Raw genomic sequence first — 66,580 nt, forward strand, 5'->3', positions numbered from 1 at the left:
ACTTGGGCACCACAGTGAGTTCGATGTTTTTACCAGCAGTGACTCGGCAGCTAACGGAGCTGTTCCACGGCTATTTCTCCACTTTCTCTACTGTTTTTAGCTAATGTTAGTCAATGGAAATGTATGCTAACAGCTGCAAAGATGGCGGCTCTCCATGGTAACTGTGGAATTTCCCGAACTCTATTACGAGGATCTCAGTCAGGCTCAACGACACAACATCAGCACAGAATCACAACACAACAGGACTAACCTGGAAACACTTTTCCCTGGAAGTAAACACCGATATGCGGCACTCGTGGGCAGGAGTTATTTACCTTTTACGCTGTTTAACCTGAAGCTAAAGCTAGCTAGCTCAACCAGCTCAACTGTTTATGGAAACAGCTGCGGTGGAGTCGCTCACACCTGGGCCCCCCCAACTGAAACTGTTATGTTTGACTTTACTAATCCAGACAAATATGCTTCAATGCAGGATCATTTTATGTACGCCTGAAAATGATGAATAGCCTTAACCGTTTCCAATAGAAATGTAAAGCTCATATGTTATTAACAGTAGCTAACCTAGCTGCTCACTCTCCTCTACAAACATTTAGCAAACACTAAATCCATCTCATACGTTCCTGTCAGTCACTAATTATGCCTTTATCTGGTTCAGCTGTGTCAGGCGTTGCTATGGCGACGCCACAGCGGAGTGATATCCCAGTGATTTAACTACCGGACTACGTGTGCGGTTATGTCCGGTCTCCCCTACCACTAAAAACATGTACAATAGATTCCCCTCTGGGGCCAGGACTCCCCTGAAAAAGAGATTGTTAATCTCAGTGGGACTATCCTGGTTAAATAAAGGTCAATAAAATAAAATACCAAAATAATGCACGCTTGTTAGCCCCCACCAGCCAATCAGAATCCAGTATTCACCCAGACCATGGACCTAAATGTGGTCGATGACACAGGGCCTCATTTCCCAGTTATCCAGAGTGTTGTTGATTTCTGATTGATTGATTCATGCAGTTATATTTGAAGAGTTTAGTGGTGCTAGGCTAGTGCTAGGCTAATGCTAGGCTAATGCTAGGCTAGTGCATGTCTATGGTAACTAGTAGCCTGCATTAAAAACCTCTTCAAAATCATGGGGTCGTCCTCCAAACGTTGCCATATCTGATTTGTAGCTCCTTGTGAATTCCACGTGTAGTAATGCGGTCCCCTAGCTTTAGCCTAGCACTGCTAAAGGACTGCATGAAAAATATATTTTTTTAAATATCCAGAAATCAACAACACTCTGAAATATCCCTTAAAGAGCTGGGTATGGACATGTGGACACATATTTGGTAAGTCATTCATAAATTGTGAGAACAGTATGGGGCCGAGTATGGAGCCCTGTGGAACTCCAACCTGACAGTTTAGGAAAGTTTAGAAAAGTCTGAAGCAGCTGTGGCAACGTTGCGAACACTGTTTGTTGTCCTGAACCCGTGAGACGTCTCTGTGTACGACAAGACGACTCTGTGAGATCTCCTTGCCATCTCAGACGTGCTTTTTTCACCTGCGTCTGACTCTGCGGTCGCTTTAGAACCACAGAGCTGGATTCAGCCCAAGAGTTAAAAACTTTATTCCAAATCAATACGGTCTCAAAGCAAAGGGGGGTTTTACTTCCGGACCGGAGAGGAGGCGGGACTGTGGAGAGGAGGCGGAACTGTGGAGAGGAGGCGGGACTGCGGAGAGGAGGCGGGACTGCGGAGAGGAGGCGGGACTGTGGAGAGGAGGCGGGACTGTGGAGAGGAGGCGGGACTGTGGAGAGGAGGCGGGACTGAGGAGAGGAGGCGGGACTGCGGAGAGGAGGCGGGACTGCGAAGAGGAGGCGGGACTGCGGAGAGGAGGCGGGACTGTGGAGAGGAGGCGGGACTGCGGAGAGGAGGCGGGACTGCGGAGAGGAGGCGGGACTGCGGAGAGGAGGCGGGACTGTGGAGAGGAGGCGGGACTGTGGAGAGGAGACGGGACTGTGGAGAGGAGGCGGGACTGTGGAGAGGAGGCGGGACTGTGGAGAGGAGGCGGGACTGTGGAGAGGAGGCGGGACTGTGGAGAGGAGGCGGGACTGCGGAGAGGAGGCGGGACTGCGGAGAGGAGGCGGGACTGTGGAGAGGGGGCGGGACTGTGAAGAGGAGGCGGGACTGTGGAGAGGAGGCGGGACTGTGGAGAGGAGGCGGGACTGCGGAGAGGAGGCGGGACTGCGGAGAGGAGGCGGGACTGCGGAGAGGAGGCGGGACTGTGGAGAGGGGGCGGGACTGTGGAGAGGGGGCGGGACTGTGGAGAGGGGGCGGGACTGTGGAGAGGAGGCGGGACTGAGGAGAGGAGGCGGGACTGTGGAGAGGAGAACGATGGAAGGACGTTCAACCACGTGGCAGAAAACAAACATCTCTTTGAAGAGTTTTCTCGGCCGTGCTCTGACTCACATCATCACCTGACGTTCTCGAGTCCCGTGAAAGCGTCCGGCCCGCGGCGAACACCTGAGCGCCTTTGACCCGTCCTTCGCTCCCTCTCGCTTGATCTATTGTGCATGTTTTAGTTTGAAGGGCAGCAACGTGACCCTTCCCCGTCACCCGAAAGCATTCAGTAAAAAAAAAAAAACACTCGACGTCCTCCACATGTGTCTGCATCGTGTAAGCGCCGCCATCCGAAGGCATTTACGGCGCTCCAAGGTCTGCTCCTCCTCCTCCGCCTTTTGTCCACGCCGCCGCCGCCGCCGCCGCCGCCGCACACACCGGCTTTATGCGGCGAGAAAGGCCCTTAACCCGCCTCCTTCTGCGCAAACGCCCTTTTAAAAAAAATACAAAATAATCGAATCCGGCGCTGAGGAGGGCAGACTTGAACCCGCGACCTCGCCAAGATGGCCGCTTTGCAGAAATGAAAAAGTACAACGGCACTTCAGGGGCGAGCGGAGACGACCACAAAGAAACGGCCTCCGAGGAGAGTCCCATTGTCGGGCGAGGGACGGGGGTCGAGCGGAGCCTCGGAGAGAGCGGACCCGGACTCTGAGGAGGCACAGAAACGGCGTCCACTCAGGAGGCGGAGCAACGCCGTGAGGAAAGAGCTGCAGGTCAGGAACAAATAAACAATAAACAATAAACAAATAAACAACCGCAGCTTCACCGGAGTCGCTGGAGGAGTTTGTGCTGAGCTGTTTGTTTCTATTATGTTGAAAACTGTTGGTCTCGTTCCTCCTCGTCTTTAATGTGTCTCGTACTTTCATTTAAGTTTGGAGAAGTTTTCAGTTTCAGTTTTCTCAGTGTCTCCTCAGAGGGACCCGTCTCCATGATGTGGAGCCAGGCTGATGGTCAGAATCACCTGCTGGAGGATTCACCTATTGTACATGTTTTTAGTGGTAGACATGGGGAGAACATGCTCCACACAGAAAGGCCCCGTCCTAATCGAACCCAGGACCTTCGAGCTGTGAAGCTGAGGCTCTAACCGCTGTGCCACCGAGCCGCCCACTTTAAAGAATGGAATGTATTATCTCTCTGTGAGAATCAGTTCTTACATTAAGAGTTGTTGATCTTAGTTTTTGTTAAAATAAGAAAAAATATTCTTTGTCTAAAACTGAAGAAGATTTGAAAAGTCTTTCATTCTTGTTACAAGAAAAATTAGCATGTTTTTAGCAAATTTATCTGATTTTATTTCCTAAAATAAGAATTTTTTTCTCAAGAAAACTTTGCTCGGCAAAACATTATTACATTTTAGGGAAAAAATAAGAACTTATTTCTTAAAGTAAGACATTTTTTACTTGCCTCGAATCCACTTTTTGCAGTGTAACGGTTCCCAGCCCCGGCCCCGGCCCCGGCCCCAGGGCCTCCGGGGCCGTCCCTCCTCACACAGCTCCATTTGAACTGCTCTTTTCAGGCTGAATCTGCACAGGCTTCACTCGGGGCTGACGAGGCCGGCGGGTCAGAGCTGAAATCACTGATAAATGAAGCGTTTTGCAGCAGAACGAGGCGCACTCAGACGCCGGGGGCCGGGTTTTCAGGGGGAAGATGAACGCAATCATGTCATTTAAACGCCACTCTCACAGCACGACACCAAACGGCAAAAACAGCACGAGGCCAAACGGCAAAAACAGCACGAGGCCAAACGGCAAAAACAGCACGAGGCCGACGCAGAAACGTGGGGCAAAATCATTCCCAAATCACTCCGACGAGCGGTGGAACAGCCTGTGCTCCTCTGTCAGAGGCTCCAGGAGCACGAATATGAACCAACAAGAGATTTAAAGAGTTCTGTTTTGGGTAAAGCTTCTAGAAATGAATGACCTCAATATTTCAGATGAAGGACGTTGGCAAGAAGAGCTCCCAGTCGGCCTCCGTCACAGCTGATCACGTGTCTGCACATGATCAAATAAATATCTATAAAATCCTCTAACATTTTGGTCCTCTTTGGTCCTCTCTCTTTGGTCCTCTCTCTTTGGTCCTCTTTGGTCCTCTCTCTTTGGTCCTCTTTGGTCCTCTCTCTTTGGTCCTCTCTCTTTGGTCCTCTTTGGTCCTCTTTGGTCCTCTTTGGTCCTCTTTGGTCCTCTTTGGTCCTCTCTCTTTGGTCCTCTTTGGTCCTCTCTCTTTGGTCCTCTTTGGTCCTCTTTGGTCCTCATGGCGGAGAGCTGACCTTCCTGCAATACCACCCCCTGGCCAGAGGCGGCTCCCAAAGACACTTTTTAAACAGCATTCCTACTGTCTGTCATCTCTGCACTTAAAAGTCTGGCTCCAAAGAGTAAATGTTTTTCTAAAAACTCCCACGACCCAAGGCTGAGCTGGGCCATATTTTTAAACCATGCTGGTTTTTCTTCTGTGAAAACGTTTAAGGATGAAGCTGTGGAGCTCAGTGAGGGCCCGGTCCACCCATAGATATCAGATGATAAAGGCTAGATGTCTCGTACGTGCTGCTGGCCAGTGGAGGTTGACGTCTGCCCACGGCGGCCATCTTGCCACAGGGAACTCGCTCACAACATTGCGCTTTATGGTGCCTGTACTTTTTAAAGAGGGGGTATTATGCAAAATGGACTTTTTCAAGCTTTCCATCATGTTATTCTGTCACTCCCTCATTAAAAACATGGCTGAAGTGTTGCCTTGGCACATTCACGTATTTCTGAGTAATCTGTAGAAACTCTGATGGCGGCCATTTTAGGGATAGGTTTGCCTGAGTCCTCCTAGGAACGCCCCCACCTCCTGGAGACGCCTCCGAGCTTTGGTCACCAGCCGAGTAACCAACCACTGCTCCTCAGCAGAACCCCCTCCCCACTGATGCCACAGACAGCGTGTGGAGGGGGCGTGTCTAAAGGCTCAGAGGTTCTTAAAGAGACAGAGGCCTATTTCAAGACATTCACTACAGCCATTTTGAGAGAGACATTTTATACAAGGCAGTTATTCTAATTTACTGCATTTACAGACCAACAGAAGGTTTGTCATCAAAATCTTTATTTCAACATGTTTATTATTTATTTATTTTATTTTTATTATTTATTTATTCATTTATTTGAATGGGACAGTGCATATTAATGAACAGACAACTAGTGCTGTAAATATGCCGGATTTAGCTCAAGGCTCATTTCCATCCGCAGTCCCATAAAAAACAAGACAAGAACATACAAAATATAAAACACATAAGCCACAACACACAGCAGTACATTACAGACAAAACAGGCAAGGACAACAACACACAAAACATAAAGTGCATCTCTTTCATAGGCCACTCCCCTCGTCCCGCCCACTCACACACCTGTTCCAGCATTCACAATTATAGCCACGTTTGTAAGAAATCAAACCGTTTGCAAGAGAAGAGGATTTGTGTTCGTTACTTCAGATTCCACAGAGTTCACCAGAAAGCTTCCCTGTGGCAAGATGGCCGCCGGTGATGCCGGAAGTGACTCCGCCTTCAGACATCCAGCCTTTATTCCATGATATCTCTGATCCCGCCTGCTCTGCCTGATCCCGTCAGACCTCGCAGCTAAGCCGGATGGGCCTGGTAGTACTCGGGGAGACTGTTTGGGAAACACCAGGAAGCCGGGGTGAAAGAAGTGAGCGGTGGTGGGAGGGGCCGACGGCGCAGACTGGTTGCCCCGTTTCTGTCAGTCCAGGGCTGCTGTGGCTACATCAGTACCACCTCCAAGTCTGGAGTGAATTAATAATGACCACAGTCACACGTGGTCTATAGATTTATCTTATTTTCTGTATATTTATCTTGTAATATTTTATACATTACTGCTGTATTTTGCAGTGATTCATGTGCCCTGCATAAAATAACTATAATACTACAGTGCACGGCTCCTCATTGTTTAAGCCTTATTTGAAAGCTAAGACCTACAAAACTGTTTTTTTTGTTGCTTTTTCATTGTTTTTGTCTCTCTTTTTATGCGTTTTCGTCACTTTAAAAAAAAATGTGTTACTGTTGTTTTTCCGGCATGTTGTTGACGCTTCTTTGTGGCTTTTTTTGGTCACTTTTGTCACGTCTTTATCCCCGTTTTTGTCGCTATTTTGACGCCTTTTTCAGGTCGGGTACAGCCGACAATGAGCACATTTTCAGTTTGGCTTTACCCAAATCTAAAGCATTTTGAAAAACCTAGCCACAACAAAAATGAGATGAAAACCAGGATAAAAACTCAACAAGAAAGTGACAAAAAAGCAACCAAAGTGTGACCAAAATGTGATGAACATTTGACTTGAGAAATGTAACAAAAAAGTGCCAAAAATTGGACACAAACGCCACAAAAGAGCAACAGACGAGTGACACAAACGCAGCAACAGAGCGACACACAAAGGTGACAAAAAAGCAACAGAAAAATGGCAACAAAGCAATAAAAAGAAATGTAAAAAAAAAAGTGACTATAACGCGCTGGAAAAAGATCAGTTTAAATTTGTTTTGTCGGTCTTAGCTTTCAAATGAGGCTTTTAGAATTGGGTAAAGCTGAACTGGAGAAAATGCACTTGGTGAAGGTGGGGGTTTAACCCCTTAACTCCCGCCTGAACCGAGCACATTTTCCCCAGTCCAAAAGCTTCTGGAAAAAAGCTGTGAAAAATAGCAACAAAACTGAGACGAAAACAATGATGGAAATGTGACAAAAAAGTGATGAAAAATTGATGAAAAAGAGGCAAAAATGTCACAAAAATGTCACAAGAAATTGACAAAAAATGGACGAAAAAATGTGACAAAAAAGTGACAAAAATGTGAAAAAAATGTGACAAAATGTGACAAAAAATGACAAAAAAAGTGAAAAAAAAACTGATGAAAAAATGACAAAAAAAATGACAAAAATGTGACAAAAATGTGAAAAAAAACGGATGAAAAAATGACAGAAAAAGGGCAAAATGTGTCAAAAATGTGAAAAAAAATGACAAAAAATGTGAAAAAAAACGGATGAAAAAATGACAAAAAATGTGACAAAAAATGACAAAAATGTGATGAAAATGTGACAAAAAATTACGAAAATTTGACCAAAAATGAACAAAAAAAATGACCAAAATGTGACGAAAAAGCTACATAAATGAGTTGAATACCCAACAAAAAAACTATGGAAAAAAAATCTGATGACGTGAGGAAAAAGATCCTCTCAAGAGGTTAAAAGCTGATGTGGTCATCAATAGTTTTTTTGTTTTTGTTTTTAACACACGGTGAAACATTACATTGGAAAAACACTGAGGACTCGTTGTGATTTGTAATATTTAAAAGGTAAATTAAAAACGTTTCCCTCCCCCTCGTGCCCTTCCACTTCCTGTTCCGTGGTGTCACATGACCGTCAGCTGCAGCTTCGGCCCTTCACGTCTCTCCTGCTTCTCCTCCAGAATCCTCCTCGCGCTTCTCTTCTCTCCTCTTCGTGACCTGATCTCCTGCGGGTTCCTCCTCGGATCATGGCCACTTTAGTCGCGAACCGAGCCATGGACGGTCCTGCGGCGGCCCGGACCCACACCCAGGCCGTGACCCGAAATTACATCTCCCAGCCCAGACTGAGTGAGTACCCCTGCCTCCTGCGCCACCCCCGTCCTCCTACATTCATGCGTTTGCCTTTTCAACCGTCCTGGGCCTCGTTCTGCGTCCTGCACCGGTGATCTGCGCGTTCACAGCCGCACACAAACATATTTACTCTCATGTCGTGGCTTTGGAGAAGTCGTGCTCGGCGACATTTGCAGCTGCGGTTCGTCTTTTCTCCAGATAAACGGCGTTAATCTGGGTTCATAAACACACGCCATGTTATAATACACACCTTACTAAGCAGTCTGCCTCACATCATGTCATTATCTGCCCCTTTCACGGCCTGTTTACAGAGATTACTCCCGCTGTCGGGCGTGTAACGGTGAGCTGTCAAACCGAGCTAGCATGCTAACGCTAACGTCAGCCACAGGGTCATCCACAAAAGGGACGTTTTTTACGTTTTAAAATCCGCGTAGAGCTTTTGGATCATATTGTTCAAAGTGTTATGACTGTGCTGGGCATATTAAGAGTGAAACATCCGCAGGGTTTGATCATATTCACGGAAAATAACGACCTTTTCCGAAGCTAGCATCTTTAGCCTAGCCGTAAGTCAGCTGATCCGCTGCGGAATGAATGAGGAACTTGCACTGCGCCGTTTCTTTCCTTTATTTTCACATTTGTCCATTTATTTTTGTGTGACACGAGCTGTGAGTGTTTGCCCCGCTGCTTATTTGAAGGCAGAGTTCGCATGTCCCCGTTTACAGATGAATTGTAGCAGTTTATCGTCACCTTTAGCTCGTTAGCCCGTTAGCATTAGCCGTAAACAGCAGATGTCTGATCATGTGACGGATCACATGAGCATCACTCACAGGGACTCTCTGGATTCTGCACCGCAGTGACGAGTCACTGCCTCATTTTAGACACAAGCCTTTAACCTCTTACCCTCCGCCTGAACCGAGCGCAGTTTCTCCAGTTCGGCTTTACCCAATTCTAACAAGTTCTCATCTGGCGCTGTTGGCCAGAGTAACGCCTCATAGACATATAAAACAGATCCTTTTCCTCACGTTGCTGCCACTTTTTCACATTCTTTTTCATCTCATATTTGCCAGAGTTTGTCACATTTTTATTATTTTTGTCACTTTTCTGGTTTGGTTTTTGTCACATTTTTATTTATTTTTTGTCACATTTTTATTTATTTTTTGCCACATTTTTTTTATTTTTTGTCACATTTTTATTTATTTTTTGTCACATTTTTATTTATTTTTTGCCACATTTTTAATTATTTTTTGTCACATTTTTATTTATTTTTTGTCATATTTTTATTTATTTTTTGTCACATTTTTATTATTTTTTGTCACATTTTTATTTATTTTTTTGTCACATTTTTATTATTTTTTGTCACATTTTTGATTTGATTTCTTTTACACTTTTTCCACACGTGTGTTTGAACTGTGGCATAAAGTGTTTATATCTTTGTTTTATTTTTTTGGGAGAAACGTTCTGGGTGATAAAGGGCGAGTGTTGCCGTCCCTCCCACACTCGTCCTGGTGCTTCTGTTTGCTGCTGTTTCTATAGAGGGAAAAAACTGTGGCTGTGGTGAAGCTATGGCCAGTGTTTCTACTTTCTTTAAAATTAGGGAGGCACCGATACCACTTTTTCTAAAACCGATACGAGTACTTTGATTGAAGTACTTGCCGATACCGAATACCGACACGAGTACAAGGCATTTATAGCAGTTATATTAGAATTGTGCTGATGCCATTTATTTATTTATTTTATTTTCATTCAATATAATTTTTTATTTTTATGTCTCTGTCCATCATAGACAGAAAAGCCCATGTCCTAAAGCTCCCAATGCCTGAGCTTTATTCATTTATGTGTTTTTATTTAACAATAGTATTGAGATGTTACTTAAATGGTCTCTTTTCGTCTTTACTTCAGCTCCTGTAGATTTTCTCGTGTGTTTGTAGTAACTTAGCGAGAAGCTACAGCGTTTTCATTGTTCTGCTGCAGCTCATTTTCCCTCAATATAAACATGCTGTATGTCTTTAATTTGGATTTTCTGAGGACTTTTTAGTCGCTGGGTTAGTTTTTCAGATGAATAAACCCCTGGGCATAAAAAGGCGTCAGAATGGCCTAAACCAGGGGTCACCAACGTGGTGCCCGCGGGCACCCAGGGGCCCTTTGGGGCATGTCCAGTAGCCCTTGGGACTTTTTCTAAAGTGTAAAACACTTCATTTTCTTGAATCTAATTCTTAAAATTACAGTTATTTTGGTTCTTGTGACTCAGTATGAGTTTAAAATAAAGCTATTTTAATATAATATGGGGTCAATATCCTATAAGTGAACAGTGTACGTTTAAGTCTTTAGGATTTGTTTTTAACTTGTAGCCCTCGAACAACTTAATGCTCTTAAAGTAGCCCTCAGCTGAAATAAGGTTGGTGACCCCTGGCCTAAACTGTTAGCCGCGAGTTAGCATCGTTAGCCTGTATGTTGTAAACACTGCAGACGCTGCAGCTCTAACAACATTAAGCTCTGGTTAAATCCAGCTCAGACTCTGGTTTAGAGAGCGCAGTCTGTAATAAAGTCAGCTCTATGTGGATTATTGTGTTTACACTAAACTCTCTCTTCTTCTCACACACTTCGAAGACACTTTTTCTCTTGCCCCTCTTCCATTTTCAAACGACTCGGTGCGTTCTGGAGCAGCAATGAACGGCTAACGGCGTAACTCACAGAGGCCTGAAAGTAACAAGGGGCGAGCGCGCACGACGGCCTTACGTCGGCAAATCACCAGAATGATTGACAATTAGGACCAATCGTCTTGATGATCCACCCGGAAATAGAACATCCTCCGCTATAGCTTTAATCACTAACAGACTAAAAAGGCTGATATCTCTATTTTTTCCCCGATACCGGCAGTACCTGAAATGTTTCTTCTGATGCCATGTTGTTTCACGGGACCGGCTCTATTGTCCTGAAAACCTTTTACCTGCTCGTTTTGGAAACAAGTCAAATGAAAGTATAGAAAGCAGGTGCTGAAAAGAACTCTCCTCTTTCCATCCAAGTTTTGATGCTGTTGGTTCAGGGACAGGACTAAAGGAAGCGACTTGTTGTTCCAGCTCAAATACATAAAACAAACTTAAAAGAAACATGGGATGTTTTCTAGGGCTGAAACGACTAATCGATGACATGAAAATGTAGTATTTTTGATGAAAGCCTACTTTGTTTTTCATAGTTTGGGTCTGTAGTGTTTTGTACATTGTAAATTTCATAAATATCCGTCCGTCTCGTCCAATCAGAAGCAGAATTAGCTCCAAAAGCCTCCAACAAACATTTACTTTAAGCTTCCTCCATCAACACGTCCTCAAGCGGCGCCACTTTAGCTTCATGTGACACCATTCACAGCCAAGCGATTCATCGATTAATCGTAAAGATATTCGATAGATTAATCGATGACAAAATAATCGTTAGTTGCAGTGCAATTAGTGCAATTAATCGAAATTCGATTACGATTTCGATTACAACAGTAAACGATTACAAAATTAGCATAATCGCAAAAAATCGATTATTTTTTTTCCACTTTTTTGTTTTTTTCTTCAAATTTATTTTTTTTTCACTTTTTTTTTTCTAATTTTTAATTTTTGTCTTTTTCTGCTGGATTTTTGTCTTTTTTTGATGGATTTTTGTCTTTTTTCTGCTGGATTTTTGTCTTTTTTTGATGGATTTTTGTCTTTTTTTTGATGGATTTTTGTCTTTTTTTGATGGATTTTTGTCTTTTTTCTGCTGGATTTTTGTCTTTTTTTTGATGGATTTTTGTCTTTTTTCTGCTGGATTTTTGTCTTTTTTTTTGATGGATTTTTGTCTTTTTTTGATGGATTTTTGTCATTTTTTTGATGGATTTTTGTCTTTTTTCTGCTGGATTTTTGTCTTTTTTCTGCTGGATTTTTGTCTTTTTTTTGCTGGATTTTTGTCTTTTTTTCTGCTGGATTTTTGTCTTTTTTTCTGCTGGATTTTTGTCATTTTTTTGATGGATTTTTGTCTTTTTTTGATGGATTTTTGTCTTGTTTTGCCGGATTTTTGTCTTTTTTTTGATGGATTTTTTTATAGGCAACAAATAATCGTTTGAATAATCGTGATTTCAATTGTGACATTATTTTTCTGTTTTCTGGTTGGTTGTTTCACCTCCAATCATTTGTATAAATATTTTTTTTGTCCAATGTTTGCTCCATTTTCCCCCCCAATTTCTTTTCTTATTTTCCCCCCAATTATTCCAAGTTTTCCACATCCTCTCCAGTTCGACTTTACCCAAATCTAAAAGTTTCTTGGAAGAAAAAAAGGCAACAAAATGAGACGTAACTGACGATAACGTGAGGAAAACTCTTCGCTCTTGTAGGTCTTCGGGAGCGCTCCGGTCCATGTGCTCGGGGGGGGTTACAGGGGTTAAGGTTGTTTTCAGTGCACTTCCTCCTGCCGCCACTAGCCGTCCCGAGCGCCGGGGGGGGGGCGGCTCGTACGTTCTCCTCAGTAGAAAATCCTGTGCACGGCTTTACCGCTCTGTAAACAATCCATACAACAACAATCCCGGCTCTCGGCGTCTCCGCGTGAACGAGGCCTATTATAAAAGGCATTAAACGTATTAGCCTAACGCCGCCGCCGGCCCGTTCACCGCCATTAACGCGCCGTCTCGTTTCCGCGGGATACGGTTCGCGGCTTCACGGCGAGATTGGTCCAACACGTCTCGCTCCGCTTTGTGCTCTAATGTCAGAAAGGCAAACTGCGCCTAAAAGGCTCTTAGCAAAACACCGGCAAATTACTTAATGGACGCCGCGTTTTAGCGCCGCCGCCGCCAAGAAAAGACCGGAGGAAGGGAAATCTTAATGTTGCATTGTGGAGCGGCGGCCGGTCATTACCGCTGAGGACGCGGCGGGCGAGAGCGGGCGGGAAAGCGGAGAGTCCGGGCTTTCAGAGAGCGCCGTGATTAGGTCCGACACATTACGGCGCCGAGCAGAGTGAAGTCTGTTTGACTTAATGCGAGTTCATTAGCTTCAGGTGGAAACACGGCCGTCTTGTTTCTCCTGAGGCTCTGGCGGCAGAGGCGAGGGCTGGACGCCATGTTTCACCCGTTTCTTTGGGTGGATTTGAGTTTGGAGCCTGACATCACACAAAGTCTTCTAGAAATGAGAACAATGAAAAGTTGTTTTTATTTTTACGTTACGAGCCGAACATTTTCAGGAAGTGACTCCAACATGTCCGTGTCCTCCCTGGTCTTTCACACGCTTATTTACATATTTATATACACGTGTGGCAGGAAAGGCTGTGACTGAGATGACGCTGTAATCCAAATATGGTCATTCCCGGCTAAAGACGGGAGAAATAATCACGGGCGCGTGTGCAGACAGAGTGACTGAACTTTAGGGCCGTTTTCTCCATGACGACAGCGCTTTAGTCGCTACATTTGGAAGGGTTTTCACTTGGTATATTTTTTAAATTATTAGTTACTTGACTTGCTGCAGGAGTGCTCATCACAGTGGCCTCTATGACGCTCCAGGGTCAGTTATTTTAGTTTTCTGGATGAATGTGGCTCGGGCATCTGTTCCGGATACCTCCCGGTCGCCTCCCTCAGGTGTTCCAGGCATGTCCTATTGGGAGGAGGCCTCAGGGAAGGCCCAGGACACGCTGGTGGGACTATGTCTCCGAGCTGGCCTGGTGTCGCCTCGGGGTCAGAACATCTGGAGGAGGTGTGGCCTCGGGGTCAGAACATCTGGAGGAGGTGTGGCCTCGGGGTCAGAACATCTGGAGGAGGTGTGTGTGGATCAGGAAGTCTGGGCATCTCTGCTCAGGCGCTGCACCCACGACCCGGCCCCGGATAAAGCGGAAGTGGATGGATGGAAGCGTAACCATGGAGATGGTTTCATCAGCAGAGAATGCCTACTAGAAACCCTAACCCCTGGCTCACACTAAATCCGGTTAAGGTCCGGTACGGCCTCCGCGAACATTCAAACCAATGTTGCAGACTCAGACTCACACTGCTCCGCGAAGTCCGGGTCCGGCGGCAACGGAAAGAATCCGCAAGAAGAGCCCGGAGCCCCAGTGGATCAAGCTGACAGAAAAACACGAGCCAAGCAGGAAGTCAGGTCTCGTGAGGAAAGAAGATCCGGTGTATTTCAAAATAAAATCGTTCTGCTCGCTCCTTATCTGGTCTGGTTTACCACCTGTACACGCGCGTAACGTCGTAAATGTAAACATGTCTCCATGACCAGTGACACGGGGGCAGGAGTGAGTTAAAGCTTCACTGGGAGAGTCGTTGTTCTGGCAAAGGCGGCTTTTGTTACAAAAACTACGTATATACGGGGCTAATCATCACGTAAACTCGCTCCATGCGGGAAACCCTCACACTTCTCTTCTGGCGAGCGCCGTTTCTGTGCCTGGAGCAGCGTCTGACGCCGGAGCCGGCGGAGCCACAGGGTCGGCCGGACTCACTGTGAGTGGCAGTTTGGGGCAAATCAGGACTGAACCCGGACCGTAGTTAATGTGAGCCGGGGGTAACCCTAGATTTTGTTTTGCTCCTGGAGGTAAAATACTGATATCATCATGTCCTCTTGTCTTTCGGAGGCCGTGTTGCTACGGACGTGGGAATGTCTGGTTTAGTCAAATATCGCGATAATATTGTCATGATCCACTGCAAAAAGTAAATATCAAGCATTGGCTTAAATGACTTGAATTGAGGAAATGTTTCTTGTTTTGAGCGGTTTTCACTCATTTAGACACGTTTCCTGATCGGACCAAGTTTACTTTGCTTGTTTGAGGACATTTCACACCAGTTCTAGGGTAAATCTCACTTGAAATAAGAAAGTAACATCGCCAATGAGATAAGACCAATTTTCTTTCCCCATTGGCAAAGAAAATGACCTGAAATAAGGACGAAATGTATCGAAACGAGTCAGAAACATCAAACATTCGGATTATTGTGCTCAAATTGAGATGTTTATCCTGGTCTAGTTATTACTTTTTGCAAGATATCGTGAGCTTTATCGTGATCCCGACTTCCCCCTCAGTCCCGTCCTTCATAACATCGTCTCTTCCTCGAAACCAGGCCGGGCCAAACCCCGTGGACCTGCTCTCCCCTCGCACCCTCGCTCCCCTGCGCCCGTTAAACCGCGCCTGAGCTGCCGCCGCCGCCGCAGATGTTTACTCGGGGTCTTTGTCGTTCGTGTCACTCGGCACAAAAGCTATTAGCCTGAACGCGCGGCTTTGTTTTAGCGCTCCTCCGCCGGCGCCGCGTGTGAAAAGCCACTGTACTTCCCTTTTGTGCCGCGCTAATTAGCCCAGATAATGTGGTCCCGATAAACAAACGGCGTCTGTCAGCCCCCAATCCGAGCGCTCTCCGTTTTAATTAGGCCCCGGAGCTCGAGAGCTGTCAGCGCCGGGAGAAGCGCGGAGAAAAGGGAAAAGGAGAGGTGGGCGGCTGCCAGTCTTTGTGACGCCCGCGCGGCGTTTTTTTCCGGAGGAGAGCGCCGCTGACACCGTTTGTTCCCGGGAGACACTTGAGGCGGCGATGACCGGGTCCATTCACTTCCGCGCCGCGCCACGTGCTAATTAGCCTCCGCCTAAAACAAAGACGGAGAAGATTACGGCGACGGGAGTTGGGGGGGGTTCAGCCGCGGATTTAGATATTACCGCGTCAACATCACTCACGCGCTTTTTTAAACGGAGGAAGTCACTGGTTTGGCGTCATGAACTTGTTCGTCTGTCGGGGGTCGGGCGGAGCTCAGAAAGTTTAGTCTGTGGGATCAGCCGGGGGAAGATCGGCGATCGGCCAACGCTTTCCCCCAACGCCGATGTGAGAGTAAAACGGACTAAACTCTCCTTTTTGTCGCTTTGAGATTTGTAACGACATCATGGCATCGACCGGCCCCTGACAGGTTTGGTATCCACATGCAGGGGCGGACTGGCCACATGTCCGTTCTGGAAGAGCACAGAAGGGCCACTGGCTCTAGGGCCACCGGTCTGGCCCCTCACTTTACCTTAGGTTAGTGCTAGATCGTCTGATCCGGAGGGACAGTCTGCTGCGAAAACGTGAGATAACACAAATTAAGGTTAGGGCCAGGGAAATGGTTAACCTCTTAACTCCCGCCTGAACCGAGAGGATCTTTTTCCTCACGTCATCACATTTTTTTTCCAAAATTTTTTTGTTGGGTATTCAACTCATTTTCAACTCATTTTTGTAACTTTTTGGTCATTTTTTTGTCACATTTTTGTCACATTTTTGTCACATTTTTGTCACATTTTTATCACATTTTTGTCATTTTTTCGTCAATTTTTAATGAATTTTTTGTCACATTTTTGTCATTTTTTTGTCACATTTTGTCACATTTTTGTCATTTTTTCGTCAATTTTTAATGAATTTTTTGTCACATTTTTGTCATTTTTTCGTCAATTTTTAATGAATTTTTTGTCACATTTTTGTCATTTTTTTGTCACATTTTGTCACATTTTTGTCATTTTTTCGTCAATTTTTAATGAATTTTTTCACATTTTTGTCATTTTTTGTCACATTTTGTCATTTTTTCGTCAATTTTTAATCAATTTTTTGTCACATTTTTGTCATTTTTTTAATCAATTTTTTGTAATATTTTTGTCAAATTTTTGTCATTTTTTTCGTCAAATTTTTGTCATTTTTTATCACATTTTTGTCATTTTTTCGTCAATTTTTAATCAATTTTTTGTCACATTTTTGTCAATTTAATGTCAATTTCTTGTGACATTTTTGTGACAATTTTGCCACTTTTTCGTCACTTTTTTTGTCACATTTCCATCATTGTTTTCGTCTCAGTTCTGTCGCTATTTTCTCACCTTTTTTCCAGAAGCTTTTGGATTGGGGTAAAGCCAAACTGGAGAAAATGTGCTCGGTTCAGGTGGGAGTTAAGGGGTTAACTTTAAGGATTAGGATTATTTGTAGTTTTAGACAAACCAACTCATAGATCTATACAAAATCACAGCAGACCGTCCCTCCGGAGCAGACGATCTAGCACTAACCTTTACCTTACCCTCACCCCCGAGCGTAACTGAGCTTTACCCAAATCTAAAAGCTTAAAAGAAAAGCATCCAAAAACAAAAATGTGCTGGAAAAGCAACAAAAAAGTGACGACAACGCAACAAAATGTGAGGAAAACGTGACGACAAAGCGATGAAAAAAAAAACGATGAAAAAACAACAATAACATGAAAAAATAGGGGAAAAACAAGAGGCGAAAACACAATGAAAAAGTGACGAAAACACGGCAAAAAGTAATGGAAAAGCAGCAAAAACATGACAAAAATGCCGCGACAACGGGACAAAAAGTTACCATCACTTTTGTAGATTTTAGCTTTCAAACAAGGCGTTACAAGTCGAGAAGCTTTTGATTTGGGCAAAGCCGAACTGGAGAAAATGCTGTGTCGCATTTACGCTAATTTGGGCCAGGCTGGTCAGAGTCCAGGGCTGGTTTTCAGTCCCAGTCCGCCCCTGTATCCACGTGTAGCACGAAAGGCTGTAATCCAAATATGGGCATTTCCTTCTACCTGAATTGAGTCGGAGCCAACAATAACTCAAGCTCATATCGGGATTTAAGTTTAATATATGGGGAGTGAATCGCTGTCCATAAACAAAAGCTCCAAAATATGAAATGTTTTGATGGAAAATACATTGAGGAGTTTTTTTTTCTTCCAATAAATGAATAATAACGAGCCCGACAGGACTGTAGCCTCATAAAAACACTGACACTTATTGCACTTTACCAGCCTGTGTCACAAGTCTCTACACACTGGGGTCCCGGGTCGGCAGGTGTTCTTGGCAGAGGCCGATTTTCTTCATTGTAATAAGACCCAGGGCCGGACCTGCCAATTTTAGCCCAAAGTAAAGCCCCACTTTCGACAAATGCCAGCGTTGTCTGTACATGATTATGATTAAACAGTGAAAACAAGTGTAGGTTCTACTGATATCTAAGCAGGGACAACATTAAAGGAAATTACTTTGTTTCAGCTCTTTGATTTTCCAATATTTTTTTCTTTCCATTTTTTTCAATTTCTTGCCCAATATTTGCCCCATTTCACCAAATCTTTTTTCTTCGTCTTTTTCCCGTTGTGTTTGTTTTCACAATGGTTTTTCCCTTCTTACTAACTTTCCCTGATTGATTCCCCGTTTCCCACATTTCCTGTCATTGGAGATGAACCCGATATTGTAAATGTGCAGATCTTCCACACATTGCTCTGTTTTCTGGTTCTACACGACACATATTTTAGTTTAGATGTCGGATAAAGCATCGTTCAGACACTGAACACTAATCGGGTGTTTTGTTTAGACATGTTTAAAGATCTGACTGTATTCTGCACATATTTAGAGTATAGAATACTCTAAAAGGTATTCAAACAGGTATTTGACGTCTGATTTGTGTAATAACATCATCATCAGAATCATTCAAAACCTCCTGAGGGCCAGAGCTTCTATGCTGGAGGGCCGGATTTGGCCCCCGGGCCTGACGCTGCCTACCCCTGCTGTAGTCAATATTCATTCACTCCACACTCCATGGTAGTAAGCTACTATTGTAGTCACAGCTGCCCAGGGGCAGACTGTCCATTTCCCACTTGAGTACAATGTGTTGTTTATATCCTGATTTCTTATTTGTCCATGCCCCCTGCTGGACACCTGTGGAATTCTTTTTTTTTAAGCTGCCCCCTACTGGCTGGAGTGAGCATTCTGGTCATTTAAAAACAATCATAGCAATCATAGACTGGGCCATATTTTGCCCAGGTCTGTTCTAGAGGAGAAGAGGCCGAGCGCTCGCTGGATCACCGTGGTCAGATAGTAAATGATAGAAGATCTCAAATACACCAGGGGCAGGCAACGTCAGGCCCGGGGGCCAAATCCGGCCCTCCAGCACAGAACCTCTGGCCCTCAAGATGAGTTTGAGAAACGTGATTACCCAAATCAGAGACTTGTAACATTATTAGAGTTAAATGGGAGAAAGAAAGGTAGAAATACTGTCCATGCAGTTCAGGCAGGTCATATATTATGTACAACTCTGGCATTTGAAAGAAGTGCACTGGAAAAAGAATAATCGTTTTAAGGAAGAAATGACATAAATCTACTTGAATGAACAGATTAAATCTAAGGTTTGAGTAGATTTGTTCTGGTCTTAGACGAGATAAAACCTCTAGTCATAGTTTTTCTCTTAATTCATAATTTTGTGTCATTTTAAGTGAAAAACAATTATTTGTTTGGGTTTTATTCTTGTTCCATCGGCGCTGTAGCATTTGTGTCTTGGATTAGTTCAAACCGACTCAAATTCAACATAGAAGAACTTTAATTCAAGCCAGTTTAAGTCATTTATCTCATTTAAGATGGTCATGTTTCCAGTGTTGTGCTTTACTTTGGGCGAATAATCAGCGGCTTCGGCCCTCGGTCTGTTTACAACAAAGAAAATCGGCCTCCGCCAAGAAAACCTGCCTCCCCCCTGAAATACACCTACAAAACAGGTGCTCTACAAGCTTGTAGGGCCAGGCAGACCCAATGGTGAAAGAGACTCTGAATGTGCAGATTAACTATTGTAAAAACTCTGATGGCGGCCATTTTAGGGATAGGTTTGCCTGAGTCCTCCTAGGAACGCCCCCACCTCCTGGAGACGCCTCCGAGCTTTCGTCACCAGCCGAGTAACCAACCACTGCTCCTCAGCAGAACCCCCTCCCCACTGATGCCACAGACAGCGTGTGGAGGGGGCGTGTCTAAAGGCTCAGAGGTTCTTAAAGAGACAGAGGCCTATTTCAAGACATTCACTACAGCCATTTTGAGAGAGACATTTTATACAAGGCAGTTATTCTGATTTACTGCATTTACAGACCAACAGAAGGTTTGTCATCATTGTAGTGTGATATAGACTGGTGCTATGGGACTGAAAAAAGCAGAATACCCCCTCTTTAAGTTTAACCCTCAGAGCCCAAAGGTGTTTTAGGTGATTTTCACTTGGAGTCGTTTGTCACACTTTCATGCCATTAAAAACATCCCCTTTCAATGAACCCTTCAAGTTCATAATAAACAAGTTTTAGTTGGTTTTAAAGGATGTAAAAAAAAAAGTTGAAACAGAACAGAAACACCAAAGAAACATTTAGGTGGATTTTATTTCATTTTTTACAGATTTTGATGCTAAAAAAGGTCAACCACATATATAACGAACTTTATGGACATTTGTAATATGTCTCCAGGGACAATATTTTGATGATGTGTTTGTGTGTGTTTGTTTACTTATCAACATCGTTCTCTTCCGTCGTAAACAAACAAATGCCATTAGCTGCTGGAGACGTGCTGTTTTTTTTGACATACTCATGAATTTCTACCCTACAAGTCGTGGGCCAGATTGAATCATTTTGCCCAGGTCTGCTTTAGCTTTAGCTCCTCAAGATGAATCATTTCCACAACAAAGGAAGTTGTGACGGCTTTTTCCGGAGAGGAGCTGTCTTTGCAGAACACAGCCTGCCACCCCGCCATGTGACAGGAGGGGGCGCTGCTATTGGAGAGCTTGATGACAAACCCAGGAGGCGCTGCACCGTCTCAGAGGAGTTTCCTCCAAAAACGTGTGGCTCAGGACTAACACCTGAACCCCTGTCCCAGCCCCCCCGAGTGCTCAAGCACCCAAAGCACCCCCGAGCACCCGGCGCAGCAGCTCTGACTCACAGCCAACATTTCTAACTCCTGCCTTATTTACTGAGCTGTGAGACATGAGATCGTTTTGCTTTTTTCACTTCATTAACGGTGTCTGGTGATGAGAGAGAGTGGTGACAGTGCGGCGCTTTGAGACACTTGGTAACACAGGCTTGAAAAGCGTAATTCAACTGTACGCCTTTATTATTGTTAATATTATTTATTATTATGAATTAATTATAATTATTATTATTTATTAATTATTATCATCATTTATTATTATTTATTATTATTTATTTATTATTTATTTATTTATTTATTACTTATTTATTTTTTATTTATTTATTTATTTATTGCTTATTTATTATTTATTTATTACTTATTTATTTTTTATTTATTTATTACTTATTTATTATTTATTTATTTATTACTTATTTATTATTTATTTATTACTTATTTATTTTTTATTTATTTATTACTTATTTATTTTTTATTTATTTATTACTTATTTATTATTTATTTATTTATTACTTATTTTTTATTTATTTTTTATTTATTTATTATTTATTTATTTGATTTTTTTATTTATTATTATTATTTTTATTTTATTTTTTATTATTATTTTATTATTATTATTTTATTATTATTAATTGTTAAGGCGAGAGCTGCAGGTGAAAAGGGAGATGTCAGTTTGAGACTTCAGAGCACAGATGACCGACGTGCTGTTCAAAGTCTGGGGTCACTCGGACAGTTTTATGTTTTCACATCTGCAATGGTAGAAACAGTTCTGAGAGAATAATGGAACTCTCTGACGCCGACACTCGACTGTAACGTAAAGGAAGGACAGGTTTATCTCGTCTGTTTTCCTCCTCGCTCACACAACTGCACCAGGGTTTTCTCATCGGTAATTAGCCTTTAATTATCCGACACAATGCACCGTGAGGCCCTGGAGAGACGCCGGTGTCGCCTATAGAGCTGCTCCATTCACAACAACCAGAGCAGGCATTTACATTAATACGTCTAGACTGTTCACGCATTTCTGTAAAAAACAAGGAACAAGGAACAAATGTCTGATCAGTTTGATGATTACACTTAATCTTTCATGAAATATGGAAGATTTTCACACCTAGACCAAAGCATTCAACTATTCCACGCTTTTCATCAGCAGAGAGATTCTTTTTCTTTCCTTTATTGCTTGAAAATGATGGTCTGCTTAATAATGTGGGACGTCCTTTTTCTGTAGTTTTTCCCTTAACTGGGCTTAACCTGAAACTCATCATCCCAGGCGAGATGTGGCAAAGAGTAAAGAGTAAAGTCAAATCTCCACCCTGACCTCTGAGTAAAGACCTGACCCTTAACCTCTTAACTCCCGCCTGAACCGAGAGGGTCTTTCTCCTCACGGCATCAGATCTTTTTCCCATCATTTGTTTGTTGGGTATTCAACTCATTTTTGTAACTTTTTTTCATCACATTTTTTGTCATTTTTTCGTCATTTTTTTGTAATTCTTTGTCTTTTTGTTTCACATTTTGGTCATTTTTTGCCACATTTTTTGTCACATTTGTCATTTTTTGGGTCATTTTTTATCAAATTTTATTGTAATTTTTATTATCACATTTTGATCATTATTTGGGTCATTTTTTGTAATTTTTTCGTCCATTTTTTATCAAATTTGTCATTTTTCGTCATTTTTTGTCTTGTCACGTTTTGGTCATTTTTGGGTCATTTTTTGGGTCATTTTTTGTAATTTTTCGTCCATTTTTTGTCACATTTGTGTTATTTTTTTGTCACATTTTGGTCATTTTTTGCCACATTTTTTGTCACATTTGTCAGATTTTTTGGTCTTTTTTTTATCCAATTTATGTTATTTTTTTGTAAATTTTTTATCACATTTTATTGTAAATTTTTTTACACACATTTTGGTCATTTTTTGGGTCATTTTGTAATTTTTTCGTCCATTTTTTATCAAATTTGTCATTTTTTGTCACATTTTTTGTCACATTTTTTATCACATTTTTGTCATTTTTTGTCTTTTTTTCACATTTTGGTCATTTTTTGGGTCATTTTTTGGGTCATTTTTTCGTCCATTTTTTGTCACATTTGTCATTTTTTTGGGTCAGTTTTTATCACATTTTTGTCATTTTTTTCACATTTTTGTCTTTTTTTTCCACATTTTTTGTCACATTTGTTGTAATTTTTTTGTACATTTTTTATCACATTTTTCGTCATTTTTTGTCTTTTTTTTCACATTTTGGTCATTTTTTGGGTCTTTTTTTGGGTCATTTTTTGGGTCGTTTTTTGTAATTTTTTCGTCCATTTTTTGTCACATTTGTCATTTTTTTTTGGTCATTTTTTGTCACATTTTTTGTAAAAAAAAATTCACATTTTTGTCATTTTTTCGTCAATTTTTTATCAAATTTGTCATTTTTTGTCACGTTTTTGTTATTTTTTGTCGCATTTTTGCCTCTTTTTCATCCATTTTTCGTCACTTTTTTGTCACATCTCCACCATTGTTTTCGTCAGTTCTGTCGCTATTTTCACACCTCTTTCCCAGAAGCTTTTGGATTGGGGCAAAGCCAAACTGGAGAAAAAGGTGCTCGGTTCATGTGCGAGTTTACGGGGTTAACCTTTGACCTCGGTGGTGCGGTACAGACCCCGCCTCCCGGCTTTCGCTCCTCTTGCACCAGGTAAACGCTCCAGGTCCGTGATCATCCGCCACGCCAATCGCACACAATCATTTACGTCACGCGCTCAAATCCATATTTCCCCCCCCGCTCGCCGCTCGCCGCCGTCGCCGCGGTGATTGGCATGTTTAAAACACAGCCAGCCCAAACATCCCCCCGTTTACAAAAACACGCTTTTATGAAAATTCCATCAAATTTTCACAACACGATGATGTTTTTCCCCCGAAGGCCAGCGCCCGCCCCTCCCCTGTGTGCGCTCGCCTTACAATCGCGCCATTGTCCGCCGCAGAAAAGGACTTAATAGCCCACACTTAGCCCCCGATTGTGCCGGCGGGTCTCGGCAAAGGTGGATCCGCGCCGGCCCCCCGTTCCCGACGTGTGGCGGAGCGGCCGCGTAATGGCGCAAAATCATAATAATAATAATAATAACAGTAAATAATGATAATGGGAGTAATGACGAGCGGCGGGAAAGTGGGACGCAATTACAGGAGCTCTCAGGAATCCAAGAAAGACTCACAAAGGAGACAAAAAGGAAGGAGCGCGTCCACCAAAGCGGCTCCAGACAAAGGCAGGACGAGGAGCGGGTTTATAGAGTCAGACGGAGCAGGGACTTAACCCGGACCAGGACTCCTCAGAGAAATGAAATCACTGAGAGCAGAAAGCAACAGTGTTAATGCTGGAGCTTCACATCCAAACATGAGGAACATCACAGTGGATTCTGACACTGTTAATGCTGGAGCTTCACATCCAAACATGAGGAGCATCACAGTGGATTCTGACACTGTTAATGCTGGAGCGTCACATCCAAACATGAGGAACATCACAGTGGATTCTGACACTGTTAATGCTGGAGCTTCACATCCAAACATGAGGAACATCACAGTGGATTCTGACACTGTTAATGCTGGAGCGTCACATCCAAACATGAGGAACATCACAGTGGATTCTGACACTGTTAATGCTGGAACTCAGGGCCGGACTGGGACTGAGAAACAGCCCTGGACTCGGACCAATGAGCGTAAATGCGACACTTCCACAAATACATGTTTTAACCTCTTACCCCCCGCCTGAACCAAATGCATTCTGTCCTCTTTTGAAAGCTAAGACACACAAAACTGACCTTTTTCCTCGCGCTGTTGCTGTGTTGTGTCACCTTTTGTATGTTTTTTTTTTTCTTCTCATTTTTGTTGAATTTTTGTCACTTTTTTGTGGAATTTTTGTCACTTTTTTGTGGAATTTTTGTCACATTTTTGTCACATTTAAGTGGAATTTTTGTCATTTTTTTGTTGAATTTTTGTTGAATTTTTGTTGAATTTTTGTCATTTTTTGTCATTTTTTTGTCATTTTTTTGTCATTTTTTTGTTGAATTTTTGTCATTTTTTTGTTGAATTTTTGTTGAATTTTTGTCACATTTTTGTTGAATTTTTGTCATTTTTTTGTCATTTTTTTGTCACATTTTTGTTGAATTTTTGTCATTTTTTTGTCATTTTTTTGTTGAATTTTTGTCACATTTTTGTCACATTTTTGTTACATTTTTGTCACATTTTTGTCACATTTTTGTTACATTTTTGTCACATTTTTGTCACATTTTTGTCACATTTTTGTTACATTTTTGTTTCTTTGTCACTTTTTTGTTGAATTTTTAATTATTTTTTCTATCATTTTTTGTTGTGTTTTTTTGTCCGTGTTTTTCTCACGTTTTTGTAGTTTTTTTCCCCCCCCTGTGTTTTTCTCGCTATTTTGATGCGTTTCTTTTTAGCTTTTAGATTTGGGTAAAGCTCGGTTGAGGTGGGACCGGTGGCCCTCGAGCCAGTGGCCCCTCTGTGCTCTTCCAGAACGGACATATGGCCAGTCCGCCCCTGCCGGAGCTTCACCTCCAAACATGAGGAACATCACAGTGGATCCTGACACTGTTAATGCTGGAGCTTCACATCCAAACATGAGGAACATCACAGTGGATTCTGACACTGTTAATGCTGGAGCTTCACATCCACACATGAGGAACATCACAGTGGATTCTGACACTGTTAATGCTGGAGCGTCACATCCAAACATGAGGAACATCACAGTGGATTCTGACACTGTTAATGCTGGAGCTTCACATCCACACATGAGGAACATCACAGTGGATTCTGACACTGTTAATACTGGAGCTTCACATCCAAACATGAGGAACATCTCAGTGGATTCTGACATGTGTTGAATCTAAATCTGGAGAAATCCATGTGGTGTTTATCAAAGATACACAATGATGTTCTAAATCACACTCAGTTCTGCCGGAGATTCTTCACTGTTCAATCAATCGACCAATTAAACAAACTTTATTTATAAAGCGATTTTCATACCGAAAGGTTTCACAAAGTGCTTTACAGATACAACATTTAAAACAATGCGCCTGCACAACCTCCCATATATATATTTATATATTAGGATTAAATAAATAGATTAGTCAGTTAAAGGCTAAGCTAAAAATGTGGGTCTGGAGCTGCTCTTAAAAACATGAACGTTCTCTGCAGCCCTGAGCTCCTCCTCAGGTCTGAGCTCCTCCTCAGGTCTGAGCTCCTCCTCAGGTCTGAGCTCCTCCTCAGGTCTGAGCTCCTCCTCAGGTCTGAGCTCCTCCTCAGCCCTGAGCTCCTCCTCAGGTCTGAGCTCCTCCTCAGGTCTGAGCTCCTCCTCAGCCCTGAGCTCCTCCTCAGGTCTGAGCTCCTCCTCAGGTCTGAGCTCCTCCTCAGGTCTGAGCTCCTCCTCAGGTCTGAGCTCCTCCTCAGGTCTGAGCTCCTCCTCAGGTCTGAGCTCCTCCTCAGGTCTGAGCTCCTCCTCAGGTCTGAGCTCCTCCTCAGCCCTGAGCTCCTCCTCAGGTCTGAGCTCCTCCTCAGGTCTGAGCTCCTCCTCAGGTCTGAGCTCCCAGGCCTGAGGAGGAGCTCAGACCTGAGCTCCTCCTCAGGAATAAACTCCAGCTCAGGGTCAAAGGTCACACCAGGTTCTTCACCTGTGAGGAAGGATTCAGAGACAGTGACTGTAGTTTGGGTAAAAGTCTCTCTGGGCACGACTTCAAATCAGAGATGTGAAGATGAACCGGTTTTACAACAGGTGGAGCAGCGGTTAAGATAAACCTTTATTGATTCACAAAGGAGAAAGTCACTTGTTACAGTCGGCGTTCAAGAAGATCACTCAGAGTTAATAAAGTGCAGCTGATACAGAGATTATTGCACATGTTACTTCACAGTCTTATTGCACAGTCTGACAGCAGTGGGGATGAAGGCTTTGCGGTAGCGCTCCGTCCTGCACTGAGGGTGTCTCAGTCTGCCACTGAGAGAGCTGCTCAGCTCCTCTACAGTCCCGTGCAGTGGGTGGGAGGTGTTGTTCATGATGGAGGTGAGCTTGGCTAACACCCTCCTGTCCCCCAGGGGGCAGCCCAGGACGGAGCTGGCCCTCCTGACCAGCTTGTTCAGTCTGTTCTTGTCCCGCTCTGTGCGGCCCGGGGCCCAGCACGCGGCAGCAGAGTGGAGAGCAGAGGCCACCACAGAGTCATAAAAAGTCCTGAGCAGAGGCCTGCTCACTCCAGCGGGAGTGAACGCCCGGACGCCGCGCCTCTGAACGCCCGGACGCCGCGCCTCTGAACGCCCGGACGCCTCTGAACGCCCGGACGCCGTCGCCTCTGAACGCCCGGACGCCGCGCCTCTGAACGCCCGGACGCCGCGCCTCTGAACGCCCGGACGCCCTCGCCTCTGAACGCCCGGACGCCGCGCCTCTGAACGCCCGGACGCCGCGCCTCTGAACGCCCGGACGCCATCGCCTCTGAACGCCCGGACGCCGCGCCTCTGAACGCCCGGACGCCGCGCCTCTGAACGCCCGGACGCCGCGCCTCTGAGCGCCCTGACGCCTCTGAACGCCCGGACGCCGTCGCCTCTGAACGCCCGGACGCTGCGCCTCTGAACGCCCGGACGCCGCGCCTCTGAACGCCCGGGCCGTGTTGAACCTCCTCTCACAGCTGTGGAGCCGCCTCGGCGCTGACCCCGGCGCTCTCACACCGGTCCTGTTTTCAAAGAGACAGCTGTATTTTCAGAGCTAATTACGCTCCTTTTCTCCGCGCCGTCTTGTGGGAAGCGCTTTCGGACGCGGGCCCCGTTTTTGTCCCGGGCCCTTTCATGGCCTCCTGAAGATGCCCCTCGCTCTGTCCCCTCGCGTCTCTCGTTGGGAGGACTTTTCTGTGGCTGAATAGTTCTTTCACACTCCGCCGCGCTCTCTTCCCGTCGGGGGGTGAAGGTCGCTCGTCCCGAACAATCCGAGGACCAGTTTAAGAACCAGATTAGGACCAATTATCGAGGGGCGCACAAAGGCCCCCCCTCTCGCCCCCGGCCTCCCTCTCAGACCGCAGAGGACGGGCGGAGCTGGGCCGGGGTTAGACTAAGGCCGGCGTTTGACAGCGGGACGTCCGGACTTTCGGGTCGCTCCGTGTCAAAGCAGGGTTTAGGAAATTCAGTCGAAATCACAACCTCTACCTGGGTGAGGCAGTGTGGTGGTGCCTTTCCACATGTGATGATTTTTTTATTTTGATTTTGAGAAACATTATTATGCAAATAAGAGATCAAATACCTGTTAGAGTATCTAAAAATGTGAGAAATAGTGTCTGTATTTTAAAAATGTCCTGGCAGAACATCCCAGCTGGTCATATTATATAACAGGGACCAAAACCGGCCTTTCCATCATCAAACTCTGGCCCTCGAGATGATTTTGAGAAATATTCTGACCTCAAATGCCTGTTAAAGTCCTCTAGAAATGTGAAAAATACTGTCAATTCCTTATAATGTCTGAGCAGAGCAGCTTTTAGGCCATAATCCTAAAAGAACAATCATCTAAAGCAGTGGTTCTCAACCTTTTGGAGCCGGGACCCCGATTATAACAGTTAAAGAGGTTCGTGACCCCCGTCCGAGTCACACCATGAGAAATAGGAACATGAGCCGACATAATTCTTAAAGATGTGATGCACTTTCTTGAATGTGAAAAAATCAGACCCAGTTCAGGTGGTTCTCAGGACAAATTCTCAAGAGTTTATGTTGAGAATATTCCTGTTCAGAATGTTTCGGGCTAAGATTTTCATTCTTTCTTACTGTGTTACTTGTGTCTCTTTGCAACTACCACTCTTATTCAATACACTTTATTGATTGATTGATTTTTTTAATTTTCCTCTTTGACTAATTGGGCAGGTACAGTGGGTTTAGGTCAGGGGTAGAGTGTGTTTTGATTAAAGTTATACTTTGTCTGTTTATGGTTTTGCATTATTGTAAAATGTAAAATTCATAAATAAAGTAAAAACAACTTAAAAAAAACAATGGATAAAATAAAATTCATCAAATTCCGAACAAATAATGGCACTGCTACAATAAAATATTACATTATATGCTAATAAAAATATGTATATTTTATCTACATGATCTGGCGACCCCCCCAGGTTGAGAACCACTGATCTAAAGGAAGAAATGACTTAAATCTACTTGAATTATGAGATTAAATCTAAAGTTGGAGTCGATTTGGTCGGGAGCAGATAAAACTTATTCTTGCCAATGGAACAAGCACGTTTTGTTCAAGTTTTTTCTTAATTCAGATGATTTCATATAATTTCGAGTGATAAATAAATATTTTTTACAGTAAAAGTTCATTTGTCTGATTTCCAGTGGGATTTCTGTTTGTTCCATTGGCATAAGCGTTTTTATCTGATCTTAGATTAGTTCAAACCGACTCTTTATTCAAGCGATTTGAAGTCATTGATCTAATTTAAGATGAACATGTTCCTCAGCGTATCTGATGTTCGACACTGGCATGTGTAGAAAGTGCTTCTTTTGGCAATGAAGAAAACCGGCCTCCACCGAGCAAACCTGGCGACCCCTGTTATATAATATAAAGCGGGGATTCTAGACCCAAAAGTGGGTCGTGGAACCATTTTCAGTGGGTCGCGAGTCTAAAGGGAACTTTTATTCAATATTTTCCATCTGAAACTGCATTGGAACGCTCGGAGTTTGTTAAAATGTTTGTTATTGGGTTGTTATGATCATAATTGAACAAACTTGTGTGGAAAATACATAATTTCATACGATATATGACACATTACAGTTTTGTTTGGGGTCGTCCTGGGTAATGTTCGGTCCTGAAGCCACTTAAGAACCGCTGATGTAAAACATTGGTATTTGCAGAAAAAAGTTCTTTACTTTCAGCTACAATGTTGAGGTTCGGCCCCTGGTGTCTCCACGGTGCAAACTCGCCTAACCCTGATCTAGACAATCCTTTTTCCTCCTCTGCTCGGACGTGTCTGTACCTGTGGGCGGTCACTCATGTGCATGTGACCACACGGCACATGGGTGAACTTTAACCTCTTAACTCCCGCCTGAACCGAGAGGATCTTTTTCCTCACGTCAGCACATTTTTTTTTCCATCATTTTTTTGTTGGGTATTCAACTCATTTTTGTAACTTTTTTGTCATTTTTTTGTCACATTTTTGTCACATTTTTGTCCTTTTTTCGTAATTTTTTTTATCCAATTTTTGTCACATTTTAGTCATTTTTTTTGTCAAATTTTTATCATATTTTTGTAATTTTTTTGTCATTTTTTGTCACATTTTTGCCATTTTTTGGTCAATTTTTTGTCATTTTTTGGTCATTTTTTTGTCACATTTTTGCCATTTTTTTGGTCAATTTTTTGTCATTTTTTTGTCACAATTTAGTCATTTTTTTGTCAAATTTTTATCATATTTTTGTAATTTTTTGGTCATTTTTTGGTCATTTTTTGTCACATTTTTGCAATTTTTTGGTCAATTTTTTGTCATTTTTTTGTCACATTTTTGTTTGTTTTTTTGTCAAATTTGTATCACATTTTTGTAATTTTTTTGTCAAATTGTGTCAATTTTTTGTCATTTTTTTGTCCTTTTTTGTCACTTTTTTGCCACATTTCCATCATTGTTTTTGTCTCTCTTTTGTTGCTATTTTCCAGAAGCTTTTGGACTGGGGTAAAGCCAAACTGTAGAAAATGTGCTTGGTTCAGGTGGGAGTTAAGGGGTTAAGACCACCTGGTTCCACCCTCTAATTCTCCCGGTAATATTAAAGGATCTTTATCTAAGTCAGAGGCCTCGGATCTCTTTCTTCTCTCATCAGTTTCTGTCTCTGGATCCTGGAAGAGAAAGTGTTTCTTCCAAAGACGCTTATTTCTCTCTTAATCCCAGTTACCGTGGATTTGTTTTCCTGGACTAAACATTTTCAGCAGCAGTTTTGTCCGTTTAGTCCGATTCTCCGTCCTCTGTTTGAAGCTGACATCCCGTGTTTGTGGCCTCAGAAAGCCTGAACCCCTCCCTCGCCGCCGCCCGTCTAACCCCCGTAATCACCGCGCTGACTCTTGTCTGTCATATGCACATTACGGCCCCGCCCCCTCCCCCCCCCCTGATTACCGTAAAGACGCCGTGACATTTCCCCCCCGCGCCCGTCGCACGGTTAATCTCCCGCGCTCGTAAAGGTTGCCGCCGCTCCCGAACCCGTCCCGACCTCCGCTCCCGACCCCGCCCCTGTTTTAGGCCTGGCTCAGACCCTCATTATTCCCCATTATCGCGGAAAGGCCAGCCCCGCCGCGATGGAGTGATGGACGCCGCCGCTCGGCCTCCGCTCATGATTATTCCTGACATTTGCGCGGCGTCTCCGGCGAGGGAAAGGTTAGCGGAGATGGCGGCGGCGAGGGGGGGCCGGCGCTCTGTACTGTGTCATCTCCTCAGGTGCATCATTATTTACTCCTTCTTCTTCTTCTTGTCTTTGTTTTCCAGCCTACTCCACGGTGTCCGGCGTGAACGGGCCGCTGGTCATCCTCGACAACGTCAAGGTACGCACAGAAAAAAGGAGGAGGAGGAGGAGGAGGAGGGGGACGGATCGGGTTCCGCCAGGGGGGGAGGGATTAACGGGAGGAAATTTAACAATTACAAGAAGCGGGGAGTGAGGGGTTCGGGTTACGGGGAAATGACGGGCCTGGATGAGTTCGACAAAGGCGCTAAGACGCACTCGAGAGCTGTTACACGCACAACACAGTCCGACAAAAGAGGGGGCGTGGCCGGCTTAAGGCGAGGCGCGGCAGGTGCGAAAGGACGGCGATTATAGAGGACGTGATTTTGTTACTGAAGTTAAAGCGCAGATCCCACAGGCCAAATGTGACTGCGGTGAAAGATTCTCAAATTTAGTGGAAGTTCTGATGATCAAACGTTTACACTGCGTTCCAAATTATTATGCAAATTGGATTTTTGTGTCAAAAAGGTTAAAAAAAAAACAATAATGATGAAACTCATGGATGGTGTCATGTCTTGGGGCTCTATGAATCACTGACATTAATCTCAGAGACCTGGGATGATCAGTTTTCAGGTTAAGCCCAGTTAAGGGAAAAACTGCTGAAAAAGGGTGTTCCACTTTATTAAGCAGATCATCATTTTCAAGCTATATGGTAAAGCAAAAGGATCTCTCTGCTGATGAAAAGCGTGAAATAGTTGAATGTCTTGGTCTAGGTATGAAAACCTTCGATATTTCATGAAAGATTAAGCGTAATCATCGAACTGATAAGAGATTTGTGGATGATTCAGACACACTCGGGTTTGTGCAGATAAAGGCACAATATGGACGGTTTCTGCCAGACAAACACATCAGATTATGAGAACAGATGCTACAAAGCAGCATACAGGTATTTGAAGCTGCTGGTGCCTCTGGAGTCTCCCGAACATCAAGGTGTAGGACCCTCCAGAGGCTGCAGTTGTGCATAAACCTTCTATCCGGCCTCCCCTAAACTGTTAATTGAAGCTGAAGCAGAAACGGCTGCAGTGGCTCAGAAATACATGAGACTCATTTTCAAACAGTCTTGTTCACTGATGAGGCCGTGTGACCCTGGATGGTCAAATGGATGGAGTAGTGGATGGTTGGTGAATGACCACAATGTCCCAACAAGGCTGTGACGTCAGTAAGGAGGGGGCGGAGTCATGTTTTGGGCCAGAATCATGGTGAGAGAGCTGGTCGGCCCCTTTAGGCCCTTTTAGGATCCCTGAAGGTGTGAAAATGACCTTTGAAAAATATGTGGAGTTTCTGACTGACAACTGTCTTCTATGCTACAAAAAGAAGAGCCGTGCTTTCCCGAACAAAATCCTCTTCATGCCTGACAACACACCATGTCCTGCTGCAAAGAAAACCTCTGCATCACTGGCTGCTATGGGCAGAAAAGAAGAGAAACTCATGATGTGGACCCCCTCCTCCCCTGACCTCAGCCCTATTGAGAACCTTTGGAGCCTCAACAAGAAAAACTTCTATGAGGGTGGGAGGCAGCTTTCATCCAAACAGCAGCTCTGGGAGGTTATTCTCACATCCTGTAAAGAAATCCAAGCAGAAACTGTCCAAAAACTCACAAGTTTAATGGATTTAAGAATGTTGAAGCTGCGATCACACAAGGGCTCCTTTTGTAAAATATAACTTGAGCTGTTAATATGTTTTTGATTGAAATATCTTTTGATTTCAGTAAATATGAACTCCTAATGCAACAAATACGACAAATGACCATTTTCAGTTAATTACAAGCTTTAAAATGTATTGAAACGATGAGTTGCATAATAACTTGTAACAGTGGATTTTGAGGTTTTTACTATATTTATTTTATATTATTTTATTTATAGGAACGTTTTCCACCACATTTAAATGATCCTCGACCAGTTAAAGACTTGAAAATGATGCTGACTCTCATTTGAGTTGACAATTTAGAAAATCTTAGAAAAATGTCATTTGCATAATAATTTGGAACGCAGTGTAAAGGAACAGGCCACAGCTTCTCCAGACTGAGGTATGTTCTTACCTGAGCTTAGACGAGTTGATGCGTAACTGTCTTGTCTTTGTGCGTGCCCTCAGTCACGCACAACAACCATTAGCATTTGGCCTCTTCCAGTATATTGAAGTTAGAAGTGAGCGAGCTCTTCCACGGGCACAAAGACCAGACGGGTACGAATCATCTTGTCTAATAATATAAGCTCAGGTAAGAACAGATCTCAGTCTGGAAAAAAGGTGGCCTGTTCCTTTAAGACCAGCTTCTCGACTTGAGCTCACAGCCAGGGCATAGGCGACCCATCGGGCGTCTGCAACCAAAACAATATCATCAGCAATAATAAAATGCTGAGGTTAAAGTCCTCTCTTCACTTCTTACGCCAAATCATTAAATAGCAAGGAGAGAGAGAACATGTCCTTGTGGAGAAAAATTGATGAAAAAGTGGCAAAAATGTGACAAGAAATTGACAAAAAATGGACAAAAAAATTACAAAAATGCGACAAAAAATGCGACAAAAAATGACCAAAAAATGACAAAAATGTGACAAAATATAGCAAAAATATGACAAAAGTGTGATAATAATTTGACAAAAAAATGACAAAAATGTGACAAAAAAATGACCAAAATGTAATTAAAAAAATGACAAAAAATGACAAAAATGTGACAAAAAAAAAAAACAATAACTAAAAAAATGACAAAAATGTGACAAAAAATGACCAAAAAAATGACAAAAAAATAACAAAAATGTGACAAAAAATAACTAAAAAAATGTGACAAAAAATGACAAAAATGTGACAAAAAATGACCAAAAAAATGACAAAAATGTGACAAAAAAATGACCAAAATGTAATTAAAAAAATGACAAAAATTTGATAAAAAATTTATGAAAAAATGACAAAAATGTGACAAAATGAGACCAAAAAATTACAAAAATGTGATAAAAAATTGACCCAAAAAAATCACAAAAATCACAAAAAAAGACACAAAAAAAGACACAAAAAAAAGACAAAAAAAATGACAAAGTTTCAAAAATGAGTTAAACACCCAACAAAAAATGATGGAAAAAAAATCTGATGACGTGAGGAAAAAGATCCTCTCGGTTAAGGCGGGAGTTAAGAGGTTAATGATGATGAATCCAATGTATTAATTAACAAAAAAAAAGCTCCGTTGGACCTGACTCATGAACAGAAGGTCGTGGGATCGAGTCTGCAGCTCCTCAGTTGTTTTTTCATCGGGTCTTTTTTCCGTTGTGGTTAATAACAATAATAACGTTGTGTCTGGTGCAGTTTCCTCGTTACGCCGAGATCGTCCACCTGACTCTGCCCGATGGGACCAAGCGCAGCGGCCAAGTCCTGGAGGTCATCGGGAGCAAGGCCGTCGTTCAGGTCTGAGCCGTGTGATGAGGATGTGTGGCTGGCGTGTGGCTGGCGTATGGCTTGCGTGTGGCTGGCGTGTGGCTGGCGTGTGGCTGGCGTGTGGCGTGTCCTGGCTTCGTTAACGCGGTTGTATCTGCAGGTGTTCGAGGGCACGTCAGGGATCGATGCGAAGAAAACGGCCTGTGAGTTCACCGGAGACATCCTGAGGACGCCGGTGTCCGAGGACATGCTCGGTACGAAACACGACTTCAGAATGTACACACAACATCTTTACGACCTGTTCCCCCGTGCCTTCAGTCACGTAAACACAGCGCAGACGGCGTTAGCATTTAGCCTCTCCCTCTCTCCTCTATAGCTCCAAAACAGGTCAAGATAGAAGCTACCGAGCTCTTCCACGTTTTCCCTATTTAAATATGGTTACGTGAAGTGTTCCACTACAAAGTATAATTACACACAATTAAACAATGTGGATTTTCTAAGCGGATAAAAGGGGGGACTATATTGTAAGGCGTAATAATACCAGGAGTAATTTGGCATCCGCGCAGTAAAGTGAAGATAGGTTTTCCTGAGTCCTCCTAGGAACGCCCCCACCTCCTGGAGACGCCTCCGAGCTTTCGTCACCAGCCGAGTAACCGACCACTGCTCCTCAGCGGAACCCCCTCCCCACTGATGCCACAGACAGCGTGTGGAGGGGGCGTGTCTAAAGGCTCAGAGGTTCTTAAAGAGACAGAGGCCTATTTCAAGACATTCACTACAGCCATTTTGAGAGAGACATTTTATACAAGGCAGTTATTCTAATTTACTGCATTTACAGACCAACAGAAGGTTTGTCATTGTAGTGTGAAATAGACTGGTGCTATGGGACTGACAAAAGCAGAATAATCTTTAAAAGAACTTATATTTGAGCAGCATCAGCTTGGTGGTTGTATAAGCTACGCGGCAGCGGAGTGATCTGCTAGAAAATAGTCCCTCAAAATGCGATCATTCATGTGATGCAGGTCAGGTATATTCTAAACATGATTCTATGGACACAGACATTTATATGGTTAGTCTGGTGTTATAAGTGATATAAGTGATAAGTTTAATGCAGGCTAGCTGATACCATAGAAATGTGCTAGCCTAGCACTAGCCTAGCGCCACAAAACTCTTCAAACATAAGAACTGCATGAATTACAAATAAAGATATCTCCAGAAATCAGTCTGGATAACTAGGAAATGAGGTCCTATGTCAAAAATCCTGAAATATCCCTTTAATATAGAAGCTGCAGTTACACGTAAGACCAGAGGTGGCAGTAGTGAGTTTAAACTTGCATCCAGTCCCTTTAAAGCCCAGTGTGAGGACTCTGAGGTCTCTGTATGAACTGACTTTTCTTTTCCCAAACCAAATGTTGGTACAAATCCAGGGATTTACCGACAGATGAACCGATCAGAGACGTGCGGTCCAGCCCTGAGGACGTCGGCCATTTTAACGTAACCCGTAGCTTCTAATCCCGCGCGTTTCTCGCCTGTGAAGCGACTTGAAAACCTCTCGCCGCTTAAACAAAATGTATTTACTCGGTGTCTCTGGGCGGATCAGATCAGTGAGTTATGAATGTTTGTACTGATCTTTATATAAAGGTTTGTATCGTGCGCGGAAAGCTTCATAAACTCATGATTTTAATGACACTTGAGGAACAAAGCGGTGCGTGAGCCGTAGCCTCGGCCTTGTGCTGCACTGAGCTAATCGGCGAGCGCGTAAAGGACGAGCACGCCAGCCACGCTTTCATCAGAGCGAGAAAACCGGAGTGGTAAAGGCGCCACGCTTTAATCAGAGCGAGGAACCGAATGTTAAAGGCGCCGCTGCTGCTGGTGCTGCTGTTGTTGTTGTTGTTGTTTGGCTCAGACTCATTAAAGCGCTGGAAGCTTTTCAAAACGAGCCTTTGTCGACGTTTATGTTTCTGAAATTCTTTCACAAACACAAAATGGGACTTTCTCATACTTGGGAACGGCGCCGTATGAGAAGGTCCCGGGTTCAACTCCTCAACGTCTTTAATGTCTGAGGGAAAAGACAAACTTTAGGATGTTTGTTCTCTGTTTTATGGCTTTGAGCTGGATGAATATACACAGGTCACATGTGCAGACAAAGGACTACATGAACCCAAAAAACAAGGAGAAATTTAAATATTTACTAGTGGTGGGACTGGAGTTAATCACACGTCTGTAATCAAGCACATTTTAATTTTTTGCACCTAAATTATTCAATAATTAGACAGAAACATGAGTTCAATAACACATGTGTTTATTCTTAATCTGTATAATTATTCAAGTAACTGAGGCAAAGTGCATTCATAGTTATTTAGCTTTAAGTGTTTTAGGAACTCGATCACTCGTGTGACTTGTAGAGTTCATTAAACAGTAATAATTATGACACATTTATATAAAAGTAAAAAATAAATAAAGCAAAAGGGCCATAAAACAGAGTCTTTAAGTGTTTAACAATTACTGTGAACAGAAAATGTCATTTCTTATCCTGACGAGGGTTATTGTGGCTCAGAGTGGGCTTAGGCTAGCGCTAACATTAGCATGGAGGACGTCTGTGTTTGAGGCTAACATTAGCATGGAGGATATCTCTGGCTGCTTCCGAAACGGGCAGATTGCTAAGAGCTCTTACGCCAAACCGGATGTGCGTCAGCGTCCGCCATGGCAAGTTGCCTCCGAATTGGTAAGTCAGTTAGGAAGTAGTTAGGAAAAGGAGCCTTGATGCTAACTATCATGGCCACTTTAGCATAGGGACCTCTGATGCTAACTATCATGGCCACTTTAGCATAGGGACCTCTGATGCTAACTAACCAGTGATTAGGAGCTATGTGCCATCCCACAAGCCACTGCGCCAAACCCCCCCCCCCCCCTCGCCCCCACCCTCGAGTGATTCATGCGCAACCACTGTTGATTGACAGGAGCACATTTAATAATAAAAATAATAATAATTAAAAATTAAGATCCTGCACAAGCCAAACTTTATAAAGTGATAAATCCATGTTGTCGTCCCCACAGCTCAGTCACATGTCAGTGTTAAAGAGGAAACTCAGGAAACAGATTAAATGCTTTTGTTTTCATTTAGTAGAAACTTAAGCCTCATGGATCATTTGCATAATGTAGCTTTATGAAACCGCTGTTGAAATAAAATAACACTAAAGGGAAATGTTTGGATCATTTGGATTTATTTTTTTCCTTAAATGTCTTTGTTTGGACACTATGTTGTTGTTGGACACTGTACACTAGGGGGCGACATGCACTTTTGTTTGGCCTGCACCCCACCAATAACTTTAAAGACGAAGAACAGCAGCTGTTGGTGATGTCACTTCCCCTTCCCCTGTTTAAGGACGGACGGATTGTTCAAATGCTGCTGAAGGTCTAGTTCCCATAACTGCATAGATCTAACAGTCGACCCATGAAAGGTTAAGGAGTTAGTTGCTAGTGTTAGTGCTTAGAGGCTACAATTTGATGGTTTCGGATTGAGCCTCTGTGTTTGAGGCTAATGCTAACATTAGCATGGAGGACGTCTCTGTTTGGGGCTAACGCTAACATTGGCATGGAGGACTTCTCTGTGTTTGACGCTAACATTAGCATGGAGGACGTCTCTGTTTGGGGCTAACGCTAACATTAGCATGGAGGACGTCTCTGTGTTTGACGCTAACATTAGCATGGAGGACGTCTCTGTTTGGGGCTAACGCTAACATTAGCATGGAGGACGTCTCTGTGTTTGACGCTAACATTAGCATGGAGGACGTCTCTGTTTGGGGCTAACGCTAACATTGGCATGGAGGACGTCTCTGTGTTTGACGCTAACATTAGCATGGAGGACTTCTCTGTGTTTGGGGCTAACGCTAACATTAGCATGGAGGACGTCTCTGTGTTTGACGCTAGCATTAGCATGGAGGACGTCTCTGTGTTTGGGGCTAACGCTAACATTAGCATGGAGGACGTCTCTGTTTGGGGCTAACGCTAACATTAGCATGGAGGACGTCTGTGTTTGACGCTAGCATTAGCATGGAGGACGTCTCTGTTTGGGGCTAACGCTAACATTAGCATGGAGGACGTCTCTGTGTTTGACGCTAACATTAGCATGGAGGACGTCTCTGTGTTTGGGGCTAATGCTAACATTAGCATGGAGGACGTCTCTGTGTTTGGGGCTAATGCTAACATTAGCATGGAGGACGTCTCTGTTTGGGGCTAACGCTAACATTAGCATGGAGGACGTCTCTGTGTTTGGGGCTAACTCTAACATTAGCATGAAGGACGTCTCTGTGTTTGACGCTAGCATTAGCATGGAGGACGTCTCTGTGTTTGGGGCTAACGCTAACATTAGCATGGAGGACGTCTCTGTTTGGGGCTAACGCTAACATTAGCATGGAGGACGTCTGTGTTTGACGCTAGCATTAGCATGGAGGACGTCTCTGTTTGGGGCTAACGCTAACATTAGCATGGAGGACGTCTCTGTGTTTGACGCTAACATTAGCATGGAAGACGTCTCTGTGTTTGGGGCTAATGCTAACATTAGCATGGAGGACGTCTCTGTGTTTGGGGCTAATGCTAACATTAGCATGGAGGACGTCTCTGTTTGGGGCTAACGCTAACATTAGCATGGAGGACGTCTCTGTGTTTGGGGCTAATGCTAACATTGGCATGGAGGACGTCTCTGTGTTTGAGGCTAACGCTAACATTAGCATGGAGGACGTCTCTGTGTTTGAGGCTAACGCTAACATTAGCATGGACCCAACGGGCCGAGTGAAGCGTCTCCAGTGCTCTTGCGGGCGGGTGTGCGTCAGATACACGGGCGTACCAGAAACACACAAATAGAAAGGTTCCGGCTCGGGGGTTCCTGCTTGTGGGGAAATCAGGGGAAATACAATTAATTGCGTTAAAAAGCATAATCATTGAACTAATCGACTGCACAGCCCTGAGAACTGTTTGGAATGAAGTGAATAAACCTCTGTCTGTCTCTCCTGCAGGACGAGTTTTCAACGGCTCCGGGAAACCCATCGACCGAGGGCCCACCGTCCTGGCAGAGGACTACCTCGACATCATGGGTACGGCATTTCTGACTTTCTGTTAAAACAACGGACCGCCAAGAGTCCTGCTTCTGCACGAGATCATCCAACCCATTGGTTTAGAGAAGATGTCAACCCTCCTGTTTTCTCAGCCGCCTATTGAGTAGGCCCGACATACAGAATGCCCATATTCACTTAGGTTAAAGGGGGGGTATTATGCTAAATGGACTTTTTCAAGCTTTCCATCATGTTATTCTGTCATTCCCTCATTAAAAACATGGCTGAAGTGTTGCCTTGGCACATTCACGTATTTTTGAGTAATCTGTAAAAACTCTGATGGCGGCCATTTTAGGGATAGGTTTGCCTGAGTCCTCCTAGGAACGCCCCCACCTCCTGGAGACGCCTCCGAGCTTTCGTCACCAGCCGAGTAACCAACCACTGCTCCTCAGCAGAACCCCCTCCCCACTGATGCCACAGACAGCGTGTGGAGGGGGCGTGTCTAAAGGCTCAGAGGTTCCTAACCCCTTAACTCCCACCTGAACCGAGCACATTTTCTCTAGTTTGGCTTTACCCCAATCCAAAAGCTTCTGTAAAAAAGCTGTGAAAATAGCAACAAAACTGAGACGAAAACGATGGAAATGTGACAAAAAAGTGACGAAAAATTGATGAAAAAGTGGCAAAAATGTCACAAGAAATTGACGAAATAATGACACAAATGTGACAAAAAAATACAAATTTTTTTTTTTTTTTTTTATAATATTTTTATTATTTTTCTTTTAACTTCATTAGTTGTACATGGGAAATGATATTGGTTAAAACATAGAACAGATACAAAAAAGGAAGAGCAAACAAATGGAAAGAAAAAAACAACAACTAAATAATAAGAAATATGAAAAAATAAAAAATAAAAATAAAAAAAATAATACTAATAACACAGTCACACACATTCTCTCACATACAGGTACAGACAAAGGCTAATTCATGGGCTATGGATACGATTCGTTGTACATATGTATTAGAAAGATTAAGTTGGAGGTTGCAGAACACATTGTTTTAAGGCAGACAGATATGGATTCCACTGGACATAAAAAGCATTTAAGTTTCCACGCAGCGTAAACTTAATTTTTTCAAGTTTTAGAAAAAAAAGAAAATCATGAACCCACTGCGTATAGGTGGGTGGCAGGTGATCTTTCCATTTGAATAAAATAATTCGACGGGCCAAAAGTGAGATGAAGGCAATGGAGTCTGACTCAGCTTTAGACAAGCCTGGAATGTTGGAGGCACCAAATATGGCCAATAGGGGGCATGGTTGTAATGACTTATCAAGTGCAGAATTTATTAGTGTAAAAATATTTTGCCACAGGAGGTGAATTTTTGAGCAGGACCAGAACATATGAACATGATTGGCTGGAGTAGCACCACAGCGATTACAGTTTGGGTTCACATCGGGAAAAATCCTCGCTAACTTCTGGTTGGTCCAAAAACAGCGGTGCAGAATTTTACATTGCATAAAGGACTGTTTGGCACAGACAGAGGAGGTGTGGACTCTATTGAGAATTGAAAGCCAGAGGTCATCATTGAGGGTCATACTGAGCTCAGTCTCCCATTCACTTTTTAGTACGGAAGACCCAGATTTGTCGTTTTGTAACATTTTGCTGTATAGGGTTGAAATCACACTCTTAAATGTTTGTGGTCGAGCTAGAATGAGGTCACCAGGATTTTTTTGTGGAGCGTTGGGAAACTGAGGGACCTTTTTTGACAAAAAGTCACGTAGTTGTAAATAACGAAAAAAGTCACGGTTGGGTATATTAAATCTAGTATGGAGATTGGTGAATGAAATAAATGTATCGTTCTGATATAAATCAGCAAATGATTTAATGCCCAAGTCATCCCACTCAGCAAATGTTTTGTCTGATAAGGATGGTTTAAAAAGGTGGTTTGAGGAAACTGGAGCTTTTAGAGAGAAAGATGTCCAATTAAAATGTTTTTTACATTGGAACCAAATTTTGACAGTATTTTTGACAACAACATTCTTAGTATATTCAAATGGGGGAGGTGTATTAGAAAAAGTTAAAGCTGACAGGGATGAGGGCCTGCAAGATGATGCCTCCAGCTGTAGCCATGAAGGGGCATCGGCTCCCGGATGTTCGTAGAGCCAGTGGACTATTGGTCTGATGTTTGCAGCCCAGTAATAATACTGAAAGTTTGGTGCGGCCATACCTCCTGTCTTTTTTGGTTGTTGCAAAGTGGTCCATGATATTCTGGGGGGCTTGCCATTCCAGATGAAAGTTGTGATAATGCTGTTTAGTTTCATGAAAAATGATTTTGGGATAAAGATTGGTAGACACAAAAATTTGATAAAAAAATTGACGAAAAAATGAAGAAAAAAAATGACAAAAATGTGACAAAAGAATGACAAAAATGTGATAAAAAAATGGCCGAAAAAATGACAAAAAAAATGACAAAAAAGTTACAAAAATTAGTTGAATACCCAACAAACGTAAGGAAAAAGATCCTCTCGGTTCCGGTGGGAGTTAAGAGGTTCTTAAAGAGACTATTTCAAGACATTTGCTACAGCCATTTTGAGAGAGCAATTTTATACAAGGCAGTTATTCTAATTTACTGCATTTACAGACCAACAGAAGGTTTGTCATCATTGTAGTGTGATATAGACTGGTGCTATGTGACTGAAAAAAGCAGAACACCCCCTCTTTAAGGTGGTAAAAGTTGTGTTTTTACTGCGTTGGGAGCCAAATCTAGTCCGATCAGTGCCTCCCTCATTTTCTGGATCTGTAGGAGCTCAGGAGAAGCTTTCTCTGAGCTGCCGCCGTGCTGCTAACAGCCACTGGGGAAGGTTCAAAGATCACTCAAAGAGGAGCGAGTGGCTCCAAACACAGCTCCAGGTCCACGTTTGTAACATGGCAAAAAGCTCAAAAAGGTTTCAAATTACCCTCCTTTCGCTTTGTCGTTTTCCTGTGGTTTTTTTTCATGTTGTTTTTTTCATTTTCTTGTCAGATTGTTATGCTCCTGTTTCTGAGGAGAAGGTTGTGAGTTGAAATGACCGAGTTTTCTCCGTAAGGCAGTTATTATGTGCAGAATGTAGAATAAAAGCCAGCGCTGCAGAGGAGTCGTGTTCCATTATTGGCGCTTTGGAAAAAACACGTCTCATATTGGCTCCTAATTCTTTATTATAGATTGGAGCTCAGTTATACAGAGCTTTGATCAAGTACAGATTTTCCGGGTCACGTGGTAGCTTTATTATTACCGTAATGCCCAGTGTAACCCCCCCCCACCCCCCCCTGTGTGTCCCAGGTCAGCCCATAAACCCACAGTGCAGGATCTACCCCGAGGAGATGATCCAGACTGGGATCTCCGCCATCGACGGGATGAACAGCATCGCCAGAGGACAGAAGATCCCCATCTTCTCCGCCGCCGGTCTACCCCACAACGAGGTACATCCACAAACCATCAAACATCACCCACCAACCCTCACCCACTAACCCTCACCCAGCTGCCGTCACCCACCAACCCTCACCCACTAACCCTCACCCACTAACCCTAACCCACCAACCCTCACCCAGCTGTCGTCGGTCAAAGTGAAGCTACAAATATGTTAGGAATGAGTTTAGACCCAACGAACATTTGACCTCTTACCACCCGCCAAAACCAAATGCATTCTCTCCTCTTTGCCATTGTCGTCACTTTTTATTTCCCTTATGTGTTTTTGTCACTTTTTTATTGCACTTTTTCTGACTTTTTTTTGTTATTTTATTGATGCATTTATGTCTCTTTTTGCTGGATTTTCGTCATTTTCTTTGCGGGATATTTGTCTTTTCTTGCTGGATTTTTGTCTATTTTTTTGCTGAATTTTTGTCTTTTTTGCTGGATTTTTGTCTCTTTTTTTTGCTGGATTTTTGTCTTTTTTGCTGGATTTTTGTCTCTTTTTTTTGCTGGATTTTTGTCTTTTTTGCTGGATTTTTGTCTTTTTTTGCTGGATTTTTGTCTTATTTTTGCTGGATTTTTGTCTCTTTTTTGCTGGATTTTTGTCTCTTATTTTTGCTGGATTTTTGTCTTTTTTGCTGGATTTTTGTCTTTTTTTGCTGGATTTTTGTCTTATTTTAGCTGTATTTTTGTCTCTTTTTTGCTGTATTTTTGTCTCTTATTTTTGCTGTATTTTTGTCTCTTTTTTGCTGTATTTTTGTCTCTTTTTTTTGCTGTATTTTTGTCTCTTTTTTGCTGTATTTTTGTCTCTTTTTTTGCTCAATTTCAGTCACTTTTTTTGCTGGATTTTTGTCTTTTTTGCTGTATTTTTGTCTCTTTTTTTGCTCAATTTCAGTCACTTTTTTTGCTGGATTTTTGTCTTTTTTGCTGGATTTTTGTCTTTTTTTGCTGGATTTTTGTCTTTTTTTGCTGGTTTTTTGTCCTTTTTTGCTGGATTTTTGTCTTTTTTGCTGAATTTTTGACATTTTTTTGCTGTATTTTTGTTTTTTTTTCTGTATTTTTTTTCTGTATTTTTGTCCTTTTTTGCTGGATTTTTGTCACTTTTTTGCTGGATTTTTGTCTTTTTTTCTGTATTTTTGTTTTTTTTTCTGTATTTTTTTTCTGTATTTTTGTCACTTTTTTGTTGCTCTTCTGTCACCTTTTTGTTGAGTTTTTGTCATTTTGTCGCTTTTTTTGGTCACTTTTTAACGCTTTTTTGTTGCGTTTTCATCCTCATTTTCTTCTCGTTTGTTGCCTCTGTTTTGAAGAAGCTTTTAGATTTGGAGAACAGGAGAAAACATGTTCAGGTGGGAGTTAAGAGGTTAATATAGTGGCATGAAAAATGGTCTGAATTATTGGCACTCTGCAGCTAAATCCCCAAAACAGCGCGGCCTCAGTGTGTTAAACAATAAGTTAAAATGGAAGAAATGCTGATAATAAGCTCCAATGTGTGTTTCCAATAGTGAAATATGAGCCTTAAAGGGACTGTACCTAATTTTGAAACCCAAAATGTGACGAAATGGGTATTTTTACCGTCACGGATTGACCTTTTGAGTTTCCATACACATCAACAAATCATAAACTTCATCATCAAGCTGATTTTGACCCTACAAAAAGAAAATATCAGGTGTAGCTCCTGTAAAAAGAAAAAAGATGAAATGCTTTCCTCCTGGATTCGCTGGAGTCCCTGGTCTGGCCTCGAGAAAGTGATTTTCCTGAACGGCAGAGGGACAAAGCCTGCTCTTTGTTTCAGACTCGTTTTTATTTTCACTCTTAACGACTCTCCTCATTACCGTCTTTAACCCCCGCTTTAGTTCCCGCCGCCCTTTTTTTTTTCACAAGCCTCACAAACACTTTCCCTCCCGAGCTCGAGCTAAACCAAACTCGCGTCTCTTTTATTTTTTGGATTCCTTTTACTCGCGGGCGTCCCTGAACCTCCCAATGACACCCGCTTTATTCACTTCCTGCAGCCTCTTCAAAATAAAAGAGCCGGCTTAGTGCGCGCGACCTTCGGCGGAGTTTAAAAAAAGAAACTCCGCATTCAGCTCGAGTGCCCGAACGCGGAGCCAGAAAATAACCGTCTCCCAGGCGCAGAAATGAGAGTTGGACGCTTCAGGATGAATATCTGATGTTAATCTGGGGTGTAGGTTTGAAAACGGGGCGCGCTCGTTTAGGCAGGTCCACCTCAGCCGTTTTTACCCGTCAGTCATGAGTCTCTCAGTATTTGCGTTTTTTACAGGCGTTTAATGAGACGATGTGAGATTAAACGGATCTGAACAGAATCATGAAACTGCAACAAAAATGTGTTAAAACCTGTGCGTAAAAGATGCCAGAAACCGATAACCGATATCAGTAAACCGATACCAGAAACCGATACCAGAAACCGATACCGACACTCCAACAAACCAGAGTCTGAGCTGGATTTAACCAGAGCTAAATGTTGTTAGTGCTGCAGCGTCTGCAGTGTTTACAACATACAGGCTAATGTTGCTAATGTTGCTAATGATGCTAATGATGCTATTGTTGCTAATGATGCTAATGATGCTAATGATGCTATTGTTGCTAATGATGCTAATGATGCTAATGTTGCTAATGTTGCTAATGTTGCTATTGTTGCTATTGTTGCTAATAATGCTAATGTTGCTATTGTTGCTAATAATGCTAGTGTTGCTAATAATGCTAATATTGCTAATGATGCTAATGTTGCAATTGTTGCTAATAATGCTAGTGTTGCTATTGTTGCTAATAATGCTAATATTGCTAATGATGCTAATGTTGCAATTGTTGCTAATAATGCTAATATTGCTAATGATGCTCATGATGCTCGTGATGCTAATGGTGCTAACTAGCCACTAACTCATGGCTAACAGTTCTGGACATTTTTAAACCGTTTTATGCCCAGGGGCTTATCGGTGCCGCCCTAACGAGGACCTGTTATTCAGGGCGTCATCTGCTCCTCAACATTAAAGCAGCACTACGTAACTTGTTTACCTTAATAAATCCTTCCCGTAGTCCCTGTGGGGGAATACAAGTGTTAATGGGATGATTGGGGGGTCTTTCATCGCCCCCTGGTGTCTCTGGCCAGAAAACCACAATTGCAACTTTCCTGCCTCTGGATCGGAGTCACCAATGCACACTAATGAAATCAGGAAGAACAAGCTAACAGGCTAACGGGCAAAGCTAACTGCGGGCTAGCTCCACTTAAACAGTATTTCCAGCCATAAAAAACGCCTGCAGTGGCGCTAATGGCCTCAAGGGACAGGAGTTAGTTCTGCTTTAGTGAATCTGTGGCCTTGTGGACGTATCACATGACATGATCTGAGCGAGCCCATTGGTTTAAAGGTTTAATGATGTCATATACTGTGTGTTCTGCAGATCGCGGCGCAGATCTGTCGTCAGGCCGGGCTGGTGAAGAAGTCCAAAGACGTCATGGACTACAGCGAGGACAACTTCGCCATCGTGTTCGCCGCCATGGGGGTGAGGCTCCTGCTCGATCCTCTTCTTAACCTCTGAACTCCCACCTGAACGGATCCCATTTTCTCCAGTTTGGCTTTACCCTAATCAAAAAGCTTCTTGGGAAAAAAAGCAGCACAACAGCCACAAAAAAATGAGAAGAAAACAAGGATGTAAACGCAACAAAAAAATGACAAAAACGGAGCAAATGTTTGACAAAAATTCAACAAAAATGTGTCAAAAAATCAACAAAAAAATGACAAAAAATCAACAAAAATTCAACAAAAAAATGACAAAAATTCAACAAAAAAATGACAAAAATTCAACAAAAATGTGACAAAAAATCAACAAAAATGTGACAAAAATTCAACAAAAAAATGACAAAAAATAAACAAAAAATGACAAAAATTCAACAAAAATGTGACAAAAAATCAACAAAAAATGACGAAAAATCAACAAAAATTAAACAAAAAATTAAACAAAAAAATGACAGAAATTCAACAAAAAAATGACACAAATTCAACAAAAAAATGACAAAAATTCAACAAAAAAATGACAAAAATTCAACAAAAATGTGACAAAAAATCAACAAAAATGTGACAAAAATTCAACAAAAAAATGACAAAAATTCAACAAAAAATGACAAAAATTCAACAAAAAAATGACAAAAATTCAACAAAAATGTGACAAAAAATCAACAAAAATGTGACAAAAATTCAACAAAAAAATGACAAAAATTCAACAAAAAATGACAAAAAATGACAAAAATTCAACAAAAAAATGACAAAAATTCAACAAAAATGTGACAAAAAATCAACAAAAAAATGACAAATTCAACAAAAAAATGACAAAAATGTGACGTCAACGCGAGGAAAAACCTTACATCAGTTTTGTAAGTCTTGGCCGAGCTTTTAGATTTTGGTAAAGCTGAACTGGAGAAAATGTGCTCAGTGAAAGTTGGTTAAATAAAAGCTATAAGAGGCGCGCACATATCACTGTATATGGACTATTATTTATCCACCTGAGGTTTTTATTCCACTCTTTAGCGTCACTTTAGTCGCTCCCACAGGCTCCACAGGCTCCACTGCATCTGGCTCTGAACCATAAAAAACAAGGAGAAATGACAATTTTACAGATGTTTTCACATGGCTCTAAGTCTAAAGATGATCTGAAATCTCTCTAAAAACACATTTAAACCTGGCTCGATCCATTATTTACCTAAGACATGGTGATTTTTATGCATAAAACGCCTTATTTTTATATGAAAACATTAAATGACAGAAAACTTCTAGTACATTTTTTTCTCACATTCATGTCCGTGATCCACAGCTGAAGTTTCAAATCGACATCTCCACATTTATTATTTTCCCCTCTTCACCTGCAGAGTCTTGCTACTTAAATAAACATGTATGTGCGTTTAAACACGCGGCTCTGAGTGAAAGTGTATCCCCGTGACCTGCTCCATATGAACGCCGCTCTGTCCGGGCTCCAGGTGTGCTCTTTATGGAGGATTCTGTGGATTTTCCACTGAGTCCGTCACAGATGAGGTTTCAGTTCAAACCCGTGTCTCATTAAAGCCACATCGGCTGCAAATGTCAGCCACGGATCAGAGACGCCGCGATGGAAGCGGCCGGGCGGCGTCTGGACGGGTCATGTGACCGGCCTTCAAAAGGAAACTGATAACAGCCTCAAAACATCTAAGGAGGAGGAGTCCACAGCTGTGACACAGAACACGCTGTGGTACAAACACGTGTAAGGTTTCCAGTGTGTCCAGTGTCCTGATGTTCCTGTTTCTCCTGCTTCAGGTGAACATGGAGACGGCTCGATTCTTCAAGTCCGACTTCGAGGAGAACGGCTCCATGGACAACGTGTGTCTGTTCCTCAATCTGGCCAACGACCCCACGTAAGAGCGCGACAACCAACCCCCTCTGCAGCACTGACCTCACACCTGAGACAACCAACCCCCTCCACAGCACTGACCTCACACCTGAGCGCCACAACCAACCCCATCCCCAGCACTGACCTCACACCTGAGACAACCAACCCCATCTGCAGCACTGACCTCACACCTGCACAGCACCTCCTGCTGTTCAGAGAGAGGCTTTTCACATGTGGAGCCTTTACAGTAACACAAGTACTACAGTAACTGTACTTTGTTACTGCAAACAAAGCCCAGGCCTCAGTTCAGATGAAGATGATCGTGTGTATCAGTGATTAGATCCAGAATCTCTCTGTACGTCATCATATAATATATATAATCTAATATATATATAATCTCCTTATTGACCTTTGACCTCTCTGTAAACTCTGTGATGAACGAGTGGTTTTGACGCCTCCGTTTTGTCCCATCAGGATCGAGCGCATCATCACTCCGCGCCTCGCCCTGACGTCGGCCGAGTACCTCGCCTATCAGTGTGAGAAGCACGTGCTGGTGATCCTGACCGACATGAGCTCCTACGCCGAGGCGCTCCGAGAGGTGAGGTCACTCACACGCTGAGGCGCTCACTCACACGCTGAGGCGCTCACTCACACGCTGAGGCGCACACGCTGAGGCGCTCACTCACACGCTGAGGCGCTCACTCACACGCTGAGGCGCTCACTCACACGCTGAGGCGCTCACTCACACGCCGAGGCGCTCCGAGAGGTGAGGTCACACTTACATACACTGAGGCGCTCACGCACACGCTGAGGCGCTCACTCACACGCCGAGGCGCTCCGAGAGGTGAGGTCACACTCACACGCTGAGGCACTCACTCACACGCTGAGGCGCTCACTCACACGCTGAGGCGCTCACTCACACGCCGAGGCGCTCCGAGAGGTGAGGTCACTCACATACACTGAGGCGCTCACTCACACGCCGAGGCGCTCACTCACACGCCGAGGCGCTCACTCACACGCCGAGGCGCTCACTCACACGCCGAGGCGCTCCGAGAGGTGAGGTCACACTTACATACACTGAGGCGCTCACGCACACGCTGAGGCGCTCACTCACACGCAGAGGCGCTCCGAGAGGTGAGGTCACACTTACATACACTGAGGCGCACACTCACACATTTAAAAATGTCACTGAAACTGAGAAATTACAATAATGTGAATTGGGAAACGACATGTTCCACATGTTCCACATGTTCCTCATGTTCCTCATGTTCCTCATGTTCCACATGTTCCACATGTTCCACATGTTCCACATGTTCCACATGTTCCACATGTTCCACATGTTCCTCATGTTCCACATGTTCTTCATGTTCCTCATGTTCCACATGTTCCACATGTTCCTCATGTTCCACATGTTCCACATGTTCCACATGCTCCACATGTGGGAGCTTCATCTTAGTTTTCTTTAAAAGCCGTCAATCCAAACGAGTCCCACACCTCAGACCTTCTTCTGGAGAGTAAAGTCCGAGTGAAGTCCTGTATATGGAGGTTGTGCAGGCGTATTGTTTTAAATGTTGTAATCTGTAAAGCACTTTGTGAAACCTCTCGGTTTGAAAAGTGCTTTATAAATAAAGTTTGATTGTGTCTGAACACCACATGTGACAAACGAGGTCCATCACAGCAGAAGGTTTTCTGGAGTATTAGTGATTAGTGATCAGTTATTAAAAACTGTGGCGATTATTCATTATTAATGAAAGGTTACGATGAGCGTGGACTTGGAGGCAACACAGCCCGACTCTTCTTCTGCAGAACACGGGTTTGTGTGTGAAGAGAAAAGCTCGACCTTCGCCTTGACCGCGGTGCAGTTTCCCTGTTCCTTCTCCTCTCGCCTCTCGCTCCGTAATCACCTCTCTTTGTGCCGCCTTTGTCCCGTAACCTTCACTTTTCCTCCGCTTCCTCCACGGCCCATTCATCTGCGCCTGAATCAGCCGCTCGTGGTCACTTGGCGGCCATTCTTCTGCGCGGCGCTGAAGGAGCAGCGCCCACTTGACTCCGAGCACAAGAAGTCACTTTGTTTATGTGGGAAAAATGGAAGTTAATTCCATCTGCGGCGCTGAATCGAACTCTACTTAAGCTTAACTAAAGCCTATTCACGGCTTTGTAGCGCCTCCTTCAGCGCCGCTCTGTCGGCGTGTCCTTGGGCAAAACACTTCACCTCTCACGAGTTCACCACAATGTCCAAAAGGAAAAAGATATTTGAGGAACCTCTGCAGAGACCTAAATGTCTTATATATAAAACATGACGCTTTAGACCAGTGTTTCCCAACCAGGGGCACGCGGGACAGGTGTCGGCCATGTTGGGACTCCTCTGTAGCTCTCGTTGTCTCCTGCAGGTGTCGGCCATGTTGAGACTCCTCTGTAACTGTCGTTGTCTCCTGTAGGTGTCGGCCATGTTGGGACTCCTCTGTAGCTCTCGTTGTCTCCTGCAGGTGTCGGCCATGTTGGGACTCCTCTGTAGCTCTCCTTGTCTCCTGCAGGTGTCGGCCATGTTGGGACTCCTCTGTAACTCTCGTTGTCTCCTGCAGGTGTCGGCCATGTTGGGACTCCTCTGTAGCTCTCGTTGTCTCCTGCAGGTGTCGGCCATGTTGGGACTCCTCTGTAACTCTCGTTGTCTCCTGCGGGTGTCAGCCATGTTGGGACTCCTCTGTAACTCTCGTTGTCTCCTGCAGGTGTCGGCCATGTTGGGACTCCTCTGTAACTCTCGTTGTCTCCCGCAGGTGTCGGCCATGTTGGGACTCCTCTGTAACTCTCGTTGTCTCCCGCAGGTGTCGGCCATGTTGGGACTCCTCTGTAACTCTCGTTGTCTCCTGCAGGTGTCGGCCATGTTGGGACTCCTCTGTAACTCTCGTTGTTTCCTGCAGGTGTCGGCCATGTTGGGACTCCTCTGTAACTCTCGTTGTTTCCTGCAGGTGTCGGCCATGTTGGGACTCCTCTGTAACTCTCGTTGTCTCCTGCAGGTGTCGGCCATGTTGGGACTCCTCTGTAACTCTCGTCTCCTGCTGGTGTCGGCCATGTTGGGACTCCTCTGTAACTCTCATTGTCTCCTGCAGGTGTCGGCCATGTTGGGACTCCTCTGTAACTCTCGTTGTTTCCTGCAGGTGTCGGCCATGTTGGGACTCCTCTGTAACTCTCGTTGTTTCCTGCAGGTGTCGGCCATGTTGGGACTCCTCTGTAACTCTCGTTGTCTGCTGCAGGTGTCGGCCATGTTGGGACTCCTCTGTAACTCTCGTCTCCTGCTGGTGTCGGCCATGTTGGGACTCCTCTGTAACTCTCATTGTCTCCTGCAGGTGTCGGCCATGTTGGGACTCCTCTGTAACTCTCGTTGTTTCCTGCAGGTGTCGGCCATGTTGGGACTCCTCTGTAACTCTCGTTGTTTCCTGCAGGTGTCGGCCATGTTGGGACTCCTCTGTAACTCTCGTTGTCTGCTGCAGGTGTCGGCCATGTTGGGACTCCTCTGTAACTCTCGTCTCCTGCTGGTGTCGGCCATGTTGGGACTCCTCTGTAACTCTCATTGTCTCCTGCAGGTGTCGGCCATGTTGGGACTCCTCTGTAACTCTCGTTGTTTCCTGCAGGTGTCGGCCATGTTGGGACTCCTCTGTAACTCTCGTTGTTTCCTGCAGGTGTCGGCCATGTTGGGACTCCTCTGTAACTCTCGTTGGCTGTTTCCCAATTGCCAGGATCCTCGGCGTCTCGACCACTTCGGACGTCATTCGCGTCATCACGGCGCCGCCAAGTGGTGTTCCATTTCACCTGGACCACTCGCCCCCTCGCAGCTCGACTCCTCCGTTTGGCTCATTTACGAAGGATACAGCAGTGGATCCTCCGCTGCCTCGGAGAGCTGAAATTACCCATGATGCACTGCAGCATAGTTTCTTTTTTCTTTTCTTGCAAAACTTTATTAGTTTGAACTCACTTTAAAAAAGTTTTGTTCCACATAAACAGTTTCCTGGCCTCTGTTATTCATAAAACTGTTGTTTAATGAGCATAGATTGACACGTGACCTGACGCAGCCGCTCGCTCCGGAGGCCGTTCCATTTGAGCTCAAAGGCGGCGGGGAGAGGACACTCCGCTCCGTTTTGGAGGAGCCGCCACCGAGGACGTCAACGAAGTGGCCGAACGGAGGACGGATCCTCGCAATTGAGAAACAGCCGTTGTCTGCTGCAGGTGTCGGCCATGTTGGGACTCCTCTGTAACTCTCGTTGTCTCCTGCATGTGTCGGCCATGTTGGGACTCCTCTGTAACTCTCGTTGTTTCCTGCAGGTGTCGGCCATGTTGGGACTCCTCTGTAACTCTCGTTGTCTGCTGCAGGTGTCGGCCATGTTGGGACTCCTCTGTAACTCTCGTTGTCTCCTGCTGGTGTCGGCCATGTTGGGACTCCTCTGTAACTCTCATTGTCTCCTGCAGGTGTCGGCCATGTTGGGACTCCTCTGTAACTCTCGTTGTTTCCTGCAGGTGTCGGCCCTGTTGGGACTCCTCTGTAACTCTCGTTGTTTCCTGCAGGTGTCGGCCATGTTGGGACTCCTCTGTAACTCTCCTTGTCTCCTGCAGGTGTCGGCCATGTTGGGACTCCTCTGTAACTCTCGTCTCCTGCTGGTGTCGGCCATGTTGGGACTCCTCTGTAACACTCGTTGTCTGCTGCAGGTGTCGGCCATGTTGGGACTCCTCTGTAACTCTCGTTGTCTCCTGCATGTGTCGGCCATGTTGGGACTCCTCTGTAACTCTCGTTGTTTCCTGCAGGTGTCGGCCATGTTGGGACTCCTCTGTAACTCTCGTTGTCTGCTGCAGGTGTCGGCCATGTTGGGACTCCTCTGTAACTCTCGTTGTCTCCTGCAGGTGTCGGCCATGTTGGGACTCCTCTGTAACTCTCGTTGTCTCCTGCAGGTGTCGGCCATGTTGGGACTCCTCTGTAACTCTCGTTGTCTCCCGCAGGTGTCGGCCATGTTGGGACTTCTCTGTAACTCTCGTTGTCTCCCGCAGGTGTCGGCCATGTTGGGACTCCTCTGTAACTCTCGTTGTCTCCTGCTGGTGTCGGCCATGTTGGGACTCCTCTGTAACTCTCGTCTCCTGCAGGTGTCGGCCATGTTGGGACTCCTCTGTAACTCTCGTTGTCTCCTGCAGGTGTCGGCCATGTTGGGACTCCTCTGTAACTCTCGTTGTCTCCTGCAGGTGTCGGCCATGTTGGGACTCCTCTGTAACTCTCGTTGTCTCCTGCAGGTGTCGGCCATGTTGGGACTCCTCTGTAACTCTCGTCTCCTGCAGGTGTCGGCCATGTTGGGACTCCTCTGTAGCTCTCGTTGTTTCCTGCAGGTGTCGGCCATGTTGGGACTCCTCTGTAACTCTCGTTGTCTCCTGCAGGTGTCGGCCATGTTGGGACTCCTCTGTAACTCTCGTTGTCTCCTGCAGGTGTCGGCGGCCCGTGAGGAGGTGCCCGGGCGCAGAGGTTTCCCCGGTTACATGTACACTGACCTGGCCACGATCTACGAGAGGGCGGGGCGAGTGGAGGGACGCAACGGCTCCATCACCCAGATCCCCATCCTCACCATGCCCAACGACGGTGAGGCCGACATCTTAGTTTTAATGTCAGAGTTAAAAATAGACCAAACTTTCCCTTTACGATGTTTATTCTGACATTTTGTGGCTTTGACAAAGATGACATTGTGATCCAAATAAGGGCATTTCCTTCGTGCTGAGCGTATTTCAATAAAACGCTGTGTTTTTCAGACATCACTCATCCCATTCCTGATCTGACGGGATACATCACTGAGGGGCAGGTGTACGTGGACCGACAGCTGCACAACAGACAGGTACGAGCTGGAGCTGGAGCTGGGGCTGGGGCTGGAACTGGGACTGGAGCTGGGACTGAGACTGGAGCTGGAGCTGGGACTGGAGCTGGAGCTGGGACTGGAGCTGGAGCTGGGACTGGAGCTGGGGCTGGGGCTGGAACTGGGACTGGAGCTGGAGCTGGGACTGAGACTGGACTGGGGATGAGACTGGAGCTGGAGCTGGGACTGAGACTGGAGCTGGGGCTGGAGCTGGAGCTGGGACTGAGACTGGAGCTGGGACTGGAGCTGGGACTGGAGCTGGGGCTGGGGCTGGAACTGGGACTGGAGCTGGAGCTGAGACTGGACTGGAGCTGGGACTGGAGCTGGGACTGGAGCTGGAGCTGGGACTGGAGCTGGGACTGGGGATTGAGCTGGAGCTGGAGCTGGAGCTGGAGCTGGGACTGGAGCTGGGACTGGAGCTGGAGCTGGGACTGGGACTGGAGCTGGGACTGGACTGGAGCTGGGACTGGAACTGGAGCTGGGACTGGACTGGAGCTGGGACTGGAACTGGGACTGGAGCTGGAGCTAGGACTGGACTGGAGCTGGAGCTGGGACTGGACTGGAGCTGGAGCGACTGAAACAGATTGTAACAGACTCTGTGTCTCTGACAGATCTATCCTCCCATCAACGTGCTGCCGTCTCTGTCCCGTCTGATGAAGTCGGCCATCGGGGAAGGCATGACGAGGAAGGACCACGCCGACGTGTCCAACCAACTGGTACTACTCCCACTACTACAGTACTACTACCACTACTAGTACTGCATATTGAACTCTAGAGTATAAATCACACTTCTCCCCTGTGAGGCCCTGCATAAGACATAAGATCATATTCCACTTTCATGTGTAAAGTAGAAACAATATTCCTCTACGAGCACTTTGGTAAGAGGCCCCTCTGTTTCCAATACTAATGAAAGTACTCGTGTACTCGTGTACTTCCTGCAGTACGCGTGCTACGCCATCGGGAAAGACGTCCAGGCCATGAAGGCGGTGGTGGGAGAGGAGGCTCTGACCTCGGACGACCTTCTGTACCTGGAGTTCCTGCAGAAGTTTGAGAAGAACTTCATCGCTCAGGGTGAGACACGGCGACCACAAAACTCCCAACGATCGAGGGAAGAGATTCTTTTAACATTTATTCTTTTAATTTGAAAACGATCATTGTCCAAAAATAGAAAATGAGGTCCCAGCACGGCCGCACACATCCCCATCTACAGTCTTGTTCTATGTTCTTGTTCTGTTTGGAAACGCCACAGCGCCCCCCACAGGCCCGGCAGAAGTTTACAGAGGAAGTTTCTGAAATTCTAAGCGTTTGTCTTTGGTTTGGATCAGGGATTTAACGATATGGATTTATTCAGAGACTATAAATGCTGCATAATGATGAACATTTCGGCTTTTTTTAACCCCTTAACTCCCGCCTGAACCGAGCACAATTTCTCCAGTTTGGCTTTACCCCAATCCAAAAGCTTCTGGAAAAAAGGTGTGAAAATAGCGACAAAACTGAGACGAAAACAATGATGGAAATGTGACAAAAAAGTGACGAAAAATTGATGAAAAAGTGGCAAAAATGTCTCAAGAAATGGACAAAAAAATGACAAAAATGTTACAAAAAAAGAGAAAAATGTGATTAAAAAAAATTGACAAAAAATTAACAAAAAATGACCAAAAAATTACAAAAATATGACAAATATGTGACAAAAAAACGACAAAAAATTGATACAAATTTGACAAAAAATTAACAAAAATTTACAAAAAAATACAAAAATGTGAAGAAAAAAAAATGACCAAAAAATGACACACAAGTTACATAAATGAGTTGAATACCCAACAAAAAAATGCTGGAAAAAAAAGAATCTGATGACGTGAGGAAGAAGATCCTCTCGGTTCAGGCGGGAGTTAAGGGGTTAAATTAAAAAAACAACTTAATTTGTTTATATTGTAGCGTTTATGTTTTGATGATCCAAAGATATAACAATAAATGTCCTGGTGACTGGAAAAAACAGATTAAATGTCACTTTTTTGTTATTATCATCATTAACCCCTTAACTCCCACCTGAACCGAGTCACAAAAATGTCACAAGAAATTGACAAAAAAAATGGAAGAAAAATTGACAAAAATGTGACAAAAATTTAATAAAAAATTGACAAAAAATTGATTAAAAATTGAAGAAAAAATGTGACAAAAAAATGACAAAAAACTGAAAAAAATGACAAAAATTTGATTAAAAAAATTGTCAAAAAAATGAAGAAAAAAAAGGGACAAAAAAAAGACAAAAATGTGACAAAAAATGACAAAAATTTGATAAAAAATTGACGAAAAAATGTGACAAAAAATGACAAAAATTTGATAAAAATTTGACAAAAAAGACAAAAAAAAAGTGACAAGAAAGGACAAAAAAATGACCAAAAAGTTACAAAAATGAGTTGAATAACCAACCAAAAAATGATGGAAAAAAAATCTGATGACTGAGGAAAAAGATCCTCTCGGTTCAGAGTTAAGAGTTTGACAATATCGCACCGTGAGATCAATATCGAAATCGTATCGTGAGCTTTTGATATCGTGCATCTAGACTCTGACATCAGGAGGAGATCACGCTGGTGTTGCTTCAAAAAGGGTCACTTAGGGGGCGGGACTTTAACGAGAGGTCACTTGCATCGTGCGGAGTGTTCGCCGCCTCGGCCTGACCGTCTGACGGCGCCTCTGCTCTCTCTCCCCAGGTCCGTACGACAACCGGACGGTCTTCGAGACGCTGGACATCGGCTGGCAGCTGCTGCGAATCTTCCCCAAAGAAATGCTCAAGAGGATCCCACAGAGCACGATCGCAGAGTTCTACCCCCGAGAGTCCGGCGCGCGCCACTAAAGCCTCCTACAATCCCCCTACGATCCCCCTGTCCACATCCAAGCCCCTCCCACCTCCCCCAGGCCACTCCCAAGCCCCTCCCAACTCCCCCTGTCCGCTCCCAAGCCACTCCCACCTCCCCCTGTCCGCTCCCAAGCCACTCCCACCTCCCCCTGTCCACTCCCAAGCCCCTCCCAACTCCCCCTGTCCGCTCCCAAGCCACTCCCACCTCCCCCAGGCCACTCCCAAGCCCCTCCCAACTCCCCCTGTCCGCTCCCAAGCCACTCCCACCTCCCCCAGGCCACTCCCACCTCCCCCTGTCCGCTCCCAAGCCCCTCCCATCTCCCCTGTCCGCACCCAAACCCCTCCCACCTCCCCCTGTCCGAGCCCAAGCCCCTCCCATCTCCCCCTGTCCGCTCCCAAGCCCCTCCCACCTCCCCTGTCCGCTTCCAAGCCCCTCCCACCTCCCCCAGGCCACTCCCACATCCCCCTGTCCGCTCCCAAGCCCCTCCCACCTCCCCCTGTCCGCTCCCAAGCCCCTCCCACCTCCCCCAGGCCCCTCCCACCTCCCCCTGTCCGCTCCCAAGCTCCTCCCACCTCCCCCTGTCCGCTCCCAAGCTCCTCCCACCTCCCCCAGGCCACTCCCACCTCCCCCTGTCCGCTCCCAAGCCCCTCCCACCTCCCCCTCCGTCTACATCCCAGTTTTCAAAGCTCTGCCTCCCCCTCCTGGCCTCTGCCGCCCCCTAGTGTCGCCTGCGTGTCGTCGTCGTTGGAAAAAAAAAGTGAAATGTTTTATCTGAAAAAGTGCTCGTGTTATTTATTCAGACGTGAAAAGTTTCTTCCCTAAAATCAGGATCGTGTCGTTCTAACTGTACAAAGATGTTCTAGTTTTGTGTCTTTTTATTTTTGTGGCTTTTTTCTTGCTCTGATCTGATTTTTTATGTTCGATGGAAATGATTTAGTCTGACGTGATTTGGTGAAGATCCGCGTTCTCTCGTCTGTTTGGAGGAACCCGGCTCCAGATCGAGTTCACATATCAGTTTTGTTACTTTGGGAAATCCGAGACATTCCTTCAGCTCTTCTTTGTGACGTCTGTGAGTGAAATAAAGAGTAAATTATATGACTGTAATAATCCGTCTGGAGAGTCTTTATTTTCCTCGATGAAGATCAGGAGATTCAGAGCGGCTTCCATCTGTCTGAACACTGCCCTCTGGTGGACAAACTTCATCTGAATCATCCTGGAGCTTAGGTCATAACACTGGCATTTGAAAGAAGTGCACTGGAAAAGGATAATCGTTTTAACCCCTGAACTCCCACCTGAACCGAGCACATTTTTCTCCAGTTTGGCTTTACCCCAATCCAAAAGCTTCTGGAAAAAAGGTGAGAAAATAGCAACAAAACTGAGAAGAAAACAATGATGGAAATGTGACAAAAAATGTTACAAAATGTGACAAAAAAATGAACAAAATTTGATGAAAAATGACCAAAAAAATGACAAAAATGTGACAAAAAATGGATGAAAAATGACCAAAAAATGACCAAAATTGGATAAAAATGTGACAAAAAAAATGAAAAAAATGTGACAAAAAAATTGACGGAAAAAATGACAAAGTTACAAAAATGAGTTGAATACCCAACAAAAAAATGATGGATAAAAAATGTGGTGACGTGAGGAAAAAGATCCTCTCTGTTCAGGCGGGAGTTAAGAGGTTAAGGAAGAAATGACATAAATCTCCTTGAATGAACAGATTCAATCTAAGGTTTGAGTAGATTTGGTCTGATCTTAGATGAGATCAAACCTCTAGTCGTCGTTATTCTCTTAAGAGGAGACACTACAGGCAAAACTCAATTTTTTCAGTTTTCAGGTTTTGGGCCACATTGGTCTCTGAACATACAAGCTTTCACCCGGAAACAGAAAATATGCCTAATCTTCACAATAACATGTTTAAATATTGCGCTGATTCAATGTTCCCCCATAGACTTATATGGGAGAATGCGATTTCAAGGGCCTTTTTCTCCAAACACATGTTTCTGTCATTGTGGCGACACTATGTCCACGTCAGTCGGACCTAAAGACGTCACATTTTCCAGCCTCGGACTGAACAATATTTGGAAGATTTTTTCCAGAGGGATTTTTTATTATTAAATCCCTTAAGCCTCATTTATTGAGTTTTGAATGTCAAAAAAATAAAAAAAAATTCCACTAAAAAACAGCTTATTTTAAAACCAAACAAGAAATCCTAAATCCGCTCTGAGAAAGTCTTGGCAACTCATTCATCAATAAAATGAAACAATACATTTGAATGTAGCTCTATCTTTCGTCGCCGAAAAGATGGGAAATTTGGGGCATTTTTAGGCATAAAACACCTTGTTCTTAAATGAAAAGATAAAATGACAGAAAACTTGCCATGTATTTTTTTCTCACATTTATGCCAGTCAGTGATCGACAGCAACAGTTTCAAATTGAAATCTGTAAATATACATTTTTTCCCTATTCACCTGCAGTGTCTCGCCTTAATTCAGATAATTTTGTGTCATTTTAAGTGAAAAACAATTATTTAAGTGGGTTTTATTCTTGTTCCATTGGCGCTGTCGCATTTGTGTCTTGGATTAGTTCAATCCGACTCAAATTCAATATAGAAGAACTTTAATTCAAGCCATTTTAAGTCATTTCTCTCATGATGGTCATGTTTCCAGTGTTGTGCTTTACTTTTGGTGAATAATCAGCGGCTTTGGCCCTCGCTCTGTTTACAATAAAGAAAATCGGTCAAGAAAACCTGCCTCCCCCTGACGTAGGGTCTCCCGGGGCAAACCGGTCCTTGGTAACGGTTCAGAAGCCTCTTATGAGAGACCGACAGGCCTGGTTAATCGTGAGGCCGTCCTTCTGTGGACCCCCCACCTGCAGGGGGCGCCATGAGGATGATGGACGACTGAAGCTCCAACACGATCACGTCGATGTGAGCGATAGAAGCTTCCGAAAGGCGTGTTTTCAGAAACGACCGTCCATCTTCTTCCACTTGTTTCTGCCCAAATCACACTGCGCTCGACAAATTTTTATAAAATTTCTGTCATTTTTTTGCTGCATTTTTGTCATTTTTTTGATCAAATTTTTGTCATTTTTTTCACATTATTGTAATTTTTTTGGTCAATTTTTTATGAATTTTTTCTCACATTTTTATCACATTTTTGTCATTTTTTCGTCAATTTTTTATGCATTTTTGTCACATTTTAGTCATTTTTTGCTGCATTTTTGTCATTTTTGGATCAAATTTTTGTCATTTTTTTTCACATTATTGTAATTTTTTTGGTCAAATTTGTATCACATTTTTGTCATTTTTTTCGTCAATTTTTATACATTTTTTGTCATTTTTTGTTGCATTTTTGTCATTTTTTCATCAATTTCTATCACATTTTTGTCAAATTTTTTGGCCATTTAAAAACATTTTTTTGTCACATTTTAGTCATTTTTTGTCACATTTTTGCCACTTTTCCATCATTGTTTTCGTCTCAGTTTTGTCACTATTTCCACACCTTTTTTCCAGAAGCTTTTGGATTGGGGTAAAGCCAAACTGGAGAAAATGTGCTCGGTTCAGGCGGGAGTTAAGGGGTTAAGAAGAAATTGTACAAACACAGGCCGCACTGGAAATACAGTGGGTAATACTCAGTTACATTTACTCAGTTACATTTACTCAGTTACATTTACTCAGTTACATTTACTCAGTTACATTTACTCAGTTACATTTACTCAGTTACATTTACTCAGTTACATTTACTCAAATACATGCACTAACTACTTCTGCAAATACTTTTAACTTTTGACTTCTCCTTGAGTCATATTAAAAGTGCTTCTGTCTCTAAATGATCTTAGAGTCACTAAAACATTCAGCTTTAACTCGAGTAAGAGTCGTGTTGCGTCACCGCCTCTGCCTGTGTCCAACACGGGGCCCGCGGGCCACGTCTGGGCCGTGAGACTGAATCTGAGGCCTGTAGATCACCCACACGGACTCACACAGGTCAGACCGGGACCAGACGAGGACCAGACCGGGACAGACCGGGACCAGACGAGGACCAGACCGGGACCAGACCGGGACCAGACTGGGACAGACCGGGACCAGACCGGGACCCACACGGACTCACACGGGACAGACCGGGACCGACTGGGACCAGACCGGGACCGACTGGGACCAGACCGGGACCAGACCGGGACAGACCGGGACCAGACCGGGACAGACCGGGACCAGACCGGGACAGACCGGGACCGACTGGGACCAGACCGGGACAGACCGGGACCAGACCGGGACCAGACCGGGACAGACCGGGACCAGACCGGGACCAGACCGGGACAGACCGGGACAGACCGGGACCAGACCGGGACAGACCGGGACCAGACCGGGACAGACCGGGACTGACCGGGACCAGACCGGGACAGACCGGGACAGACCGGGACCAGACCGGGACCAGACCGGGACAGACCGGGACAGACCGGGACCGACTGGGACCAGACCGGGACAGACCGGGACAGACCGGGACCGACTGGGACCAGACCGGGACCAGACCAGGTCAGACCGGGACCAGACCGGGACCAGACCGGGACCAGACCGGGACTGACCGGGACAGACCGGGACCAGACCGGGACAGACCGGGACAGACCGGGACAGACCGGGACCAGACCGGGACCAGACCAGGACCAGACCGGGACCAGACCGGGACAGACCGGGACAGACCGGGACCAGACCGGGACCAGACCGGGACAGACCGGGACAGACCGGGACCAGACCGGGACAGACCGGGACCAGACCGGGACCAGACCGGGACAGACCGGGACCAGACCGGGACAGACCGGGACCGACTGGGACCAGACCGGGACCAGACCAGGTCAGACCGGGACCAGACCGGGACAGACCGGGACCAGACCGGGACCAGACCGGGACTGACCGGGACCAGACCGGGACAGACCGGGACCGACTGGGACCAGACCGGGACCAGACCAGGTCAGACCGGGACCAGACCGGGACTGACCGGGACCAGACCGGGACCAGACCGGGACAGACCGGGACAGACCGGGACCAGACCGGGACAGACCGGGACCAGACCGGGACTGACCGGGACTGACCGGGACCAGACCGGGACTGACCGGGACAGACCGGGACTGACCGGGACAGACCGGGACCAGACCGGGACTGACCGGGACTGACCGGGACCAGACCGGGACTGACCGGGACAGACCGGGACTGACCGGGACAGACCGGGACCAGACCGGGACTGACCGGGACAGACCGGGACTGACCGGGACTGACCGGGACCAGACCGGGACCAGACCGGGACCAGACCGGGACAGACCGGGACAGACCGGGACCAGACCGGGACCAGACCGGGACCAGACCGGGACCAGACCGGGACTGACCGGGACAGACCGGGACAGACCGGGACAGACCGGGACAGACCGGGACAGACCGGGACTGACCGGGACAGACCGGGACCAGACCGGGACTGACCGGGACAGACCGGGACTGACCGGGACTGACCGGGACCAGACCGGGACCAGACCGGGACAGACCGGGACAGACCGGGACAGACCGGGACAGACCGGGACTGACCGGGACAGACCGGGACCAGACCGGGACAGACCGGGACAGACCGGGACAGACCGGGACCAGACCGGGACTGACCGGGACAGACCGGGACTGACCGGGACTGACCGGGACCAGACCGGGACCAGACCGGGACCAGACCGGGACAGACCGGGACCAGACCGGGACAGACCGGGACAGACCGGGACTGACCGGGACAGACCGGGACCAGACCGGGACCAGACCGGGACAGACCGGGACCGACTGGGACCAGACCGGGACCAGACCGGGACCGACTGGGACCAGACCGGGACCAGACCGGGACCAGACCGGGACAGACCGGGACCGACCGGGACCAGACCGGGACAGACCGGGACCGACTGGGACCAGACCGGGACAGACCGGGACAGACCGGGACCGACTGGGACCAGACCGGGACAGACCGGGACCAGACCGGGACCAGACCGGGACAGACCGGGACCAGACCGGGACCAGACCGGGACAGACCGGGACAGACCGGGACCAGACCGGGACCAGACCGGGACAGACCGGGACCAGACCGGGACCAGACCGGGACAGACCGGGACCAGACCGGGACCAGACCGGGACAGACCGGGACAGACCGGGACCAGACCGGGACCAGACCGGGACAGACCGGGACAGACCGGGACAGACCGGGACCAGACCGGGACCAGACCAGGACCAGACCGGGACCAGACCGGGACCAGACCGGGACCAGACCGGGACAGACCGGGACCAGACCAGGACCAGACCGGGACCAGACCGGGACCAGACCGGGACCAGACCGGGACAGACCGGGACCAGACCGGGACCAGACCGGGACCAGACCGGGACCAGACCGGGACCAGACCGGGACCAGACCGGGACCAGACCGGGACCAGACCGGGACCAGACCGGGACAGACCGGGACCAGACCGGGACTGACCGGGACAGACCGGGACCAGACCGGGACCAGACCGGGACTGACCGGGACAGACCGGGACTGACCGGGACTGACCGGGACCAGACCGGGACTGACCGGGACAGACCGGGACCAGACCGGGACTGACCGGGACAGACCGGGACTGACCGGGACAGACCGGGACCAGACCGGGACAGACCGGGACTGACCGGGACTGACCGGGACCAGACCGGGACTCACACGGACTCACACAGGTCAGACCGGGTCAGACCGGGACCAGACGAGGACCAGACCGGGACCAGACTGGGACAGACCGGGACCAGACCGGGACCCACACGGACTCACACGGGACAGACCGGGACCGACTGGGACCAGACCGGGACCAGACCAGGTCAGACCGGGACCAGACCGGGACCAGACCGGGACCAGACCGGGACTGACCGGGACAGACCGGGACCAGACCGGGACCAGACCGGGACCAGACCGGGACCAGACCGGGACTGACCGGGACCAGACCGGGACCAGACCGGGACTGACCGGGACCAGACCGGGACCAGACCGGGACCAGACCGGGACCAGACCGGGACAGACCGGGACAGACCGGGTCAGACCAGGACAGACCGGGACCTAAACTAAAACGATCAGTCAGACGGTCACAGACTCTACTATTAGATTTGATAAGATCCTTTTTTCTGGCTGGAGTTTTTACAGCGTTACATCAAAAAGAGCCGAGTCTTTTGAACCCAAAGACTCGGCTCCAGAAAAGAGCCGTAAATCCCATCACGAGTTTTCATTCCACTCGTTAAAGCAGAACTCAGTAACTTGTTTACCTTAATAAATCCTTCCCGTAGGTTCTGGCCAGAAAACCACAATTGCAACTTGGGTCGGAGTCACCAATACACACTAATGGAATCACGAAGAAGAAGCTAACAGGCTAACGGACAAAGCTAACTGCGGGCTAGCGTCACTTAAACAGTATTTACAGCCAAGTCTGAGTGAAAAGAATCTGTCTTTTCTGTCAGTGCAGGATTTACTCTCACGGACGATTAAAGAGTAAAAAACACAACATGTACGACGCCTGCAGTGGCGCTTACGGCCTCCAGGGGCAGGAGTTACTTAGTATTGCGTATTTTTGAGTAATCTGTAAAAACTCTGATGGCGGCCATTTTAGGGACAGGTTTGCCTGAGTCCTCCTAGGAACGCCCCCACCTCCTGGAGACGCCTCCGAGCTTTCGTCACCAGCCGAGTAACCAACCACTGCTCCTCAGCAGAACCCCCTCCCCACTGATGCCACAGACAGCGTGTGGAGGGGGCGTGTCTAAAGGCTCAGAGGTTCTTAACCCCTTAACTCCCACCTGAACCGAGCACTTTTTCTCCCAGTTTGGCTTTACCCCAATCCAAAAGCTTCTGTAAAAAAGCAACAAAACTGAGACGAAAACAATGATGGAAATGTGACAAAAAATGGACGAAAAAATGACAAAAATGAAACAAAATGTGACAAAAAATTACAAAAATATGATAAAAATTCGACCAAAAAATGACCAAAATTTGATAAAAAATGGACGAAAAAATGACAAAAAAAATATGACAAAAAAGTTACAAAAATGAGTTGAATCCCCAACAAAAAAATGATGGAAAAAAAATCTGATGACGTGAGGAAAAAGATCCTCTCGGTTCAGGCGAGAGTTAAGAGGTTAAAGAGACAGAGGCCATTTTGAGAGAGACATTTTATACAAGGCAGTTATTCTAATTTACTGCATTTACAGACCAGCAGAAGGTTTGTCATCATTGTAGTGTGATATAGACTGGTGCTATGGGACTGAAAAAAGCAGAATACCCCCTCTTTAAGAACATCTCCACTTTACAGGGCCAGCCCTAGGCATAGGTTCGTTCTGACTTGGTTCTCTCGTGGATTTAATCTGAGTCACGGACGTAGAAAATAAACGGACGGTGTGACCGGTTTGTGAGCGGTTTGTTCCTCTTCCTCCTTTTTGCACTTCCACAAAAAACCATCAGCCTTTTCTGAGATTCAACCAGAGCGACTCACGGGGACGACTGAATCAGAGCGGAGCAGAGCGGGGACTAAACCGGGACTAAACCAGGACTATTCCAGGGTCTAAACCAGGACTAAACTGGGACTAAACCAGGACTAAACCCGGGCTAAACCAGGGCTAAAACAGGACTAAACCGGGATTAAACCAGGGCTAATCCAGGGCTAAACCGGGAGTAAAGAAGGACTAAACCAGGACTAAACCAGGACTAAACTGGGACTAAACCAGGACTATTCCAGGGTCTAAACCGGGACTAAACCAGGACTAAACCAGGACTAAACCCGGGCTAAACCAGGGCTAAAACAGGACTAAACCGGGATTAAACCAGGGCTAATCCAGGGCTAAACCGGGAGTAAAGAAGGACTAAACCAGGACTAAACCAGGACTAAACCGGGACTAAACCAGGACTAAACCAGGGCTAAACCAGGACTAAAACAGGACTAAACCGGGATTAAACCAGGGCTAATCCAGGGCTAAACCGGGAGTAAAGAAGGACTAAACCAGGACTAAACCAGGACTAAACTGGGACTAAACCAGGACTATTCCAGGGTCTAAACCAGGACTAAACTGGGACTAAACCAGGACTAAACCCGGGCTAAACCAGGGCTAAAACAGGACTAAACCGGGATTAAACCAGGGCTAATCCAGGGCTAAACCGGGAGTAAAGAAGGACTAAACCAGGACTAAACCAGGACTAAACCGGGACTAAACCAGGACTAAACCAGGGCTAAACCAGGACTAAACTGGGACTAAACCAGGACTAAACCCGGGCTAAACCAGGAGTAAACCAGGACTAAACCAGGTCTAAACCGGGACTAAACCAGGATTAAAGAAGGACTAAACCGGGAGTAAAGAAGGACTAAACCAGGGCTAAACCAGGACTATTCCAGGGTCTAAACCGGGACTAAACCAGGGCTAAACCAGGACTATTCCAGGGTCTAAACCGGGACTAAACCAGGGCTAAACCAGGACTATTCCAGGGTCTAAACTGGGACTAAACCAG

At 45.2% G+C, this 66,580-nt stretch overlaps 1 protein-coding gene across 1 annotated transcript; it reads left to right on the forward strand.

Moving 5' to 3' along the window:
* Positions 1-7,736: 7,736 nt before the first annotated feature.
* Positions 7,737-57,236, forward strand: atp6v1ba (ATPase, H+ transporting, lysosomal, V1 subunit B, member a). Its single transcript, XM_079567119.1, has 14 exons — positions 7,737-7,971; positions 31,088-31,143; positions 34,392-34,490; positions 34,621-34,714; positions 39,473-39,550; positions 42,824-42,963; positions 46,367-46,468; positions 48,250-48,347; positions 48,797-48,920; positions 53,783-53,933; positions 54,101-54,183; positions 54,813-54,917; positions 55,143-55,272; positions 56,913-57,236. Exons 1-14 carry the CDS (start codon positions 7,872-7,874, stop codon positions 57,053-57,055), a joined length of 1,503 nt encoding a protein of 500 aa, XP_079423245.1. The 5' UTR covers positions 7,737-7,871; the 3' UTR covers positions 57,056-57,236.
* The last annotated feature ends 9,344 nt before the right edge of the window (positions 57,237-66,580 follow it).

This window comes from Gobius niger (assembly GCF_951799975.1).
Source record: "Gobius niger genome assembly, chromosome: 12".
Classification (NCBI taxonomy): Eukaryota; Metazoa; Chordata; class Actinopteri; order Gobiiformes; family Gobiidae; genus Gobius; species Gobius niger.

Coding starts and splice junctions, on each gene's coding strand:
- atp6v1ba (XM_079567119.1), top strand. CDS start 7,872: ATGGCCACTTTAGTCGCGAACCGAGCCATGGACGGTCCTGCGGCGGCC. Junction 31,144..34,391: donor TCATCCTCGACAACGTCAAG/GTACGCACAGAA, acceptor TGTCTGGTGCAG/TTTCCTCGTTACGCCGAGAT. Junction 48,921..53,782: donor ACGCCGAGGCGCTCCGAGAG/GTGAGGTCACTC, acceptor TGTCTCCTGCAG/GTGTCGGCGGCCCGTGAGGA.